Source organism: Telopea speciosissima, chromosome 11 (assembly GCF_018873765.1).
Source record: "Telopea speciosissima isolate NSW1024214 ecotype Mountain lineage chromosome 11, Tspe_v1, whole genome shotgun sequence".
NCBI lineage: Eukaryota > Viridiplantae > Streptophyta > Magnoliopsida > Proteales > Proteaceae > Telopea > Telopea speciosissima.
This window is the reverse complement of record NC_057926.1, coordinates 31,530,923-31,603,011: the sequence shown is the minus strand read 5'-3', so window position 1 is coordinate 31,603,011 and position 72,089 is coordinate 31,530,923. Positions and strand designations below refer to the sequence as shown.

General features: G+C 41.3%; 1 protein-coding gene, 1 long non-coding RNA gene and 1 pseudogene across 2 annotated transcripts; all 3 read right to left on the bottom strand.

Annotated features, from left to right (window-relative positions):
• Positions 1 to 35,889: 35,889 nt before the first annotated feature.
• On the bottom strand, positions 35,890 to 46,316 carry LOC122646425. Its single transcript, XR_006330616.1, has 3 exons — positions 45,921 to 46,316; positions 41,672 to 41,676; positions 35,890 to 35,900 (listed from the first exon to the last, which is right to left on the bottom strand). It is a non-coding gene; the product is annotated as an uncharacterized LOC122646425 (long non-coding RNA).
• An 11,484-nt stretch (positions 46,317 to 57,800) lies between these two features.
• LOC122644955 lies at positions 57,801 to 63,559 on the bottom strand (annotated as a pseudogene).
• A 498-nt stretch (positions 63,560 to 64,057) lies between these two features.
• Positions 64,058 to 65,536, bottom strand: LOC122644954. The gene is made up of 3 exons (XM_043838314.1): positions 65,259 to 65,536; positions 64,378 to 65,008; positions 64,058 to 64,234 (listed from the first exon to the last, which is right to left on the bottom strand). Exons 1-3 carry the CDS (start codon positions 65,534 to 65,536, stop codon positions 64,058 to 64,060), a joined length of 1,086 nt encoding a protein of 361 aa, XP_043694249.1.
• Between the last annotated feature and the right edge of the window lie 6,553 nt (positions 65,537 to 72,089).

The following is a 72,089-nucleotide window of genomic DNA, read 5'->3' as shown; positions in this document are numbered from 1 at the left end:
TTGAAAGCCGAGGAGTTATAGAATCCGCGATACGTTGCCATGGTTATCTTAGGGTCTGCCAAGGGAGGGAGTCGATGCTCCCAGACCAGCGCGGGTTCCACTCACAATGATTGAGGTGGCAACCAAAGAACGAACGAGAAGCGACTGAGATTATCGCCCGAGTCATTGCAAGTAGTGAATACCTAGTGACTTAATTGTGCTGTTAGGTGGACTAGAGTAATAAAATTGAACCCAACATGTAGATTGATGATGATGGTTGTACCTGCTTGTATGATTTATTATTTATTTGCTAGGCTCGGTGGAGCTCATCCCTCGTGAATTGTTTCTTTTAGATGATTTTGTAGGTGGAGATCTCCCTGAATGGGAGGATCATTTCGGATAGTTTGGTGATGGTGATCATGGTCATTTTGGTGTGGACCCCGACGGAGGTGATCCCTCTGATGCAGGTGCACAGGGTTAGGCTGGAGGAGCTGATCTGATGGCGACTGTCTTCTCTTTTTGATGTTCATAGAACAATCTTTTTATGGATAGTCGAATGACACTTTTCTTTTATATAGCTTACAAATGTAGCTTTTGTTTATATTGTATCCTGATGTAGGGCTATGAAAATGCCATAAATGTATATCTGGAAGTACTGTGGGTTGTGAGTTACCGTTGAATAATTTAATTATGGTAGCTCACTTATGTAAATATAACACTTTAGCTTCCATCGCACTCTGTTTCCAATATTATATTGTAAATGCGGTGTGTGTCTGTTGAGTGGTGTTTGCTTCTGAATCCTGGAGATTTGGCTGATGTGGTTTGACATCCGGGTCACTCGCCCGACCCGCCTAGGGGGTGGTTTGGGGTGTGAGAGAGTTTGGTATCAGAGCGAGAAGCTCTCTAAACTCACAGACAACGAAAATAGGATTAAAGCAAACTAGCTATGAGAAAAACAAGAACATTAGAATAGATAGACAATGAGAAAATAGAATGACATAATAGAGAACTAATTCAAACAAGAGAGAAATCATGGTTAGGAAAAGGTCAAACAAAAGAGCTCGTAGTGAGATGCAATCTCATTTTGTACAAGAAGCGGGACCATCCAGTGATTCGGGCTCGACCATTGAAACATCTGCTACCTCTAAGAGCTGGCCTGAGGTCCCTCCTACCCGAACACACGAGATTCCCCCAGCACCTGAGGTTCCTCTGGCTCATGCACCCCCATCTTCACCAATTATGATTGTTGCAGAGATCTCTGCAATTATGGCTACTATGATGCAGTCCATGCAACAACAACAGCAAGTTCAACTGCAGATTCAACAACAACAACAAGAGCTGATGACCAGTATGAACACACAACTCATGAATGCCATGCAGCAGAGAGTAGTGTCGCAACCTAACCGTCCCCCAAACTTTCCTCCTTCTGTGCCTCAGGTTACACTAGAAAACTCCACTGCTAGGGTGATGGAGAAGTTCAAGAAACTCCACCCTCCATCTTTCTCTAAGGTTGAATCAAATTCACTACAGCCTGAGAGGTGGATTAGTGCCTTGGAGAAAGGCTTTTGAAGTACTAGAATGTACCAATGCCTAGAAACTGATATGTGCTGGGTACGAGTTACAGAATGAAGCCGGGGCTTGGCGAAAATCAGTTCGGCCAAATCTCAAAGCGACTCATCCCGACCCAACATGGGATCAGTTCAAGGAGGTATTTTTCAAGAATTACTTCCCTGAGAGCCTCAGAGATAGAAAGGAAGCAGAGTTCTCTATCTTTACACAAGGATCAAAGACAGTACTGGAATACCAACAGCAGTTTGAGGACCTGCTCCATTTTACACCAGAACACCTGAGGAAGGAGGCAAGTAAGATCAAGAAATTTGAGAAGAGACTTAAACCTGAAATTGGGGCTATGTTGTCAATCATGGAGATTGAAACCTATACTTAGATGTTTGATAAGGCTAAGACCATTGAAGACAGACTAAAAGAAAAGTTGACTACATTGTAAGGATCAACTAAGAAGCCTAGCAATTTCCAAAATTACAACTGGCCTAACAAGACATTTAAGAGTCCTAGTAGCCCCAGTCCACTACAATACCGATGGCCAGAAGCGGGTCAAAACTCACAACCATACCTTTCGGTCTATAATCAGTCAAATTAGTATGCTCGTCAGGGTTCTAGTCAAGGTACAACTTCTGTTCAAACTCGGCGGTCAGCAATAAGCCAAGCAAGTCAAGCTTCTTTTCAATCTGGCCGCCTGTGCCTCCTTCCCAATCTATCGATTCCATCTGATGTTTAGGATGTGGTCAGCCTAGTCATTTATCAAAGGACTGTATGCATCAGAGAAACAACGTACCCTCAAGATTCCAATCATCTGGCCGGCCCTACCTACACCAAGACGGCCAGACTCAAGGAAAAGTGTACGCACTGACCAATGAGGAAGCAAAAGCGGATTTGGAAGTAATGACAGGTATTTTCCCAAAAGAAACTACATAATCAAGTTTAGATAAGCTATATAATATAGGGTAGACTTTTGATTGCATCATTATCTTAATCCAAACTTAGGTACTTTAAACCTAGCATCCATCCCTACGTATGTGCTATTTGATTCTGGCGCATCGCACTCCTTTGTCTCTAATATCTTTGCAAGTAGGATGAACATAACTCCAAGAAATATAGGGCACAAGTTTACAATGAGCACCCCAACCGGAAGTGTGATAATTTTGAAGGAGGTATTTGATGCTTGCCCGATAGAAATTTGCGGGCAGAACTTGATAGCACGTTTAATCAGGTTTGACATGAAGGACTTTGACGTAATCCTAGGAGTGGATTGGTTGTCCGCTCATGAAGCAAATGTCATGTGTGCCAAAAGAAAGATCGTGGTTAAGCCTAAGGAGGGAGATGAATTTACCTACAAAAGTGAACCGGTGAGGAAGCCCAAAAAGGTGACGATATCCGCACTTTAAGCAAAGAAGTTATTGGATGATGGGTGCCAGGGATATCTGGCTGCAGTTATGGATATAGAAGCCAAGATAAAGCCATTAGAGGCGTTAGAAGTAGTCTAGGAATTTCCTGATGTCTTTCCCGATTACTTAACTCAATTGCCACCAGAGCGAGAAACAGAATTTGCAATAGATCTGATCCCTGGAGCAGCCCCTGTGTCTAAAGCACCGTATCATATGGTGCCTATAGAGTTGAAAGAACTACAAATCAAACTACAGGACCTATTAAAGAAAGGGTTTATCCAACCCAGTGGGTCGCCATGGGGAGCACCGATCCTGTTTGTAAAGAAAAAGGATAAAAGTATGAATATGTGCATCGATTATCGAGAACTGAACAAACTTACAATCAAGAACTGATACCCGTTGCCACGCATCGATGACCTGTTCGATTAACTGCAAGGCATAAGTGTTTTCTCAAAGATTAACCTTAGATCCGGGTATCACCAGCTGAGGATCAAAGGCAGTGATATCCATAAGACTGCGTTCAGAACGAGGTATGAACACTACGAATGCCCCCGCAGCATTCATGGATATGATGAATAGAGTGTTTCATGACATTCTGGACAAGTATGTCATAGTTTTCATAGATGACATTTTAATCTATTCGCAGAATGCAAAGGAACATGCACATCACTTGAGGTTTATACTTCAACGGCTAAGGGAACATCAATTGTTCGCAAAATTCAACAAGTGTAAATTTTGGCTCTGCCAGATAGAATTCCTGGGACATAAAGTCTTGAGTACGGGCATTGAAGTCGACCCCGGGAAGGTCAAGGCGATCCTTGAGTGGGAGACACCGAAGAATGCCACGAAAATTTATAGTTTCCTGGGACTAGCTGGTTACTACAGTCGATTTATTGAAAACTTCTCACGAATATCGGCACCCATGACTCATCTGACCAGGAAGGAGCAAAGTTTAAATGGTTGGATGCATGTGAGAAGAGATTTTGTGAGCTTAGACGATTATTGGTGTTAGCTCCAGTTTTAACCATCCCAGATGGCACAGGTGGCATGACTGTGTACACAGATGCATCAAGAATCGGCTTGAGCTATGTATTGATGCAAAGAGGGGAAGTGGTTGCCTACGGATCAAGGCAACTAAAAGAACATGATAAGAACTACCCCACTCATGACCTAGAGTTAGCGGCAGTGGTTTTTGCCTAGAAAATTTGGCAGCATTACTTATATGGCGAGAGAAGCGAGATCTTCAGCGACCACCAGAGCCTAAAGTACTTCTTCACGCAGAAGAACCTAAATATGAGGCAAAGAAGGTGGTTGGAACTAGTAAAGGATTACGACTGCGACATACAATACCACCCCGGAAAGGCCAACATAGTCGCAGATGCATTAAGCAGGAAGGCCCAGACATAATCCCTTGCTTCCCTAGCTGTTAGGGAGCAGTTGATTGAGGAAGCTAGGAAGTTTGATTTGGAACTCATGATTGATGGGACAACAGTATTATTGGCAGCTCTGGATGTTCAACCATCAATCAGAGAAGAGATAATAGAAAAACAGTCGAGAGGTCCGGAGTTATGGAAGATTATTATAGGCATCTAACAAGGAACTTGGGGAGATCCGGACTTCTCGATTACTAATGATGGAGCGCTAAAATTTAGAGATAGACTGTGTGTCCCAACTGATTATGATGTGCACGATCGAATTCTCAAGGAAGCCCATAATTTGCCATACTCCATACACCCGAGTAGCACAAAGATGTACAAGGACCTAAAGGAGTATTATTGGTGGATCAGAATGAAGAAGACCATGGCGTTGTACGTATCGGAATGCCTCTCCTGCCAATAGATAATGGCAGAAAGGCACAAGCCACATGGGCTGTTGCAGCCATTACCGGTCCCTGAGTGGAAGTGGGATCATATTACTATGGATTTTGTGACTGGTTTACCATTGACGAAGAAGGGCATGAATGCAATTTGGGTGATTGTTGATAGAATGACAAAATCAGCCCACTTTATTCCTATAAAGGTTACTTACCTGTTGGACAAGCTGGCCCAGCTATACATCGATGGTGTGGTTTACCTTCACGGTGTGTTGGTCAGCATTGTATCTGATCGAGACCCTAAGTTTACCTCAAGATTTTGGAGATGCCTTCAACAAGCTATGCGCACTCAATTAAACCTCAGTACTTCCTTCCACCCTCAGACCGATGGGCAATCTGAACGGACCATACAAACATTGGAAGATATGCTCAGGGCATGTACCTTGGAGATGAAGGATAGTAGAGACGCATGTTCCCCTGCTAGAGTTTGCTTACAATAATAGCTACCATTCCACCATTGGAATGGCACCTTATGAAGCACTATATGGGAGGAAATGCCGCACACCTCCCTACTAGGATGAAGTTAGAGAATGGTGCATGATAGGCCTGGAGTTAGTACAGGTCACTTGTGAGAAGGTGGATATGATTAGAGAAAAGATCAAAGCGGCTCCATCAAGGCAGAAGAGCTACGTGGACAATAGAACGAAGGATATTGAGTTTACAGTTGGAGAAAAGGTATTTCTTCGAGTTTCACTAACCAAAGACATCACATGCTTCAGCAAGAAAGGGAAGTTGAACCCAAGGTATATTGGTCCATACAAAATCCTAACAAGAGTTGGACCAGTAGCATACCGGCTAGCTTTACCTTCGGCGTTTGAGGGCGTTCATAATATGTTTCATGTGTCAATGTTAAAGAAGTACATCACCAATCCGACACATGTACTTTTGGCTGAACTAGAACATCTTGACTCTGACCTGACCTATGTGGAGCAACCCGAAGAAATTATGGCTCAGAAGGAACATAAGCTCTGTAATCGTACCGTTGCTCACGTCAAGGTTTGATGGAGAAACCACACCCCGAGGAAGCATCGTGGAAAAATGAAGAAGAAATGCATAAAGAATACCCTCACCTTTTCAGCTTACAAGGTACGTCCATTTCGAGGACAAAATTCTTGTAAGGGGGGGAGGATGTTACAGTTGTACCCAAACTCAGAATGTAGATCCGGAACCCGATGGATCCTGGGTCTTACCCACTAGCAACCTATGTTGCACTGACCTGATGATCATTTTTTAAGGGGAATCTCCGGTGATATCATACCTACCGGTCCAGAGGCAACTACCAGACCTGTGTTACTGTTCCATACACCAGTTGATGGACAACCTAAGGTACAACCCCTGATTAACTAAAATAGGTTTAAATTTATTTTAAATGTTTATACAACTGTTTGATGGCCACAAACTATACAAGGATAATGCCCTAGGCATGGCACAGGCCTCAGTGGGACCCAAATGCAAAAACAACAGGGATTTACCTACTGGTCCATCCCTACTGGATGATTGGATCGACCAGTGCTGCTGTACTGTACAGAATTCATCTAAGATGTGTGGGACCCAGTGTCTCTGTTGGGGAATCAAATGCCCTCCCAGATCCCGACTCTGGCACAGAGCGATGCGCATTGGCTGGTGTGCAATAAGGAAATAAAGTTGCACCTTCCCTCACAAGACGTCTTTTCGGATCAAGCGCTTGCCAATCCCCCAAAAGATGCCTTGTGAGGGAAGGTACAACTCTATTTCCTTATTGTACACTAGCCAGCACGCATCGCTCGGCACCCAAGCAGGGATCTGGGTGGGCGTTGGATTCCCCAATAACCCCCCCCAACGCCCACTCAGGGACTACTCGCAAGTACAGTCTGCTCTGTAGTATGTCGCGCATAGGGAGACTCGAACTCGCGACTACCTGCTCTGATACCAATGTTGGAACCGCTTCCTCTAAAAGGCCGACCTTGTAGGAAAGGGAGGAAACAATATGTATATCATACAGGAGCTCTAACACAGTGGTCTATCCAAAGGGGGACACAGGTGGATAAATAATTTTTAACAGTCTCTTACCCCGGATCACCTCCCTGTACCTAGAATGACTTGTGGGGATATTACCCTAACAATATGATCATGTGGGGCCCACTTTGAATCTAATTGCATTGTAGAATGAATCTCAAGAATGCATTCTTCATAAAACTGCTTTAGGCAAATAGGCCTTAGTGGCTGGGCCTATATAAGCATGCCTTTAGCCCCAAATCTCCTCTACTCTATTCGTTGGAGAGAAGGAAGAGAAGGAGAAGGAGAAAGAGAAGAGAAGAAGAGGAAAGTGAAGGCTTGGGACCTCCTTGTGCTTGGATCCTTCAAGGTAAACCCAAACCTAGCTATTCCCTGCTGTTTTCATCACCATTACCAGGGCTGTAGCCATGAATCTTCTCTGTTGTTGGATGTACAACCATGTTGTCCTGTGCCTATTATATTAGTCATGCTCTACTAGCTTTGATGTTTGAATCTGTGCATGCATATGCAATCTGCTGTACCTAGCCCTTCACCCACCATGTTTATGGTGTCTACATGCTGTGCATACTGTTTCCAGCCTTAGATGATCGATTGCCATGCCAGGATGTATATTTAGATCATGAAAATAGGAGTTAGACATGCTTGCCTTGAATGCATGCTTAATGCAAGGCTTGGTTTTCTGAAACAAAACTATTATAGCACAGATATAACCTGCTCATGTATATTTTTTGCTGTTTCTTGCATGCAAAGCCATGCATGCTAACCATGATGCTAGGAATCCTAAATACCCCATGCATGTTTGATTTTTCACCATGCACATGTTGGTCATCATGCATGGAACCCAAAAATGTCTTATGATCATCCATGCAGTCCATAGATCCAAAGATCCAAGCCAAAACAGTGCTGGCTCTTAAGAATTTTGAGCTGTACTTGCACTGGTCCATTGCTACTGGTCCATTGGATGGATCAGTACCAATGGACCACTACCAGAGACCTTGTCCAATTTCAAGCCTGATCAGCCCATGGCCTATGAAACACTATGAAAGGCCTTTTGTGATGGAACCCCAACCATCCCAGCTTTGTACCCTCTATTTGGAGTCAGTCTGAGATCCCGAGACATGTTTTGGGCAACCAAAACCTTTTTTAAATGGAACCAAGGCCAAGAACCCATGTTGGTACCACTGGAATAACACCTAGGGACCTCTTTTATGAAGTCATAACCATTACGTTGGAAGCTTTGTACTTTTTGCAACTACGGCCCTACTGGTATTGCCACTGGTCCATTGGATAGACCAGTCCAATCAACCAGTGCAAACCATAAATGAAGAACATGATTCTAGCATCTAAGACTTACTTAGAATAATACCTAGGCACCTTTTTGGTCTAAATCCATAAACCCCTTTTGATTTAGGCCACAACAGTCCTACTGGTCCATTGGATAGATCAGTGCCAATCGACCACTATTACTATCAGGGCAGTTTTGTGCCCTGCTTTGGTCTGGAAGCTAGAATAAGGTTACTCCTAGTCTCCTAGGGTAATTTGGTGTGTATTAATATGACTTTTCTAATTTATCTATCTAGGCTCTGACTATTTGCCCGGTGACGCGTATTTGAGCACTTTTGCGGATCGGCAGTCTTTCGAACTAGTGGAGTATAGTCAATGTGAGTGGATAATGGATTATCCTTATAGGTGTGACCTTGTGAACACTTTAAAGATAACAAATTACTTCTCTTTATGGATATATGATATATATTATTATTTATTTGCTTTTGGTTATTTAAATTAATGATGTGACTGTGGATTGAGGTTATGAGCATGTTGATAAAATGATTGATGACTAAAATACATGCTATGTGAACTGTTAGATTAGATGCCGTAATAGACGGCTTGGAAATAAAAGGTATGGTGAGCCGTAGTATGGGCTGCGGGAGCACTGTACATTTTATACTTGGAAATGAGGTTTATGGTAGCCCGTAGAATGGGATATGGTTGACACCACTCAACTCATACTTATCATGTAGATCATTGGGCTAGGTGAACATACCCTTATGCTACAGCCCTTCCCAACAGGGATGCATGTGTTGGGTGATCATGGCCTCCTGAAATCTGAGGAGTTATAGAATCCGGGATAGGTTGCCAAGGGAGGGAGTCGGTGCTCCCAGACCAGTGCAGGTTCCACTCGCAATGATTGAGGTGGCAACCGAAGAACGAACGAGAAGCGACTGAGGTTATCGCCTGAGTCATTGCAAGTAGCATATACCTAGTGACTTAGTTGTGCTGTTAGGTGGACTAGAGTGATAAAATTGAACCTAGCATGAAGATTGATGATGATGGTTATACCTACTTGTATGATTTATTATTCATTTGCTGGGCTCAGTGGAGCTCATCCCTCGTGGATTATTTCTTTTAGATGATTTTATAGGTGGATATCTCCCTGAATAGGAGGATCATTTCGAATAGTTTGGTGATGGTGATCGTGGTCATTCTATTATGGACCCCAACGGAGGTGATCCCTCTGATGCAGGTGCACAGGGTTAGGCTGGAGGAGCTGATCTGATGGTGGTTGTCTTCTCTTTTTTATGTTCATACAACATTCATTTTGTGGATAGCCGAATGGCACTTTTCTTTTGTATAGCTTATAGATGCAGCTTTTGTTTACATTGTATCCTGATGTAGGGCTATGAAAAGGCCATAAATGTATATCTGGAAGTACTTTGGGTTGTGAGTTACTGTTGAACAATGTAATTATGGTAGCTCACTTATGCAAATATAACACTTTAGCTTTCGTCGCACTCTGTTTCCAATATTATATTGTAAATGCGGTGTGTTTGTTGAGTGGTGTTTGCTTCTGGATCTTGGAGATTTGGCGGATGTGGTTTGACATCCGGGTCACCTTCCTGACCCGCCTAGGGGGTGGTTTGGGGTGTGACATGGGATCTTCACTCCAACTTGGAGGAGGAGTGTTGGCGAGATTGGGTTGACAGCTCATCATTGTTGAGGAAAAGACCTCATACACTCTAAGTCATCTACCATAATGACATAAAGGTTTTGATGATAACAAATAAAATCACTCTTGGACTAACACTTGTCTAAGTTATTTAGATAAGAGCGTAGCACCAAGTGAGGGGGAGCATATACATGAGCGTATACAAGAGCATATACAAGAGCATACAAGAGTACACACTCAAATCAATGGGACTATTTCTCAAGTTGTTTTCAAAGACATGAAGGTCAAAGAATCAAGTCTTGAAGACAAAGACCAAGTCAAACAAAAGAGTCTACATTGAAGACTATCAAGTGTAAAGATTGAAGACGTTGTAAATGTTTGATATTTGTAAATTAAGGTCACAATCAATATAATGCACACACGAATGCATACATTCATATAGAATGACCTTAGGAGGTTAAATGAACCCCTAAACATGTGACCATTTAAGTATGAGACCCCCTAAGGTAGCCCCCTTAAGGAACTAGCTCATTTAAGCAGAAAATGGCTAATCCGGCATACTGGATCCTCAAAACGGCATACCAGATCAGTATTGGTCTCAGGAAACAGGCCACAGTAGCTTTCCAGCATACCGGATCACTTCTGGCTTTAGTTTACCCTGAAACGGTATACCAGATTGTTATCCAGCATACCGGATTGCTATACGACTGTTATAATTTGACCGTTAATCCTTGGTTCATATAAGGAAATTTGGTGAACCGGCATACCGGATTGAGAATCGATATACCGGATTATGGCTATCTAAATCTAATCCAATCTTAAGACAGTTTCCATAATAATTAGAGCTACCTAGCCTATAAATACCCACTTGTTTAAGTTTCTAATCACTACTACTAATCACAATTAAGAGCCTTCAATACAAGATACATTGCAAGATCACCAAAGTGAGCCATTCATTGATCAAAAGCATCATCACAAGTTCACACACTTAAGCTACTCTACCTCAATTAGCTACAAGCTTCAAAGCTGGAAGGCAGTTTTTCACATCTAAGGTTGAGGTAATCCTAATCTTAGTACACTTTTTATTTCTATGTGTTAAGTTGAGTTCTCTTGCTGGGAATCAAGATTGATTGAGTCCTCTTGCTCCCAATCAAGATTAGTTGAATTCTCTTGCTCATTCTCAAGATTTGTACGAGTTTTCTTGCTCATACTCAAGATTCTCTTTAGTGGAATTCTCTCTAAGGTGAGAGGAGTAGACGTAGGAAAGTATTGGCCGAACCACTATAAATCTCTTGTGTTATCTTTGTTATTTACTTGCTTTTCGTAGATAATTTTTTATTTCCACAATATTTTTTTATATTCCACTTCCTTTACCTATTCACCCCCCCTCTAGGTGAATTCACAATCATAGTCATCCTAATCCCATTATAGTAGGGAATAAAACCAGATAAGATTGTGATTGTAATTACCATATTAATCACGGAAATCACTACCATTGTAATCTATTTAAAGATAATAGAATCCTCCCCAAGAAAGCAAGTTGAGTGGGAGTTTAGAACTATGGATGTAGGCTCTAGTCTAATGAGCCGAACCATATTAATTCCCTGTGTTTTCTCTACCTTTCTTCTTCGTCCTTGCTTCTTCTCTTCTTCTGCTATTATTTTATATGAGCATGAATGTTGAAACAATGAAACTGAGTCTATTCTAAACAAGATAGAGATCTAGCCACCTCCTGATCCACATGAACAATCACAGTTCTATCCCACGCACGAAGCGGTCCTTTCAACCTCTTGAGCTTATGAGAAACAACAAACATGGGCGTTTCCCTAACATGCACAGTCCAAGATGATCTAACCACCTACAAAAAGGAAATTTTTGGGGCCGAGGCACATCTTTGTGTGAATTCACCTAGAGGGGGGGTGAATAGGTGAAGGTTGTAAAATTAAAAACTTATGCGGAAAATAAACAAGTAAAGATATTCAAATTGATAAGCAACAATTAAAAGAGAGACAAAGATTTATAGTGGTTCGGCCAACACGAGCCTACGCCCACTCCTCTCAACTTAGAGAGAATTGCACTATTAGAATCTTGAGTAAGAGCAAGAGGACTCGTACAACTACTCTTGAGAGACGAGCAAGAGGACTCAAAAGCTACTCTTGAGTTAATGAGCAAGAGGACTCAAACTTCTCTTAATTCCGAGCAAGAGGACTCAAACTACTTTATGCAAAGTAAAAGTGAAATACTAAGGGGTTTCGAATTACTTCAAACCTTAGTAGAATAAGTGCTACCTTTCAAACTATGAAGCTTGAATGCAAATATGTATGAAGGGAGCTAGGTGAGATTGATCTTCGTTGGATGGATTGCTTAAATTCTCACTTGGGAGAGACTTGATCTTGGAGGCTCTTAAATGTGATTGATTGTTCTCAATAGAAGTGTTTAGAGCCTTAATCAAGAGGGTATTTATAGCCAAAGAAGCTAGATTTAATTAGGAATCCAATTAAGGATCACAATCTATAAATAATCCGGTATGCTGGATGGGAATCCGGTATGCCGGATCACCTAATTTCCATTTAAAACACAGGAGTAACGGTCAATTTTTAAAGGTTTAGTAATGATCTGATATGCTAGATGGGAATCCAATATGCCGGATTAGGGCAAATTGCAGGTTCTCAGGATCCAGTATGCTGGATCCTAATCCAGCTTGCTTAACCAAGCTACTGTAGCCTGTTTTCAAAGATTCCTAATAATCCGGTATGCCGGATCTCGAACCGGTATGCCGGATTGGGCAATTTCAGTGTAAATAATGGTCCATCTCCATTAGGGTTTGGTTTGGGCGTTTTAAACCCAATTAGTCACATATGTAAGGGGTCAAATAGCCACCTAAGGTCATTCTAAAATGATGCATGCGTGGTGTGTGCATTACATCAATTTGTGACTAGAAATTACAAAGAAAACAAGATTACAAAGTCTTCAATCTTCAGTCTTCAAGCCATGCTTAAAGTCTTTAGCTTCCAAAGTATGATTTCCAAGTCTTGAAATATCTTTGAGCACAGTTCTTCTTGTGTACGCTCTTATATATTTGTATACGCTCCCCCTCACTTGGTGCTATGCTTTAAATCTAAAAACACTTAGAACACGAGCATTAGTCCAAGGATGATCTTATTTGTTATCATCAAAATATCTATGTCATCATGGAGATGACTTGGAGTGTATAGGGCCATGTGCAATTCCCTAACAATCTCCCCCTTTTTGATGATGACAAATAATGCATAAAAAAATAGAGTGAACAACAATGCATAGAAATAAGAGTCAATGTATAAAACAAGAGCAATTTCATTGATCAAAGCAAAATTATTACACTAAGACAATAAGCATAAAAAAAAAAAAATAATAGTAATAGTTCCATTACAATCTATTTCAAGCCAATTCTTCTCCCCCTTTGGCATTATCAAAAAGAGGGGTACCATACATCAAGCATTAGGATCAAAGGGTGGAAGAGGAGGAATGGAGCTTGAAGCACCGATAAAAGGTGGTCAAACTCCTTGAGGAGTGGCTCCCGGTGTATCAAGAGAGAGATGGCCAAGATTGAATGCAAGAGAATGAATGGCATTAAGGATTTTGTCTTGGCGCACATTGAGATTGTAAAATCCGGTCCTCACATCATTGCGGAGAGATGTCACATCATCTTGAAATTGCTATTGACCAAATTCAAGTTCTATGATATGATTATTTGCTTCGTCCATGTACTCATCGACGCTTGACACCCATTCTTGTAGAGATGCCGGAATGCCTTTTGGAGCATGACGAGGAGAGGGAACATTCTCATCCAATTCGTCTTCTTCTTCAATAAATACATTGGATGGAGGAGGAATAGCAATTGTATGAAAGCTATTATGGGTGATGTATTGAAAAGTCACGGTGGATTCTTCTTCTCGAGTGAGATCAATATCAAAAACTCGAAAGAGACGAGCGAGAAGTCTCCCATAAGGTAGATTGGTGTGCTTTTGGGGGTGAGCACAAGATTCCATGTACCTCATGATGAAGTATGGAAGGCAGGTAGGGGTATTGGTGTAAACATAGTAAGTAAGGTAGGCTTGAGGAGTGAGACAATTGTTTCGATCGCCTCCCCGAGGAATAAAGTTATCCTGAATAATGTAAGAAATAAAATGGGGAATGAGGCGAAGTTGTCCAGTTACCACTGTTGCCGCCTGAGGATCATAAATCTTCAAGATGGAGGAATAGACTTCTTCATGGTTGATGAAGTCCCTAAAGATGGTGCTTTTAGGAGTCCAAAAAATGCAAAGTCCATCGCAAGAGAGTCCAAGATGGCAAGCAAAATCGGCAATGGAAAGCTCTATGTGAACACTCTTCACATATGAGTGGAGTTTCAAAGAATCTTCCACCTCGTTGAAATAAAGGTTGGTGTAGAAATATTTGACTAATTGAGGATAGCAAGGTTCAGCCGTGTTGAGAAGGGGCTCCCAACCAATGTCTTTGAACATGTCCTCAAGTCGAATACTATTGAAGGAGAAAGTATCGACTTCACGGCCTTCTTCAATTTTTTGGGCGAGATAAAGGGCCCAATTTGCATGACATTCAAAAGAGCAAAAGAGACGATCTTCTCCAGGAGCATATGGCTATCTCGAGTTGCTTCCGGTCCTACTTCTCTTGGATGGTTGTTGCCCTTCAGGCAAAACATCCTTACCTCTTCTACTCATTTTGCAAGAGAGAATTTAAGGAGAGAGAAAAAGAATCTTAAGGATTTAAGATTGATTGAGAAAAGATAGTGAGAGTAGGGTGAACAGTGATTCAAAAAATGACAAAATGAGGTCATTATATAGGCTTGAGATACATTGCTACAGCTATATAATGGGCAAAAATTTAAAAAAATCCGGTATACCGTTTGACGATCCAGTATACCGTTTCATGCATTAATGGTTAAAAAATTGTCAGAAAAGCTGATCCGGTATACCGTTTGAGGATCCGGTATACCGTTTCAGGCAAAAACAGCAAGAAAACAACAATTTTCTTTTTAAAAATCATTTTTTCAGTTATTCAAATGGGTCACACAAGCCAAGGTCTCTTCTAAGAGAGCATAATCTTTCTTCACTCAGGGGTTTTATGAAGATGTCCGCAAGTTGCTTCTCGATCTCAATATGGTCGAGTCGGATTTCACCTCTTTGAGCTGTATCACGTAGAAAGTGATGACGAATGTCAATATGCTTAGCTCGAGAGTGTAAAATCGGATTCTTACTAAGATTAATTGCACTTGTGTTATTGCATTGGATTGAGGAAGTGTCAAACTTAACTCCGTAGTCTTGGAGAGTTTGCCTCATCCATAACACTTGTGCACAACATCGTCCTGCGGCGATGTATTCAGCTTCAGTGGTTGATAGAGCAATTGAGTTTTTATCAAACCCTGCCCCCTGACTGGCTAGAATCTGACTGAAGTGCAGGAACCCCTGGCCAGGCCACCAGGATCACTGTGGAGCATCACTCCACTCAATGAGATTAATGAAAATGCTTTGCGCAGGTTTCCCTATATACCTGTTAGAAGATGGATAGCAGACCCCTGCACTTGCATAGCTCACAGATTGATGTATGACTTAGATCCCAGGTAATCTCTCTCCTCCCTAAAGTGGTGGGACCCACCTCTGAAAAATCATGTAAAAACTCATGGTGGGCATGTGGGGACAATACCCAGACCCAGGGTCAAACCCCTGTGCAATCCCTCTTTGAATTCATGCTGTTGGAATTCACTGGGTGATGCAGCAAGGCCCAATGACATCGCCCAGTGGCTGTTTTTGAATATTTTTAATTATTTAAATGATGGGGACCACCCAACTTGACCAAGGACACTCTCTAATGATAGAGGAGACTCTGAGGGACCACCTCATACCCTTGGTTCAGTGTGGACCCCACCTGTGTACCTAGAACCAGACTGAATCACTTTAAAAATGAGTTTTTAAAAAGGGACCTTAGCAAACAAACAGGCCTCAGTAGGGACCAAGTCTATAAATAGGAGGCCATTTGGTTCATTTAGAACCCTTGGCAGAAATCAAATCCGAAAAAGAGAAGAGAGGAAAGAAAGGAGAGAAAGAAGAAGAAGGAGAAGAAAGAAGAAAGAAGGAGGAGGAGGGCTGCTGCCAGCTCCATCTCTGGCTGATCCGAGCCACTTCATAGCCATTTTCAGGTATAGGAACCTCCCCCATACCTGCTGTACCTGTTCTTTCTTGGTGTTTACTGTGTTTTGCAACCCTGGGCAGCCTAGAACAGCTTGGGTTTGCCCAGTCTTGGACCAGATCAACCATGCAGACCTTGTGCATGGTAGATTTGAGCTTTTTGGTGAAAATCAATGTTTGGTTTTGCTGTTCCCTTAGCAGAATTCTGGTTGAGCATGCATGCTCTGCCCAAATCCCCATCTGGCTGTTGGATTGAAGCCTAGACTGCAAGCTAGGGATGCACTGACCTAACCCTAGGTGGGTGCAGCCATGAAACCTTGTTTTGCATTCATATCCAGCCTTGCATGTGGCTGGATTCCAAGATCTCAGACTAGCAAAACCCTAAACACTATTCATCAGGGTTATTTGGGCAGCCAGATCTAGCCTAACTGGAACCCCGATGAAGGAACCAATGGTACCATGGGATAGGTCACCACTAGGGCTACCCAACCCCAAACATGCAAAGGATCCATTGGACCCTTGGCCCTGTAAAGCCCAGCCTAGGAAGCTCCGCCCTGCTGTCGATTACAGGCACTAGGCGATGCACTGGGCGATGCAGCAAGGCCCAGAGCCATCGCCCAGTGAAGGAATCTTTTGATACAAAAGGGTAGAATTGTAATTTCCTATGGGATTTGATCCTTGGACACTGTGGGATGTGGGAAATGATAAAAATGACCTTCCCCCACATCTGTCCATATGTAAAAATTGGTTGGAACCCTAAGTGGGCCCCGCAAGCAACTGTGCCTTGCTGTGCTTAATCATACTGCACTGTCCTGAGTTGGACAGCAGTATGTTGTAATGTAAAATATATTGTGGACTAAATCTGACTTAGAGGTAGGTGTGGGCACTGTAAATGACCAAATTACCCTTATGCCCTAGGCATTGGCCCATGCACTGGGACATGACCTAAGACCCAGTGTAAGGTCCGATGTTCCAGATGAGACCAACCAAACCCCGGGTCAACCCAGTAAGATAGGGTAACCCTAGGACCCCAGTGTAGGGCCAATAACTGAATAAAATAATGCTTGATTTGTGTTTAGGACTTGATCCCGTGCTCGAGGATAATAATTAGACAACAGCTGGAACTGAATTTGTGACTGAGTACCTAGAGCCAAGTACTGGTGAGTGAATGATACTATCGTATGTGCAAACGTGATTATGATCTGATGCCGACTATTAATAATTGAATCTTGTCTGTTATGCTACTTACATACTTATAATCAAAGTTACTCAAATCACTGCATAATGACTATTGTCGATCAACACTGTGAAATGATATGATGATTGTGATTGTTAGAATAGATGCTGTACTCGGCTTGGAAATGAGGCCTACGGTAGCCCGTACTATGAATGCGGTTGACACTGCTTGACTCATACTATACCATATAGACATGGGGCTAGAGTTTCATCACCCGTGCTACAAACCCCTGCCAGTATGGGTTAAGGTGCTGGATGCCTAGGAGGCAATTATCGGGGAGTAAATAGGATTGGAACACCGAAAGGTGCAATTATCAGAACACCGGAAGGTGCATATATCGGAACATTGAAAGGTGCATAGATATATTCAGAACACCTATATGGTGCATGAGGGAAGAAACGGTTGCTTTCCAGGATAATCATAGAGGGCTGGTCGGGCTGAGCTAGGAAGGGATGCTGGAGCCGAATGGTTTTCTCCGACAACCCCATGAGTGTATCGTGGGAAGAGGTAACCAAGCCTACACCAGGGATACATGCATTGGGATTGTAGTAGCATATACCTGACTTAGTTGTAATGATAGGTGGCTAATAATAAAATTGGACTTGCATATCATGTAGATCATGTGAATTTGTGGATTGTGGTTGCATTTGCATGCATGATGGATGTTATTTGCTCACGAGCTCGGTGGGGCCCATACTCTGTTATATGTTGCTCTCTTCTTAGATGATCCTACAGGTGGATGCCACTATGGCATGGCGGGCTATTTCGAGGAGGAGAGTTTTGGTGGTTATGACGATGTTGGTATGGACCCCGACGGAGGTCATACTGATTCTACTTACTTTCTCAGTGGTCGTGGATGAAGACCTTTGAGGAGTGCTTCTGATGTTTTGTGATAGGAACTCCTTGTTGATTTTGTTAGGAGGTTTCTTGTTTTGACCGTGGACCGATTTTAGTTGTTTTCTTTCTTTCTTTCTTTTGGGGTTGGGTGCCCTAACCCTGTATATATTCATGTATGTAGTACTGTGCATATCAACTTATATTTTCTTTTGTTGTGGGTTGTGTGTGCTGGGAAATGTATCAAACAAGTTTCTATATGTATATATTATCACCATTTCCCGTATTGCTATGCTTCCGTTTATTTTTGATAAATTGTAGATGTCCTGCATTACTCTGATCTTACTTATGGATAAGATGTGGATATTGGTTCATGAATGTAAGCACTGCTTCTAGATCCATGGGATTTGGCGGATTGCGGTCATGCAATTCGGGTCACCTACCCAATCCTCCTAGGGGGTGGTTTGGGGTGTGACAGAGCTTGGTATCAGAGCATGAGGCTCTTCTTACATTCATGACGTGCAGACTAGGGTTAACAAGATATAACTCGTAAAACACGTAATAAGTAAAAGCTACAGGGGAGGTAGATGCAATTAAACAAAGACATGGTATTTTCATTATACTAACAAAGTTTACATAAGGTTGATTGCATAAAGTGCGATTCAACAAGTACATAAGCTGATAAAAAAAAAACTAGGCTAAGTACATTAGGTAAAGGACTAAACTACATAAATTACTCAAAAAAAGATGATCATAATCATGTAGCCACAAGTGTCTGGAAGATGCTAGGAGCTACTCTGTAGAAGGCAGGTCATCAGTAGGAGGCTGAGGCTGGCGTGAGTCAACACGGAAGTAGAGGTCCCAGAAGTCTAGTCTCTTCTCAACTGCACCTACTCTGCCGCCCAAAGAAGTGAAACCTTAATCAACTCTAGACCCCAGGTCTGACATCTGTGTGTCGAGGCTCTGAAGCTGTGTCATCAGCTAAACCCAATCTGGAGGCCCTGGAACCTGTGAACTGGTGGCACCGATCGTCTCGTAAGCAAGTAAGTCCGTAAACTATATGTCAAAACCCTCGAGATCATCTGGACCTAACCCCTACTCCTCTGTGTGCATGCCCTGAGTGTCTACCCCGATGTCACCTTGCTCCTCTCCAATCTGATCCACATCCTATGCATCACCACCCTGCTCCTCATCCTGCTGCATATCCTCAGCCATCACCTGCTCCCCATCCACTACTGGATCTTCACCAGGTACCTTCATCTTCAGAATAGAAGTCTTGTCTATAGGCCTAGATCGAACCCTGTCAATGTACTAGCCCTCTAGTGGAACCCCAAAGTATCGAAACACCAAGGTAAGAAACTTCACATAAGCAAGGTTACCATCTGCTGGATTCTGTGCGTGATAAAGCATCACCTGAAGTAATAAATATGGGAGGTTGATGACTGGACCCCCCTGACCAGCACCTAATAAGCAGTAGGTGATGTATGCCTGCATCATAGAGATACTACCCTTGTTGCCGCCCTTTAGGTAGATGTTATAGGTCACACATCTCCTAATCACCCTAGCACTGGGCTTATAGGTAGTCTCAGACTTGGGAGTATTCCCTGAACTGGTCAAAGTAGTGAAAACTGTCCTCCTAGTCTCGAGAGAGAACATCTCGGATATATCCATGCGGGGTTGGTAATAAACCCTATCACTTGTGTCAGATAAACCAAGGATCTCCGCCAATAGGGTAGTGGTCAGCCTGACATCCACTCCCTTTACCCTACTTTCCACCCCGAACTCCTGGGCACTAGAAGGCCCCAGGTTATAGTAAAAGTACCGAACCAAGTTGGGATAACAAGGCTCGGTAGGAGACAACATTGATGCCCAGCCTAGGGCATTAAATTTGGCAAAAAGGCCATATTGGTGGAAGTCCTCTACTCGCACCACCCGGCCATTCACTATTTTTACGAAAATGAAGTTTTTCCACTCCTTAGCGTACTCATATCTAGAGAAAAGATGGTGGTCGAAATCAGGTTCCTCTGAAGATGAATCCTCCCTAGGAGATGGAGGAGGAATCTCTGAGTAGGAAGAACCCTCAGACTCAGCCCGTAACCTCTTCCGGGCTATTGATTTGCATGTAGTACACCTGCTAGTGGACATTCTCTACAAAAGAGAAAGAAACCCCATGGTTAGGACTAGCAATTTGGTGAAAATCAAAACCAAAACAAGAGGGAAGTGAATAGAGATATGTAAAAGATAAGTTTGACCTAGAAAGCTTACCGGAGAGCGTATGTGATCGCAAATAGCCCGAGGAATTGATGAGAAATAGTGTGGAAGTGGTCCCCTTACCCTTCAAGAACTTTTCCCTAAGGTTTGGAGAAGTTTGGAATGGAATAGGGAGCAAATGGGGCCCTCTCGGACTTAAAAAGCTTGAGCCCGACTCTGGGCGATGTGGCAACGCCTAGAGACATCGCCCAACGATGGTAAAATTGCAGTAATTCAGTATTTACACATGGAAACCCTATTTTTGTGCAATATCACCTCATAGGACAATAAAAGTATGGACTTTTAAAAAAAAAAAAATTTCTATTAAATAATAAAAATATAAAAATATTAAAATATATAAGAAACCGACAACTTGAGGACTTAGGTTTCATAAGCTCAAGAAGGTAAAAGTCTATAAATAGGGACTAAGGGAAGGACCTATAGGACTAGGCTTTTAAACAAGTGTGTGTTATATACTAATGTGTATAATTATATACATATATATACATAAATATAACATATGGTATGTATTATAAGTATACACCATGCTGCCTATTGTAATGTATGAACTGACTAGACTGTTGTGATGCAAACTAAACATAGCTACATAGGTATGTTGTGTTACGTGCGTGGTACGTGTGGGAAGCGTAGATCTTACCCTAACCAAGGTGTAGGATAACTGAGAGAAGGATCTAATAGGTTGTCTAGTCAATCGAATCCTTGGACGTTAAGGTACCTCGAGCTAACCCAAGAATTTGTTATGTTGGTGTTGTGGATAATTAAATTTCCATAGTCAAGTACTTAATTCTTTTAATTAAGTATGCCCTCATGCCTAGAACCATTTTGTGTGACAGGACCTATTACCTCATTTGACCTGGAGACCCCAGTACCATGCTTTATATTAGGCATCTACGTGAGAGACTGAGGTGGATATGAATAGTATTACCCCAGGCTGAAAATCGACTGAACTTGTACTTAACCATTGTAGCCATTAGTGGACCCGAGGAGCAAGAGCATTTTCTAAGGTTAGCTGGAGAGGTAATAGTTGACATAGAATTTCTACGGGCAGAGGAGTTCAAGACCGGGAAGAGGCTAGAGATGCTTGCCTTCTAGATCAGGTAATTAATTAAAAGTCTTTAATTAAAAGCTTGAAATTTTGTATAGCACCATGCATAGCATATTGACACATAAAAACATGTAAGCAAGAGGAAACACAAAGTAATCAATGAAACACATCACCTAATGAACCAAGATAATGAATCTAATAATCCACCTTACTGGTATGAGTCATGTTACTCATTGAAACTATGGACTGGATTTGAACCTGCTTAAGTTAGAAAACAACTATTTACCTACATAGATGAAATTGGAATATTGAGCACGCTCCTCGTTTTAGAGAAGCAACAATGATCAATACTAGAAGTTCTCGTGGAGGTCGTAAGGGTAAACAACCTAGAATTGTACCAGAGGTTGAACTGCCCAACGGAACTGAGGTTCAAAACTCTGAGGCATTGGCTGCTTCATCAGAAGCACCAGCGGCTGTACAAGCTACTACGGCAGCACCTCAGCCAAGTGTGGCAGCCAGCGACTTGACTGCGTTCATGACCATGATGATGTGAACCATGCAACAACAATAGGAGTTGCTTGGTCAGATGTCTACACAATTTGCAACTATGATGCACAAATGCGCTGCACCACCACCACCACCCAAATGACCCGTACTGTTTCCACCACCTGTGCCTCAGCACTTAGCGGAAAATTCTACTGCCAAGGTTATGGAAAGGTTTAAGAAGCTCCAACCACCTGCATTTTTTAAAATAACATCAGAGGCAATGCAGCCGAAATGATGGATTAGTGCCCTAGAAAAGGCATTTGAAGTACTCGAGTGCACGGACGAGCAAAAGATTATTTGTGCGGGTTATCAGTTGCAGAATGAAGCTGAAGCTTGGTGGAAAGCCACGAGACCTAATTTGGAAGCTACTCACCCAAATCCCACATGGGAACAGTTTAAAGAGGTTTTCTTCAAGAACTACTTTCCCGAAAGTTTCAAGGATAGAAAGGAAGCAAAATTCATTGCATTGGTGCAAGGGAACAAGTTGGTACTGGACTACCAACAGCGGTTCGAAGATCTGTTCCACTTTGCTCCAGAGCACTTGAAAGGGGAAGTTAGTAAGGCCAAGAAGTTTGAGAAGGGACTCAAAACTGAGATTGGATCAGTTTTGTCAATTATGGATATTCGGGAATACGCTCAAATGGTTGATAAGGCAAAGACAATGGAGGATCAATTTAAGGAAAAAGAGAAAGAAAAGACTGTGACATCACCTGGTTTGAACAAAAGGTCGAATAATTTCCAAACCTATGGTTGGCCAAATAAGGTTTACTGGGGAACAAGTTCAACCCCTACTCCAACTCTATATCGTAGGCAGAGCGTAGGTCAGAGTTCTTTTCACCCTACATTTACTCGATTTGCTCAACCTATTATGAGTCAAGCGACGACAGCAGCTTCGTCAGCCCAACCAGCAGCAAGTCAAGCGAGAAAAGCCGTAACATCTAGAGTGCCACCCTTTAAGTGCTATCTTTGTGACAAGGAAGGGCATATGGCTAGAGACTGTAAGATGCATGGGTATGGTAACACCCTGCCAAATCAAGCCTATGCCAGGCCATTTCAGCCATGAGACAATCGGACGCAAGGGAAAGTGTACGCTCTGACTAACGAAGAAGCTGAGGCAAACCCTGACATAATGACAGGTAAGTGGTTGAACACTGTAAATTATAGAGAATAACTGGTTTAATTCATGAAACTTAAATTACCTACAAACCCTCGGTACCCTGAATGTCTCAACCATACCCGCGCGAGTATTATTTGACTCAGGCGCAACCCACTCTTTTGTCTCCTCAACCTTTACGAGTAAGATGGAAGATCAACCAAGGGACATTGGGCATGAGCTCGTAGTCAGCACGCCAACAGGGAGTGTCGTGAGTTTGAAAGAGGTTTATGACCCTTGTCAGATCAAAATCTGTGGGAAGAGACTAACCGCCTGATTGATAAAAATGGAAATAAATGATTTTAACGTGATACTAGGCATGGATTGGTTGTCTGCCTATGGTGCAAACGTCATGTGTGCGGAGAAAAAGATAAGGTTTAGATTGGAAGATGGATCGGAGTTCACCTACTAAAGTGAACCAAGGAGAAAATCTAGAAGGAAAACGTTGTCCGCACTCCAAGCATGGAAGTTACTAGGAGAAGGATGCCAAGGGTTCTTGGCCATTGTACTTGATACGGAGGCAAAGATAAGACCTTTGGAAGAGCTTCATATAGTCAGAGAATTTCCTGATATATTTCCAGAAGATCTGACACAGTTGCCACCAGACCGCGATATAGAGTTCGTGATTGATCTGATTCCTGGTGCAGCACCTGTATCTAAGGCACCATACAGGATGGCGCTGGTCGAATTGAAAGAGTTGCAGACACAACTTCAAGATCAGCTGAAGAAGGGATTTATTCGACCCAGTGTGTCACCCTGGGGAGCACCTGTTCTATTCATGAAGAAGAAAGATGGAAGCATGCGGTTGTGTATCGATTACCGCAAGTTGAATAAGCTGACAATCAAGAATCGATACCCGTTGCCATGTATCGACGACCTTTTTGATCAGCTACAAGGAGTAAGAGTTTTCTCCAAGATTGATCTTAGGCCAGGATACCATCAACTGAAGATCAAGAGCGGTTACATCCATAAAATGGCATTCCAAACTCGGTACGAACATTATGAATTTTTAGCATTTTTGTTTGGACTAACCAATGCCCCGGCAGCATTCATGGATATGATGAATAGAGTATTCCATGACGTGCTAGATAAGTTCATCATAGTGTTCATTGACGACATTCTGGTGTACTCCAAGAGTGAGGAAGAGTACACGCAACATCTTACATTCGTGTTGCAGTGATTACGGGAACACCAGCTCTATGCCAAATTTAGTAAGTGTAAATTTTGGCTCAATCAAATTGGTTTCCTGGGGCATATCGTCACCAAAGATGGCATCAAGGTGGACCCCGACAAGGTGAAAGCGGTACTCGAATGAGAGACTCCAAAAAATGCCACTGAGATCCGATGTTTCTTAGGATTGGCCGATTATTACCGCTGATTTATTGAGAACTTCTCGTGTATTTCGGCACCCATGACAAAACTCACGAGGAAGGGTACTAAGTTTGAGTGGAATTAAGCATGCGAGAAAAGCTTCCAGGAATTAAAGAACCATTTAGTGTCAGCTCTAGTTTTTACCATTCCAGATGGAACCGGAGGAATGGTAGTGTATACGGATGCATCTAGAACTGGCCTAGGCGGCATCCTGATGCAAAGAGGTAAAGTAGTCGCATATGCCTCCAGACAATTGAAAGAACACGAGAAGAATTACCCTACTCATGATTTGGAGTTAGTAGCGGTAGTCTTCGCATTGAAAATTTGGCGACACTATCTCTACGGTGAAAAGAGTGAAATCTTCAGTGATCACAAAAGCTTGAAGTATTTCTTCACCCACAAGGAGCTTAACATGAGACAGAGGCGGTGGTTAGAACTAGTAAAAGATTATGATTGTGAAATCCAGTACCACCCTGGTAAAGCCAACGTTGTGGCAGACGCATTAAGTAGAAAATCTCAGACTGCATCTCTCGCTTCTTTGGTTGTAAGTGAGCAATTAATAGAGGAAGCTCGTAAATTTGATTTGGAGCTCATGATCGAGGAAGCTGCCATGCAGCTAGCAGCATTGGATCTGCAACCATCGATATGAGAGGAAATGCAACAAGGTGTCCACAAAGACCCCGATTTTACATTGGCCCAAGATGGAGCATTGAAGTTTCATGATAGATTATGCATGCTTGAGGATTTTGATATTCAAGACCGGATTCTTAAAGAGGCACACAACTCACCCTATACTATCCACCCGGGAAGTACGAAGATGTACAAGGATTTGAAGAAATATTACTAGTGGATCGGAATGAAGCAGACCATAGTAATCTACGTGTCTAAGTGCCTCACCTATCAACAGATAAAAGCGGAGAGACACCGACCATATGATTTATTACAGTCACTTCCCATACCTGAGTGGAAGTGGGAAAGAATCACTATGGATTTTGTGACAAGCTTGCCCAACACCAGGAAGGGCATGAATGCAATTTGGGTGATCGTAGACGGACTGACAAAGGCAACTCACTTCATACCGATTAAAATAAGTTATCCGATGGAAAAGCTTGCCCAAATATACATTGAGAACATAGTCCGCTTACATGGCGTGCCTGTCAGTATTGTGTCTGACAGAGATCCTCGATTTACTTCATGGTTTTGGAGAAGTCTAAAAAAGGCATTGGGATCTCAATTGAATCTTAGTACAGCTTTTCATCCGCAGACGGACGGACAGTCAGAAAGAACCATTCAGACTCTAGAGGACATGCTCCGAGCCTGTATTTTGGAAATGAATGATAGTTGGGATGCTCATATACCACTGGTGGAATTTACATACAATAACAGCTACCACTCCAGCATTGGCATGGCACCATTCAAAGCACTCTATGGCAGGAAGTGTCAAACTCCACTTTATTGGGATGAGGTTGGTGAGTGGAAGTATCTCGGACTTGAGATGATACAAGCAACTTGCGACAAAGTGGATGTCATAAGAGAGAAGATCAAGGCAGCCTAGTCGAGACAGAAGAGTTATGCGGACAGCCGAAGGAAGGATATTGAATTTGAGATCGGAGAAAAAGTGTTTCTTTGAGTGTCTCCGACCAAAGGAATGCTGCGCTTCAACAAGAAAGGCAAGTTGAGCCCAAGATTTATTGGTCCATATAAAATTCTAAATAGAGTGGGACCCGTAGCATACAGGCTGGCTCTACCGCCATCTTTGTCAAGTGTCCACGATGTTTTTCATGTGTCAATGCTACAAAAATACATAAACAATCTGACGCATGTATTGTCAACTGAACCCGAACAGTTGGACGTGGATATGACTTATGAAGAACATCCCACGGAGATATTGGACAGAAAAGAACATAACTTTCGAAACCGCACCGTCGCTTTCTTGAAAGTTTGATGGGGAAAGAACCCAGCAGAAGAAGCTTCGTGGGAGCGTGAGGAAGAAATGAGGGAAAAGTATCCTCAACTCTTTGGATTACTAGGTAAGCAAATTTCCAGGACAAAATTTTTATAAGGTGGGGAGAAATGTCAATCCTTGCCCCCTAACTGGCTGGAATCTGACTGAAGTGCAGGAACCCCTAGCCAGGCCACCAAGATCATTGTGGAGCATCACTCCACTCAATGAGATCAATGAAAATGCTTTGCATAGGTTGCCCTATATACCTACTAGAAGATGGATAGCTGACCCCTACACTTGCACAGCTCACAGACTGATGTATGACTTGGATCCTAGGTAATCTCTCTCCTCCCTAAAGTGGTGGGACCCACCTCTGAAAAATCATGTAAAAATTCATGGTGGGCATATGGGGACAATACCCAAACCCAGGGTCAAACCCCTGTGCAATCCCTCTTTGAATTCATGCTGCTGGAATTCACTGGGCCATGCACTGGGTGATGCAGCAAGGCCCAGTGACATCGCCCAGTGGCTGTTTCTGAATATTTTTAATTATTTAAATTATGGGGACCGCCCAACTTGACCATGGACACTCTCTAGTGATAGAGGGGACTCTGAGGGACCACCTCATACCCTTGGTTTAGTGTGGACCCCACCTGTGTACCTAGAACAAGACTAAATCATTTTAAAAATGAGTTTTTAAAAAGGGACCTTAGCAAACAAATAGGCCTCAGTAGGGGCCAAGTCTATAAATAGGAGGCCATTTGGTTCATTTAGAACCCTTGGCAGAAATCAAATCCGAAAAAGAGAAGAGAGGAAAGAAAGGAGAGAAAGAAGAAGAAGGAGAAGAAGGAAGAAGGAAGGAGGAGGAGGGCTCCTGCCAGCTCCATCTCTGGCTGATCCGAGCCACTTCACAACCATTTTCAGGTATAGGAACCTCCCCCATACCTACTGTACCTGTTCTTTCTTGGTGTTTACTGTGTTTTGCAACCCTAGGCAGCCCAGAACAGCTTGGGTTTGCCCAGTCTTGGTCTAGATCAGCCATGCAGACTTTGTGCATGGTAGATCTGAGCTTTTTGGTGAAAATCAATATTTGGTTTTGTTGTTCCCTTAGTCGAATTCTGGCTAAGCATGCATGCTCTGCCCAGATCCCCATCTGGCTGTTGGATTGAAGCCCAGATTGCAAGCTAGGGTTGCACAGACCTAACCCTAAGTGGGTGCAGCCATGAAACCTTGTTTTGCATTCATATCCAGCCTTGTATGTGGCTGGATTCCAAGATCTCATACCTGCAAAACCCTAAACACTATTCATCAGGGTTATTTGGGCAGCCAGATCCAGCCTAACTGGAACCCTGATGAAGGAACCAATGGTACCATGGGATAGGTCACCACTAGGGCTACCCAACCCCCCCAAACATGCAGAGGATCCATTGGACCCTTGGCCCTGCAAAGCCCAGCCTAGGAAGCTCAGCCCTACGCCGATTGCGAGCCTTGGGTGATGCAGCAAGGCCCAGACCCATCGCCCAGTGAAGGAATCTTTTGATACAAAAGGGCATAATTGTAATTTCTATGGGATTTGATCCTTGGACACTGTGGGATGTGGGAAATGACAAAAATGACCTTCCCCCACATCTGTCCATATGTAAAAATTGGTTGGAACCCTAAGTGGGCCCCGCAGGCAACTGTGCCTTGCTGTGCTCGATCATACGGCACTGTCCTGAGTTGGACAGCAGTATGTTGTAATGTAAAATATATTGTGGACTAAATCTGACTTAGAGGCAGGTGTGGGCACTATAAATGACCAAATTGCCCCTGTGCCCTAGGCATTGGCCCATGCACTGGGACATGACCTAAGACCCAGTGTAAGGCCCGGTGTTCCAAATGAGACCAACCAAACCCCGGGTCAACCCAGTAAGATAGGGTAATCCTAGGACCCCAGTGTAGGGCCAATAACTGAATAAAACAATGATTGATTTGTGTTTAGGACTTGATTCCATGCCCGAGGACAACAATCAAACAACAGCTGGAACTGAATTTGTGACTGAGTACCTAGAGCCAAGTACTGGTGCGTGAATGATACTATCGTATGTGCAAATGTAATTATGATCTGATGCCGGCTATTAATAATTGAATCTTGTCTGTTATGCTATTTACATACTTATAATCAAAGTTACTCAAATCATTGCATAATGACTGTTGTCGATCAACACTATAAAATGAATAGGATGATTGTGATTATTAGAATAGATGTCGTACTCGGCTTGAAAATGAGGCCTGCGATAACCCGTCTTATGAATGCGGTTGACACTGCTTGACTCATACTATACCATATAGACATGGGGCTAGAGTTTCATCACCCGTGCTACAAACCCTTGCCAGTAAGGGTTAAGGTGCTGGATGCCTAGGAGGCAATTAAAAGGGAGTGAATAGGATCGGAACACCGAAAGGTGCAATTATCAGAACACTGGAAGGTGCATATATCGGAACACCAAAAGGTGCATAGATTCAGAACACCTATATGGTGCATGAGGGAAGAAATGGTTGCTTACCAGGATAATCACAGAGGGCTGGTCGGGCTGACCTAGGAAGGGATACTGGAGCCGATTGGTTTTCTCCAGCAACCCCATGAGTGTATCGTGGGAAGAGGTAACCAAGCCTACACCAGGGATACATGCATTAGGATTGTAGTAGCACAAACCTAACTTAGTTGTAATGATAGGTGGCTAATAATAAAACTTGACTTGCATATCATGTAGATCATGTGAATCTGTGGATTGTGGTTGCATATGCATGCATGATGGATGTTATTTGCTCACGAGCTCGGTGGGGCTCACACTTTGATGTTGCTCTCTTCTTAGATGATCCTGCAAGTGGATGCCACTGTGGCATGGCGGGCTATTTCGAGGAGGAGAGTTTTGGTGGTTATGACGATGTTGGTATAGACCCCGACGGAGGTCATACCGATTCTGCGTACTTTCTCGGTGGTCGTGGATGAAGACCTTTGAGGAGTGCTTATGATGTTTTGTGCTGGGAACTCCTTTTTGTTTTTGTTAGGAGGTTTCCTGTTTTGACCGTGGACTGGTTTTAGTTGTTTTCTTTCTTTCTTTCTTTTGGGGTTGGGTGCTCTAACCCTGTATATATTCATGTATGTAGTACTATGCATATCAGCTTATTTTTTCTTTTGCTGTGGGTTGTGTGTGCTGGGAAATGTATCAAACAAGTTTCTATATGTATATATTATCATCATTTCCCGTATCGCTATGCTTCCATTTATTTTTGATAAATTGTAAATGTCCTGCATTACTCTGATCTTACTTATGGATAAGATGTGGATATTGGTTCATGAATGTAAGCACTGCTTCTAGATCCATGGGATTTGCCGGATTGCGGTCATGTAATTCGGGTCACCTACCCAATCCTCCTAGGGGGTGGTTTGGGGTGTGACAGTTTTACTTCTTACTAAACCATGAAACCAAACATGATCTAAGAAAATGGCAAGTACCACTTATACCTTTCCGATCAACATGACAATCGGCAAAATCGGCATCAGAGAAGCTAATAAGGTCAAAGTCATTGTCCAAGGTGTACCATAGGCCAATGCTTGGAGTTCCTTTCAAGTACTTAAAGATTCTCTTCACGGTACTCAAATGGGATTGTATAGATTTGGCTTAGAACCTAGCACAAGCACATACACTGAACATTATGTCCGGTCTACTAACCGTTAGATAGAATAAACTACCTATCATACCTCTATATTTGGTCGGGTCAACTGGGATTCCATCTTCATCCTTGGACAGAGTTACAGATATACTCATTGGAGTGCTAGAAGACTTCTATCCATTGATGTCAAACTTCTTTAATAGTTCCTTAAGATATTTAGTTTAACTAATGAAAATCCCTTTAGGGGTCTATTTTATTTGAAGTCCTAAAAAGAAATTCAGTTCACCCATAAGACTCATCTCAAATTCACTACTCATACTCTTACTAAAATCATGACAAAGAGATTTATTTGTAGATCCAAATATGATGTCATCTACATATATTTGAACAATAATTATGTCATTATTCTTATGTTTCACAAAGAGAGTAGTATCTATCTTACCTATAGTAAAACCATCATCAATCAGGAACTTACTTAGTCTGTCGTACCATGCTCTCGGAGCTTGTTTCAAGCCATACAAGGCTTTCTTCAGCTTGTAAACATGGTCCAAAAATTTTGAGTCTTTGAATCCAGGTGGTTGAGGATGACGTGTACTTCTTCATTGATGAAGCCATTTAAAAATGCGCTCTTCATGTCCATTTGGTATAACCTGAAATTCTTATGACAAGCAAATGCAAGCAACATTCTAATTGATTCAAGTCGGGCTATAGGAGCATAGGTTTCATCGAAGTCAATGCCTTCCTGTTGGTTATAGCCTTGGGCAACCAGTCTAGCTTTGTTTCTAGTTATGTTACCATCTTCATCAAGTTTATTTCTAAATACCCATCTAGTTCCAATAATCTTAAAATTCGAGGGTCTAGGCACTAAGTCCCAAACTTGATTCCTTTCAAATTGGTTAAGCTCTTCTTGCATAGCAATTGTCCAATTACTATCCAAAAGTGCTTCTTTAATGTTCTTGGGTTCAATGGTAGATATGAAAACACATTGGAATAAACATTTTGGATTTGACTCCTAGTTTGTATACCTTTATCTAGGTTTCCAATGACAAGGTCAAGGGGATGGTCTTTGACAGATCTAATCCCTTTAGGAAGTTGATGTACTTGATCATTAGGTTCATCTAGAGTAACTTTTTCAACTATTTTCCTAATTTCAAGTACTTCATTTTCATCATCTTCTTCTAGGTCTTTATACTTGTCTTTTGCCATAGATTCATCAAATCTAACATTCATAGACTCTTCCACAACTAGTGTTCTTTTATTAAACACTTTATATGCTCTACTATTTGTGGAGTAGCCTAGGAATATACCATCATCAGATTTTTCTTCAAACTTTCCTAAGTTATCCTTAGTGTTAAGAATGAAATAGGCACAACCAAATACTTTAAAGTAATCAACTTTAGGCAATTTGTTATGAAATAGTTCATAGGGAGTCTTTAACAAGATAGGTCTTATCAAAACCCGGTTTAACACATAACAAGCCGTGTGAACATCTTCGGCCCAAAAATACTTTGGCAAAGAGTACTCATTGAGCATTGTCCTTGCAGTTTCTTGGATCGTTCTGTTCTTTCTTTAACCACACCATTTGATTGTGGTGTTCTAGGGGTTGAGAAATTATGTGTTATACCTTATTTTCGACAAAACTCACCAAACTCTTCTATATTGTCAAATTCACCTCCATGGTCACTTTTTATAGAAGTGATCACGTAACCATTTTGATTTTGTATTCTCTTACAAAGAGCTACAAACTCCTCGAAAGCATCATTTTTATTTTTGAGGAATAGGGTCCAAGTGAATCGGGAGTAGTCATCTACAATAACAAATGTTTACCTCTTACCTCCTAGGCTTGTGGTTTGTATCGGTCCAAACAAGTCTAAGTGAAGTAATTATAATGGTTTTGAGGTGGCAACAGAGTTAATGGCTTTATGAGAAACTTTTGTAAGTTTACTTCTTTGACATGCTCCACAAGTGTGTTGCTTATCAAATTTCAACTCAGGAAGGTTTCTCACAAGGTTCTTGGAAGAAAGGGATTTAATAATCTTAGGATTAATATGTCCCAATTTTCTATGCCACAAGGTTACATCATCAAACTTAGATATGAGACAGGCATCATGAGAGTTGATATTAAAAGTGCAAATATAGACATTATTCTTTCTACAACCCTCAAGAATTATGTTATCATCAGAATTTTTAATCTCACACTTGGAGGCATTAAAGTTAACACAATAGCCATTATTGCATAGTTGACTTACACTATGTAAATTTTACTTAAGATTATCAACTAGACTGACGTTAGAGATTACTGTACCTCCAAACTTTATCGATCCATTTTCAATGATTCTTCCTTTGCTGTTATCTCCAAAAGATACTCATCCTCCTTTTTATTTATTGAGTTCCAAAAATATCTTTGGATTAGATGTCATATGCTTCGAGCAACCACTATCAGTATACCATTCCATGTTGCTTACCTACAAGACAAGAATGCTTAATAAAGCTTTGGTCCCCATTAAGTGTTGGGTCCATCATTGTTAGTATTATACATTCCTCTTGGTCTCCACACCATTTGGTGACCATTTACCTTTTGGTTCCCATATCAACTTATGTATGGCTGAGGGTTCCAAGGTCTTTGGTTTTGAGAAATTCTATATGAACCTTGGTTATTAGATTGTCTTTGCACCTTAGTTGGAGTTCTAGTTGGTTTTGGTATCTCTGGATGACTCCTCCTATTTTGACCATTATAAGGTCTTCTAGGATGGTGGAAGGGTCGATTCATATGATGACATTTCCAAATAGGATGTCCCTTTTTGTTGTAATTATTACATACAATAATTTGAGGGTTATACGGAGTCTTTCCTTTGGGATTTGGTTTGCTAAATTGAGGAGTTTTCTTTCTAGCATAACATTCCTCAATTGAGTGTCCTTTCTTTCTATAATAGTTGCAAAATTTTTTCTTTACTTTCTTACTTGTTATTTTACTTGAACTTGCCTCTTTGGTGTGATTTGAATTTTTGTTCACATCATACCCTACTCCTTCCTTGTTGAAGGATACTTTGGAGGCATTTTCAAGTAAGATATCAAGGGTCTTTTTGCCATTTGTAAAGGACTCTAAGGCTTTACACAATTTCTCTTTTTATTCTTCCAAGATATTTACTTGAGAAGTTAGAGTTATGTTTTGGTCTTTAAGGGTGTTTATCTCCTTAAGGAGATTATTCTTAGTAGTAGCTAATTCCATGCTGCTTTGGTATAAACCTTCAAAAGCTTCTTCAAATTCTAAAAAATCCTTATCTTTATGAGAAGGGGAAGTAGGAGTTACCTCATTTTGGGTTTCTTCATCTTCAGTGGCTATGAGTGCCAAGTTTGTTTGTTCTTCTTCTTCTTGTGATGGTTCATCCTCATCCTCTTCATCACTTGAGTCAAAAGAATGTTCAACTTTGTAGACTTTCTTGTACTTCTTTATCTTTGGACAATCTCCTCTGAAATATCCTGGTTTCCTACACTCATAGCACACAATGTCTTTTGAAGTAGTGCCAGTATTATCCTTAGAAATATTCTTACCTTTTTGGTCTTTGAAAAACCTTCTCTTGTTGAATGAGGTTTTGCCCTTGTTCTTCAAGAATCTTAAGAATTTTTTCGACTAATAGGAAATTTCATCATCCGAAAGTTCTTCATCATCGTCACTGATGTCATAGGTTTTGAATGCAACAACTTTCTTCTTTGGTTCCTTGGGCTCATCCTCCTTGGTGTCTTGCTTTAGCTCCATCTCATGAGTTTGGAGTGATCCCAACAGCTCATCTAGGCTTAGCTTGTTAATGTCTTTTGATTCCCTTATGGCTGTAGTCTTGGGTCTCCATTCTTTTGAGAGGGAGCTTAAAATCTTTCGAACGTTCTCACCATTGGAGTAAATTTTTTCTAATCCTTTCAACTTGTTCATAATGTTAGTAAATCGAGTAAACATAGCACATATATCTTCATCATTTTTTATTTTGAAAAGGTCATACTCATTTACTAACATATCAATCTTAGATTGCTTAACTTCAGAAGTACTTTCACAGGTCACTATAAGCTTATCAAACATCTTCTTGGCGAAGTCATACATGCATGTCCTATTGTATTCCTTTTCTCCTAGGGCACATTGAAGATAGCTTATAACTATATAACTACATAGTTGAGTTGCATCTTAGCTTTTTCAGCTGGGGTCCACTCTTCTTTGGGCTTGTTTATGGTATTTGATCCATTTTCAATAACTTCCCATGCATCAATATTATTGGCACACATGAAGTTCTTGAAAAGATTCTTCTAATAGGAGAATCCTTCACTTTCAAAGAAGGAAAGTCGGGTAATGTTATAACCTTCAAACTTACGATAAGCAGAAGTTCCCATGGTCTTAAAACTCTTAATTGGATTAAAAAAATCACGGTCTTGAGCTCCCGCTCTGATACCAAATGTGAATTCACCTAGGGGGTGAAGAGGTGAAGGTTGTAAAATTAAAAACTTATGCCAAAAATAAACAAGTAAAGATATTCAAATAGACAAGCAACAATTAAAAGAGAGACACAAAGATTTATAGTGGTTTGGCCAACACGAGCCTACGTCCACTCCTCTCAACTTAGAGAGAATTGCACTATTAGAATCTTGAGTAAGAGTAAGAGGACTCGTACAACTACTCTTGAGAGACAAGGAAGATGACTCAAAAGCTACTCTTGAGTTAATGAGCAAGAGGACTCAAACTTCTCTTGATTCCGAGCACGAGGACTCAAACTACTTTATGCAAAGTAAAAGTAAAATACTAAGGGGTTTCAAATTACCTCAAACCTTAGTAGAATAAGTGCTTCCTTTCAAACTATGAAGCTTGAATGCAAATATGTATGAAGCGAGCTAAGTGAGGTTGATCTTCGATGGATGGATTGCTTAAATTCTCACTTGGGAGAGACTTGATCTTGGAGGCTTTTAAATGTGATTGATTGTTCTCAATTGAAGTGTTTAGAGCCTTAATCAAGAGGGTATTTATAGCCAAAGAGGCTAGATTTAATTAGGAATCCAATTAAGGATCGGATTCCACAGTCTATAAATAATCCGGTATACTGGATGAGAATCCAGTATGCCGGATCAGGGAAAATTGCAAGTTCTCAGGATCCGGTATACTAGATCCTAATCCAACTTGTTTAACTAAGCTACAGTAGCCTGTTTCCTGAGATTCCTAATAATCCGGTATGCCGGATCTGGAACTGGTATGCCAGATTGGGCAATTTCAGTGTAAATAATGGTCCATCTCCATTAGGGTTTGGTTTGGGGGTTTTAAACCCAATTAGTCACATATGTAAGGGGTCAAATAGCCACCTAAGGTCATTCAAAAATGATGCATGCATGGTGTGTGCATTACATCAATTTATGACTAGAAATTACAAAGAAAACAAGATTACAAAGTCTTCAATCTTCAGTCTTCAAGCCGTGCTTAAAGTCTTTAGCTTCCAAAGTATGACTTCCAAGTCTTGAAATATCTTTGAGCATAGTTCTTCTTGTGTATGCTCTTGTATATTTATATACGCTCCCCCTCACTTGGTGCTATGCTTTAAATCTAAAAACACTTAGAACACGAGCATTAGTCCAAGGATGGTCTTATTTGTTATCATCAAAATATCTATGTCATCATGGAGATGACTTGGAGTGTATAGGGCCATGTGCAATTCCCTAACACTTTGCAGTCCACCACTATCAATGAATGGTAAGAATAGCCACACACTAAAATCCTCAGAACACACCCTGGAAAAACATCCATCCATTCTTCATTACATAAGCCTCGATCTAAAATAGCACGAACGTTGGCTATCCTTTTGTTATTAGACCACATAAACGTACTTCTACCACGTAGAAGGGAGTGGCACAAGGGAAGACGATTCCATGAAAGCTGCAAAGTCCTCTGCAGAGCATGAATTAAAATGCCCTAGTCCCCACTTTTCATGAGAGTAAATAAGCATTTAAATCTCCTATAACAAGTCAGGGAAGCTTAGAACCGGAAATGGAGCAAAAGTCACACCACAGTTGTTGACGCACCACCCTGAAACAATGAAGATGAACCATAAAAACTTTGTTCTTTTGAGTCAAGCTCTCCTATTTCCAATATATGTCATGGGGATCCTATACTGTGAAAGAAGAAAAGAAAATCCATTTATGTCAGAATGTGAAGTCTAGCCCAAGGAAGTCCAATGAGGTCAGTAAAGAGCACTTAGGCAATGAAGAGACCAAACAATTCTTGTGTTTCTTGGATGGTGATGAGTGTGAACTGAGTATGGCGGTAGTCAGATATGTCCTGAGTATGCCCCTCTTCATATTCTCCATCAATTCTTTGGCTTTTATATCGAGATCCTCCTCATCTATGGTATCGGCTCGAAGTGGTGGTCTTTTTAGAATTTCTTTTTGTTGCGTTAAGAACTGTGCCAGAGTAACCTGTTCCTGCAATATAGAATTAGCAAGAGAGGGCCGGGCTGTGCCAGTGTCTCCACTCCGATGCCTAAGTCAGAACTCTTAGCAACAAATGATGATAATAAAAATCAGATAATCGTGGAAGGAGTTTACCTAGTTATTTATAGGTGGTGGTGGGCATAATCATGCCCTAATAGGAAAGTAGAGTCCTAGGTGTGGAGTGAGAAATTTTAGGAGTGATCTTAGGGATAGTGTCGATCCCTTGATCTCTTTACGCCTTATTAGGCGCCATATGGGCGATAATCTCGGGCCCCATTGATTCGTGGCGTGTTCCTTTAAGTGTGATACTCGGGTCATTTCCCTCCTCCTACGGGGTGGTCCATGTTCTGGGTCGGGTCATCCTCATAGGAGGGTCCGACCGGCATCCGTTCGCCATTACGACAAGGTCTCGCCTCATGCGCGCATCTTTTAAGGTCTAGCGTGAATCCAGGCCTCGCTCCTTATGGGTGTGGTCGGATCGCACTTGCCTAATGCGACCTGGTCTCGCTCCTGATACATGTGTTAGTTTCTTATTGGTGTTTGACATTTTATGACATATCACTAGCCCCTCACTCCTTTGGGCGTTCTTACGCAGAGGAGTTGCATCGAACTCTGGCTTTAATATTTGCCCTCGCACGTGGGGATGTAACGATTGCCAGTTGTGAGGGGACTTATCATTCCATCTCCTGATTGATGCGTGGCATGAGTTATGATGGTGCCTCGGGCAGGGTTACCGTCATTCGGGCTTAGTGAAGGTTGGCGCTCCATTGATGGACTGGCATGTGGAATTAGCATTATGGCATCTTGGGCAGGGCTACAGTCGCCCATTCTTGGCCATTGATGGCCTTTTGATTTCGACCGTCAGATCTAGATGGTTTTCTTCGTTTCCAAGGCCTATAAGTTTAGGGGCTGTTGCTTCCCATTCTTTCTATTGCTGCTTTGTGTTTTCGCATTTTCATCCTGTTGCTTCTGCTTCTCCTACCTGCTTGTGTGTGCATTGTTGGTGGTTCTAATCTCATAGCGGCTTCAACTCCTTTGCTCACGTCGTCTCTCTAACTCGATCTTTCACCTTTTCCAACGTGCAAGCCTTTGTTCTCCTCCCTTCATTTCAACTTTTCTAGTAAGTTTTCTTCTTTCCATGTCTTCGCCTTCATCTTCTTCTACACAGGAGCTCAGTAGGGGCTCCAGCAATGTTTCTGGTATGAGTGGGGGTTCTGACCCCGAGGTGAGTTCTGAAAAAACTCATGAAGACCAGTCTGCACTCTTTCGGTCCAAGCGTTTTGCTGCCCGCTACATCCATTTAGCCATTTCTTCCTGTACTCCTCTGAGGAGTGACCCAACCCTTGCACAAGTCCTGAAGGAGCGTGTAGTTGAGGGAGGTGAGGCTCTGGAAGAGGATAAGGATGAGGAGGATCCTGATTTTGATCTTGGAGAAGAGGCTACTGAAGAAGAGGCCGTCAGGGGGGTTGATTCCTATGACAGCGTTTTGACAGATCGTTCTCTGTCAAATCTATGGAACCGGTACGGGTTCCCTAAAAAAGTGCGTGCCTGGGTGCCATGTGCTTGTATGAGGTTGCATTTATCTACGGCCTCCGCCTGGCCGTGCAAGGGTTCATAGCTGACACCCTCCATCATTACACTCTTTCCCCAGGTCAGCTGGTGGGGAACTCATGGGGCCAGATATCGGGTTTTACTTGTTCTTTGCTTGGCTCGATCGTGACCCGACCGCGACCCTTTTTGCTTACCTCTTTATGTTGAAGAAATCCCTTGGCGGGTGGTACTACTTGGCACTCCGTCTCATGAAGGGGTCGCTGAAGTCGGTCCAATTCGTTAGCCACCTCCCCCAGTCTGCCAAGAAGTGGAAAGACCGATACTTCTTCGCGTGGATCCTCTGGAGCCCCTCCAAGTCGGAGTGGGAGAAGATCCGACTGAGGTACGTGAACCCTATTCCCGAGCTGAGCCAGTATGACCAGGAGTCTCTCGGCCTGTGTTTGAAGGGCGTGGCCTTCGATGTGCGTGACCTGAAGAATGAGGGCTTGCTGGCTCGCTTCTATTTGAGCTCAGCTCAAGGTGAGTCTTCACAGCCTCAGCTACCGATTTTTTCCCACGCATCTATACAAACTGAGCTTCTGACATGTGTTTTTTGTGTTATTTTTTACTGTGGATTTCCAAGTGGACCTGAGGTCTCTTCGATCGTTTACGTCGGACCAAAAGAAGAAAGTGCCGAAGAGCAGGCTCAGTGCTCCAAGGCCCCAACTACTGGTGGCCCCTCCAAGGTCCCTCCGAAGGGTCACTCGGAGAAGGTCGCTCCTCCGCCCCCAAAGGTCCCTCCCAAGGACCAGCATCCTCCTCCCAAGAGAACTCGGGACGAGGTCGTCAATTTTGAGAATTGGACGCCATTGAAGAAGGCCGCCCTTGAGAAGACCCCCCTCACTGCCACCCAGGGTGCCAACGCCAGCAGCTCACCCCAGGTTTCTGGGAAGGGGACGCGATGCTGGATAAACTTCTGGTGGAACATCTTTGAGGGAGACTCAACTTTCCAGGACCCAAAGGTTGACAAAGAGTGGATGGACCATGGTATCCCCTCGGATCTGGAGGTCGTTCGGGGGCTGACGAACAAGGACTTGGTCAACTCGTTCGCCTTTGATTTCGCTTGGGTAAGCCTTGGTGCTTTTTGTATTTTCTTTCTTTTTCCTGCAATATATGTGTTTTCTGACTTGGAGTTGTCTTTTCAGGTCTCCAGCAAGGCTAGCGAGATCCGGTAGAGGATGGAGGTCCTCGTTGACCTTTATGAGGAGGAGAAGAAGAAATGTAAGGCTGAGGAGGAGCAGTCGTTGGATGCCGGGACCTAGGTCTCGACCCTTGACTTTAAGGTCAAGGACATGGAGGCGACGCTCAAGACGTCAAAGGAGTTGATTGACCGTTTTAAAGGCCCGGTCGACATGGCTGGGAAGACCAAACAGGCCTACAAAGTTGAGCATTGGACACTGTGTTGGCGACATGGTCGGTTACGTTCTCAAGGAGAGCCCGGGCTTCAATTTTGCTAAATTTGAATACTACATCCCTCCTCCGCCGAAGTCTCCAGATCAAGTCATTGTTGTCGAAGTTGCTTCTTTAGCTTCTGAACAGCTCGCGCCTCCATCTTCGGTCAATCCTCCAACCTTGGTTGATCCCCCTAGCCACGACTCTGCTCCTTCTGCTAACTCCGCTACTCCCTTAGATCCCCCAACTGAGAAATGATGATGTTTTTCTTTTTGTACTGCTCTTTTTTCTTTTCTTTTTTTTTTGTTTTTTGATTGTAAATATCAATATTCTTGAATGAAGCATCTATTCCTGCTTCCTATTGTCGTGTGTGGATGTCTTCTTTTTTTTTCCAACTCCCTGGGTCGTTCTTCATTATGCATTCGCAGGGTTGGGTAGTTCCTTCGGTGCCAACTGGTAGAGTCGGTCTTTAGTGCTAATCTCAGAGGTTGGTCTTTCGTGCTGGTCTTAGGGATCGGTCTTTGATGCCAACCTTTGGGGTTGGTCGTTTGGTGCCAACACTCGAGGTCAGTCTTTAGCACCCGGTGGGGTCTTTCGTCCCGATCTCAGAGATCGGTCTTTGATGCCAACCTTTGGGGTTGGTCTTTTGGTGCCAACACTCGAGGTCAGTCTTTCGTACCCAGTAGGGTCTTTCATGCCGATCTCAAAGATCGGTCTTTGGTGCCAACCTTTGGGTTGGTCTTTTGGTGCCAATACTCGAGGTTGGTCTTTAGTGCCCGGTAGGGTCTTTCGTGCCGATCTCAGAGATCGGTCTTTAGTGCCCGGTAGGGTCTTTTGTGCCAATCTCAGAGATCGATCTTTGGTGCCAACCTTTGGGGTTGGTCTTTTGGTGCCAACACTCGAGGTTAGTCTTTAGTGCCTGGTAGGGTCTTTCGTGCCGATCTCAGAGATCGGTCTTTGGTGCCAACCTTAGGGGTTGGTCTTGTAGAGACTCAAATCTGGATAGAGGCGGACCGTCCTTGGTGGGCTCATCTCCTGTATGACTCGTATCTTGGCGGGGTTGGCCTCGATCCCCCGTTGGGATACCATGTACCAAAGGAACTTACCCAAACTTACTCCAAAGGCACACTTTGATGGGTTCAACTTCAATTAGTGGGCACGCAGTACTTGAAATACTTCATCGAGGTCGGCTAAGTGGTCCTCGGCCCGTACGCTTTTCACTAGCATATCGTCTGCATATACCTCCATATTCCTGCCGATCTGGGCTTTGAACATCCTGTTGACCATTCTCTGATAGGTCGCCCCTGCATTCTTCAAGCCAAAGGGCATGACCCGATAGCAAAAATTCTCCTGGTCAGATCGGAACGCTATGTATTTCTCGTCCCCTTCTTTCATCAGGATTTGATTGTATCTTGAGTACGCATCCATGAAACTTAGCCTTTCATGTCCTGCCGTTGCGTCTATCAGGAGAGCTATTCTGGGGAGAGGGTACTCATCTTTGGGGCAAGCTTTGTTGAGGTCGGTGTAGTCTACACACATCCTCCACTTCCCATTCTATTTCGGTACCATCACTACGTTAGCCAGCCAGGTTGGGAACTGCTCTTCTCGGATGAAGCCCGATGCGCTCAGCTTCTCTATCTCTTCTTTCATTGTGGTCTGTCAGTCTGGGGTAAAGCTCCTTCTTTTTTGTTGGACCGACTTTCTGGTAGTGTCTACATGCAGGGCATGCTCTGCTATGTGGCGAGGGATGCCTGGCACGTCGATAGCCGTCCAGGCGAATACATCAGTATTTTCTCGAAGGAAAGACATGAGCTCTCTTGCTTCCTCGACCGGCTCGCCCCGCTGATAGCGCTGGTCCCCTCACGGTTGTCGCTGAGTTCAACCACGAAGGTTGTTCCTCTGCAGTTGCCTTTAATCTGCTTTAGGAAGGCGGCATGGCACTCCCGTGCCTTCTTCTGCTCAGTTCAACACTCTCTTATGTCGTTTGGGGTAGAGAATTTGACCTTTAGATGCTTGGTGGAGACCACGGCCCCCAATTCGTTCAAGCTCGGCCTCCCCAGTATGACATTGTAAGTTATCGCGACCCAAACTGCAATAAAGTTGATCTTTATGGTTTTTTGGCATGGGGCAGTCCCCACTGTGATTAGGAGTTCGATCGACCCCTCGGTCGGGGTGGGTGCTCCTGAGAACCCGTACAAGGGCGTGATCTCGGGCTTCAGCGTGCCTGGCTCGAACCTGAACTATAGGTAGGCATCATATGACAGCATGTCTACAGATGCCCCGGTGTCCACCAGTATCTTGTGTACAGGTCTGCTGGCTATAACTGCCTGAACCACAACAGCATCGTCGTGTGGCGAGCTTAGCCCCTCAAGGTCTTCATCAGAGGTAAGTGCTTTCTTCTCGGGTACTTTCGCTATTGCCACGAATCATGCTTTGGACTTCGCTTTTTAGAATGACACCTGTCCTGGGCCTCCCAGAATGGTGAGGATAGCTGGGGCATTGGAGGTGTTGGCCTCGGTGCCAGTTCCTTTGTTATCTCGCTGGTCGTCCCGTCGATCTCGATCTCACTCGTCTCTTCCCCGAGGTCGGTCGTCCCTCTTAGGGTCACCCTCTGTACCATCTCAGCCTTGAGGATTATCTTTCCTATCCTCCTTGACGTATAATAGCAGGTGCCCCTTCTGGATCATGTCCTCGATCTCTCTCTTCAACTGCCGGTAGTCTTCAGTGTCATAACTGACGTCTCAATGGAACTTGCAGTATTTCTTCTTATTTCTTTCTTCGGGCTTTAAGAACATTGGTCTGGGCCACTGCAGCAGGCCCCGGTCATAGACCTCCACCAAGATCTTAGTCCTAGTGGTATTCAAGGGCGTATAGTCCGGGCTCTGACTTTGGTCTGAGTACTGATCCGACCTCGGGTTCTTGGTATCTTTCTTTTCATCTTTCTCGATCGTCCTCTTTTTCTCTACCGCTTTGGGGTCAGCTGTTCTTTGCGCCTTCATGATGTTAAACATGTTGGCATACTGATAGCACTGATCAAGCAGTTAGGATGTGGTGGTGACCGGTTCGAGAGTGAGCGATTTCATCAGGTCATGGTTGGTTACCCCATTGTTCGGGGCATTGAAGGACATGCCATCATCTAGGTCCTTGATCTCCAGGACTTCTCCATTAAAGCGAGTGATATAGTCCAGGATGGACTCATCAGGCCGCTGCTTCACTGTTAACAAGTTCGCGGCCATCATCTTTTGCTTGATACTGCTTTGGAAGCGGCTCACGAATGCTCTAGCCAGCTCTGTGAAACTTTGTATGGAGTTGGGCTTTAGCTTGGCAAACCAAAGCACTGCCAGTCCCTTCAGGGAGGTTGGGAAAGAGCGACATGACATGATGTCAGACCCGCCGTATACAGTCATCATTGCGTTGAAGTAACTAATATGGTCGTTGGGGTCGGTCTTCCCGTCATAAGCCTCAAAGGAAGGTGGTTTGAAACCTCGGGGGAATTCGGCCTTCATGATCTCGATCGTGAAGGGGTGCTGGCCAGGCCTGAAATTCTCTTCGGGGGTGCCCCCTTTTCCGAGGCTTCCAACTAGGTGTTGATCTCCCTGAGCTTACGCTCAAACTCGCTTTCCTCGACCTGATTTGCTATCGGCTCAACCCGTCCATTGCGCCTGTTCACTTCTTGTCGGTTCTCTTGCCTGACTGACCTTTGGAGACTGACTCTTGCGGTGCACGCGTCTGAAATCTTGGAATGACTTTGCTCTGTTCTGCCGTGGGTCTCTCTGGGTGTTGAGACTAATGGCTCCAATACGCAAGAAGGGTTGACCCGAGTAGGCAGGTCTCTAGTACGAACAATCCTTGGAAGGGGAATGTTCCTTTGGGAGGGGTGAGATGACCTGGCTCGGCTTCTGGTCCTATGTACTTCTTCCTCTCTTAGAGCTCTCTCAACTTCCCATACTGGCCTTGGGAGAATTGGTAGCGGGGGTGGGACCCGCACTACAACAGGTGTAGGATTGGCCGTCCTTACTGCTTGTAATTCTCTAACTACTTCCCTGAGGAAGTCATTCTATTGAAGAACCTGCCGCTGCAAGTCGTGGATCTGGCCCATTGTGGCCAGCGCATCTAGGTTCATGCTTATCGGGATAAACCCCTCTGGCAGTGGAGGTGGGGGTGGGAGAGCTCCCACACCCTGGGTGGTCTGAACACCTTCTGGGACTACGCTTGGTCCAACTGCCATTGTGAGTGACGATCGGGGCCTTGTCGTCCCCACCGCTATCGCTGCCGGTGGCTGGGATCCAGCTACTGTCGTTGCTGCAACCTGTGGCCAGGATCCAGCAGCTGCTACAGTTGCCTGGCGTGCGGTTTGCTTCCTTGCCTGTCCTCCGTCGCGAGTGCTCTTCTTCGTCGGGTGGGCTACTGGATTCTCTACAGGTTGGGGAACCTCAAGATTGGTGGGAACAACATTCTGTTCGCTGGCCATTGTTTTCGGTTGGCTTGTAGAGCTTTGGAAGGCTTGCAATTGTCGTTCCCACAGACGGCGCCAATCTGTTGTTACAAGAACTGTGCCGGAGCGACCTGTTCCTGCAATATAGAATTAGCAAGAGAGGGTCGAGCTGTGCCGGTGTCTCCACTCCGATGCCTAAGTCAGAACTCTCAGCAACAGATGATGATAATAGAAATCAGATAATCATGGAAGGAGTTTACCCAGTTATTTATAGGTGTTGGTGGGTAGAATCGTGCCCTAATAGGAAAGTAGAGTCCTAGGCGTGGAGTGATTTTAGGAGGGATCTTAGGGATAGTGTTGATCCCTTGATCTCTTTGCGGCTTATTAGGTGCCATATGGGCAATAATCTCGGGCCCCATTGATTCGTGGCGTGTTCCTTTAAGTGTGATACTCGGGTCGTTTCCCTCCTCCTTCGGGGTGGTCCACGTTCTGGGTCGGGTCGTCCTCAGAGGAGGGTCCGACCAGCATCCTTTCGCCATTACGACAAGGTCTGGCCTCATGCGCGCATCTTTTGAGGTCTGGCGTGCATCTAGGCCTCGCTCCTTATGGGTTGGTTGGGCCGCACTTGCCTAACGTGACCTCATCTCGCTCTTGATACACGTGTCAATTTCTTATTGGCGTCTGACGTTTTGTGACATATCACTGTCAAACCAATTTAATCGCCTAAGTTTGTCAAATTTGTTGACATATGACAGTTAGAAATAAAATTAATATGGGGAAAACACAATTCTTCAGATTAAATTAGATGAGGCCTATACATGGACACAAGCCTGTAAATCCCCTAAATAAATGGATTGTATTTGGGCTGACTGTTTAGACTATTTTAGATCTCACATTATTAGATGTTCCACGAGGATCGACAAAGAACAAGTGCCAGCCACCATTGATTACCATCATTCAACGGTGTAAGGTTCTGGAAAATTATCTCCTCTAGTTCCTTGCCCGACCCAGTTCCCCATTTCCTCTAATAGGGGTGTTCGGGCAGGTGTAAGGTGGTCATTTCAATCCCCCTTGTTAGAGAAACTGAGGAACTGGGCCGGGCAAGGAACTGGAGGAGATAATGATCCCATTAATTAACCTCTTAATCTCAAGGGCATTAAACGGTTTTAGTCTTTTATCAGTTCCGGTTCTTTGTTAATCTCGTAGCGGTCCCTTATTGGTTTATTATGGGTTCAATCTCAGTTTTTATGTTTATAAAAAGAAAATATAAAAAATATATACCGATTTTTATAGTTTTTTATTAGTTTTTCCGATTTGAGCCTGTTCGATTAGTCTTATCAGTCGGTCTGGTCTATTTCCATTCCTCAGCGGTCCAAAAAATGATAATGAATTAGGATTAGCTCAGTCAGTTTTGATTTTTTCAGCTTGACTCAGTTGGTCTTTTATGTTTGACCTCCATTTTGATAACCAACACTCGCAGAATTCAGAATTTAAGATACATGAAAAAGAAAAAAGAAAATTTAAAAACTAAAAGATAACTATGAAAACTTTCACAATATAATTTCCTAAGGTTTTCTATGCTAGAAAGTTCACAACTCAGAAACATATATAACCAACTATTTCAAATATATATAAAAATGCAAATTTATAAAATGAGCAACTACTGCATCCGTTATTTTATATTTAAATGGGATGTCCTCAACATGGCTCATATATAGACAGTTCTACAACATTCACTTAAGTACTTATGATTTTCCAAAGAAACACATTAATGAAATCTACGTACAACATAGAAGTATAGCTTATAGTAAATATCAGAGACAAAATCATTAAAGGAGTATAGGCATGCTCTGATGAAATCAAACCACATTCTTCGCCAATAAGGGTTGATGTAGAGAGCAGTCGCAATTCCCAAGAAACACACCACATACGAAGCCACAAAACTAGTTGTGAAAACAGTGGTGTCAATGTTGTCATGCTCCTTGTTTGAAGCTCCTGTTGCAGAAGTGGAAGAGCAGAAAGAGGAGGACATTAGTGGTAAAGGGAGACCACAAAGGTAGGGATTTCCCTCATAACTGGTGCTGCCGAACGTTGCAAATTGTCCCTTCATCTCTGGCGTCTTGCCAGATAAGTTGTTGTGTGCCACGCTAAAGACCGCCAAAAAGTTGAGTGTAGTAGTCAATTCTGAAGGGATTCCCCCAGTCAATCTGTTGTAGGACAGGTCAAGGCTTTCTATTTGTTTCAGGTTGGAGAAGGTTTTTGGGATGGATCCAGTCAGCTGATTGTGTGACAAATTTAATGCATGAAGTCCATCTAAAGTTCCTATTTCATGTGGGATATCGCCGATGAGATTGTTGCATGATAAATCTATCCCAGACATTAAATTAAGGATAACACCTTTGTATATACTTGAAAGACCTTTTATCATGAATTCTATTTCTTCTGCTACACTGCCATCACTTGAATTATTATCCCAATACATGACTAGAGTTTCAGATATAGAATCTGTCTCTGTTATCCTCCCAAATGAAATGTTGCTGAAACATCGGGGTATTGATCCAGACAAGTTATTATGGGAAAGATCCATTAAGCGTATCCTTTCCAATTGGCACAAATGATTTGGAATTGTACCACTAAAATGATTTCTTTGCAACAAAAGAATCCTTAAACCAGAAAGGGAACCAATCCAATCAGGAATAACCCCATAGAAACTGTTATTTCTTATATCCAATGTCACCATAATCGAGTTGTTGTTGACAAGAAGAGAAGCTGATGATGATGATGGTGATCCTGTGATTAATCCATTTCCTTCCAAATGCAGATGCACTAAACTTGTTGAATTCAATAATGGTATCATGGATCCTGAAAAATGGTTTTGAGAAAGATCTAGAAATTCTAAATACTCAAGTAATTGAAATTCATGAACTGGAATGTTTCCTTGTAAAAGATTACCCCTCATGTTAACCACACTCAAAGATGTAAGATTACCAATCCAACTAGAAATTCTACCTGTTAGTTGGTTGTTACTGATATCTATTATAAGTAGGCCCTTGCACTTGGATAATCCACTCAAGATATTTCCTGAAAATGAGTTGTTATCCAAATGTAAAATCCGCAACTGATTAAAATTAGAATATGGAGGAGAAACTTGGCCTGGCAATCTATTATTCGAAAGTCCTAAGAAGAATAAATTGTTGCAACCTATGGTCATTTGTTTTGGAATTTCGCTTATAAAATTATTGTTAGACAAATCTAAAAAAATCAAAGAGCTCATATTACCAATTGATGAAGGAATGCCACCCTCAAAATTATTCTTTGATAAATTCATACTCCATCCATTGGGAAAAATGTTACCAATATTTTCTTGAAGCAGTCCGTCAATGCAATTATTTGAAATGTCTATATAACTTGCAGCATTATGGACATAGGATGGTAAGAGGAAATGACCCCTCAGTGAGTTATCTCTCAGGTTTAGAAATCCCAACATTCTATTGTTCTCCAGTAACCAAGATGGGAACAGATCGTTTAAGTTGCAATGGGAAAGATCAAGTTTTCTTAAGTTGTATTGGGTGGAGAGAAATCTGGGAAAAGCATTTGACATTTGCTGGTTAAGACTGCAAGGGGACAACAACAGTTCCTTCAATTGGAAATGCCCTCAAAGTCATTGTAGCCCAAAACAAGATGTGAAAGTGATGAGAGATGATGGGATGTTTCCTCTGAATTGGTTATAGGACAAATCTAATATTCTGAGGGATGTCAGATTTTGGAGACATGGAGGAAGGATTCCATCAAAATTGTTCCAACTGAGATACAACTCTTGAAGCCTATTCATTCCACACAAAGCTGCCAAAGTAAATGAAGTTATGGATCAGTAGGAATAGATACTCGATCGTATACTACTACTACTACTACTACTACTATTAATAATAATAATTTTGGAATCGATGTAGCACTGATCACTACTACTCATTAATTTTGGAGTACTACTAGTAATATTGGTTGGGATGACGAGAATTTGAAATGATTGTAACTCAAATCCAGTGATCGCAAGTTATGCAGATTAGTTATTTCTACATGCATGTACCAAGAAATTAAGGAAAACACAAATTAGTAAGTACTCGATCGATCTTCAAAAATTATTATGCAGGTGGTGCCAATAAAGATGATCGAGGGACGAAAGAGTCTCCTCCTCCGATCCATCCATTGACTTTAACGAATCTGTATATATATAGGTAGGTAGTATTCTTTTATGTATGTATGTATACCTTCCATATGAAGTGATCCTTCCAACATATTGCTACGGAGGGACATGGTCCTAAGGGATGTCAGTGAACCCAAAAAATGGAAGTATACTGTTGTCTAAAAAGGTTCTATTTAGGTTTAGGGCCTGCAGCTTTCCCAGTCCAACCAGTCTTGTGGAGGCTACAACAAAAGCATTATATATAAAATTAAAGTGGTCAGTGGATTATGGTCTAAATTATACATAGAAGAATTGGAAAAGTACATTAATTATTAGGGAGAAAGTTCTCTGTCTGGGAGTGTGGCCCAAGCCAGCACTCCCATTAGTCTATCTCTCTCCTTCTCGTATGAAAAGACACCTTTGACCCCTTGTTTTGAGGAGGAGAGAGATAGACTCATGGGAGTGCTGGCGTAGGCCACACTCCCGGACAGAAAACTACTTCCCTAACTATTATTAGCTAAATTAAGCAGGGAAAATAGATGCTGGTCCGTCCAAGGCATGTAGTAGTATTCTTACTTTGGCTTGTTTGTGAAGAGACTTGGAGATCATCATTCCCACTTAGATCCAATGATTTCGAGTTATGGAGAATAGATATAAATTCTGCACACGAACAATAAATTAATGAAGGAAATTAAACAAGGAAGGAAGAATATAATAATATTTTTTAATATATATATTGGGAAGCAGTTTTCTGTATAGGAGTGTGGCCTACGCCAGCACTCCCATGTGTCTATCTCTCTCCTCCTTAAAACAAGGGGGCAGAGGTGTCTTTCAACATGGGGAGGAGAAAGATAGACTCATGGGAGTGTTGGCGCAGGCCACACTCTCGGACAGAGAACTTTTTCCCATATAGAATTTAGTTGGTCTCCAGGGAGTCCAGCACGCCCAGAATGCTGCCAGCCGTTGGGTTGTACCGCACACATGTACATCCCTAGGCAGCAGCCTGGGCTCTGGGCTCCCTGAAGACGATCCTGAGCTCACACGTATGGATGAGCTCGATCGGATCCAATCAGGTCACGACGTTATGTTACCTTCCAATTGAATTGATGCTTTCAACTTATTTTCTTGAAGGGACAAAGTCCCAAGCGACTTGAGTTCACACAAGGATGTGAAGATACTGCCGTCGGTGAACCTATTATGCTTTTTCAATCCACCCAATTTTTCAAAACCTGAGCAATTAAAGTATAATATTCCATATGAAAACAATTAGAATTAAATTAGAAGCAAATTAATTAAAGATGGAGTAAGTGAGGAATTAATGAATATACGTACCTTCATTATTGATCCAACCATCAACTGCATTTAAAGTTAAATTGAGGTGTTGCAGTTGTTTGAAGGTAGAAAATAAGGTGACATTTATATAGCAAACTCTCTCATCTGAAAAATAGGATCTGCGAGGATCACTCTATCGTCCAGCTATATTAGCAAGGGAGAGCTGGATGACTCGTCCAGCTATATCCAAATCCGCATCCGCATTCGATTAGCTTTCGCACAGATTCGGATAGTGCTACATGAAAACGGATACTGATTTTGGCTAGTCATTTACATCGCTAGTTTGAGGTATCGGATCCCCTAATACGATCGATAATACTGCACGATTTTGAAGGTAACTGATATTTATACCTGGTCAAGACTGTATTAATAAAATAGTATAGGCAAAGGATAAAATAATATAACAAAGTCTATTTTTTAAGGAAACTCAGGTGTAAACTTGTCTGATGTGACCAATCTATGCATATACCATACTGGTATCGTAACAGTTTTGAAGGTGACCGATACCATGCACTAATCCAGTAGTTTCAGATGCACGGTCTAAGTCCCAACATCATGAAATTGTAAGGTAACTGAACCGCTTATTGGTAGGGGTGCAAATGAATAGCCAAAATCCGTTTCCATATCCGTGTTCGTATCCATTTAGTACTATCTGAATCTGTCTGAAAGCTAAACGGATGCGGATACGGATAGGTTATAGCTATCCGAAAAACTATATTTACATGTAAACGGATAATATATCTGATCCATATCCGTGTCCGTATCCCTTTAGTACTATCCGAATCCATCCAATAACTAATTAGATGCGAATACGGATATAGCACTTTCCGAACCGAATCCAATCCGTTTACAGCCCTACTTATTGGTGTCAAACTCCAACCATCCGGTCTGGTAAGGTTTTACTAGACATATCGTAGAGATTAGAGAGGGAAAGTCCGTAGAAGAACTGGAAAATTTCGACCTCATCATCATCATCGTCATCATCAGAAGTAGGAAAGTGAATGAGTGAGTGAGGTGTCAATTAATTTGCCATCCAATACACGGCAAGACCCTACGATGGGATTTGGGTTGATTGACTTAATTAACTTTTCTTCAAAAAAAACAGACTTAATTAACTAGTGGGGCCCACTCTTATTGACAAATAAAAAATGACGAAATATCCATTTCACCCACCATTCATTGGGATTGGAATGAAACCTACTGAAATTCAGAAGAATTTACATAAAAGTTGGATCAAGTGTTCCTTCAGTCACAGTGAATGGATTATCGGGTTCAGATACACTTCTAAAATAGAAGGAATTTTTAATTTCTGTAAATGTGATGTATTACTGTCTAGTACATCGGATGGTACACCTTACTTGTATATCGGATTTTTATTCTTTTAAATCAAAGAAAACTTTGTCCATAAAATTTATTTAAAATTTTAAAAATAATTAAATATCTATAAAAATACATGCTTACATTTTTCTTTTAAATATAAAAATTATATTTTACCTTCCAAAGATTTATAGAAATATTCAATTCATTAGGCACAGTTTGTTGTAATCTTGTAGAGAAGCCCCTTTGCAATGTTAATATTACAATAGATTTCCTGTCAATCAATAGCAGAATTTTTATTGTATGCGATTCCTTGACCGTTGCGGTGTCTAGTGCCTCTCATAAGAGGAGGGTGGACCTCACCCGGGCAGAGTGTTCGATTAAATGCCCTGAGAGAATCCCATGCCCCTCTTGTGTGAGGCGCTTAAGAACCACACCGATCAGCTAGGAACCGTAGATGATAACGATTCTCAACAGTATGTCTTGCAACACACGAAAATTGCCGTGTATGTTGTGTCCGTAGGATTTTCCATGTTGGACGACTTTTAAAAGCAAGAGGGGGCCCCTCACATGATTTATTATTACGTTTTTATACCCCCGAACAGTTGAAGTTTTCATCTGATTATATGCCAATAAATAATGAAATGATGGAGGATGGCCATGGTATAAATGGGTAATATCCATATGACCGGACTCCCCTGGTGGTTGATAAAGTCAATCAACGCACATGGCACATCTCTAATGTAGGTCTTCGATTCTTTTCCTTTTCTATTTATGTGGTGCGGCTTTTTCATTTTAATGGGTTGATTTCAACGTTAATGTATTTTCTATGATGATGTTTTAAGACCTTATAGATGGACAAGGAGATGTTCAGTCATTATAAAGGTCATAAATTCCAAGATGTTAGTCTTTTTTTTTCCTCATTAGTGTGGAAAAAAACAAAGGAAAAAATTATTTTTTTATGAGAAACAAGCAAAAATATATTAACCATTGGAGTAATGGACAGAGTTGTTACATTGTCCATAGCTAGATATGTTGTGTACACCCAGTGTTTTTATAAATATATAAAGCATATATTAAGCGCATTATATATATATATACAAGGTCTTTTAGCAGTTCCCTAGGCCAAGGATGTGTGGTTGGAGATGGAAGAATATCGATAACTTGTTGGTTTGAGCACCACACTTCTTTGATCTGCAATCCCATGCTTTTGGCGTCAGTAATGCCCATTCTAATACTAACCAGGTTCGGTTCCAAACTGTTGGTAGAAGTAATGTGTCATGCTGCAAAAAACATCAGACGACCGCCTAGTAATATTATAAGGACCATCTTGCTAATTTCAGTCCAGGACTACAGTATCATGCACAGATTAAAACAGGAAAACAGTTAGAATATTGAGACAAGTGAGCCTCTTGGGAATTATTTGTTACAAACTGGGGAGAAATGGAGGGGGAGGGGGATAAATTTAGATCAGCTATCCATTTGTGCACATTGTTTAGGACCCAGGGGGTCCGGTCTGGTGGTCTTATGGACCACATGTTTTCTTAAAGTCCATACAAAGTAACAAGTAATGATAAACACACTAAAAAAACCAGTTTAAAGATTGTCTTCCCAAAGAGTGATTGCGAAGGAAGGCAATGCACAGATCCATCAAGCTTGGATGCTTCAGATATTCAGTTCTCAAACCTAGAAGTCCAGCTGCCCAAATGTGTTTTTTTTTACAGATGTTCTTACGGTGGTTATTAATGTTCAGAATCTAAAAACCATAAAAACTACTTCCAGCAATATCATACAGGTAAAACATGAATTGCAAATTATTAACAATGAGTAAGTGTTTTAGGTTCTTATTTAATAATATATATATATATATATAATAAAATAATAATAATTAAATTTATTATCATTTTAATTGACAATTGTCTACTCTAACAGTTTAGATCAAATCTTGTTAACTTTATGGAGAGAGTATGCTAAGAATGAAGGTCAAAAGCTAATGGATATATCATCAGAGAAGCCAATAGTGGCTTTTGGTTCATTAACTGTATCAACATATCAAGGTATTTTTTTTTTAATTTATCTTTATATATTAATAATAATAATAATAAAAATTATGATGATTTCAGTATACAATAACCTATACAATTAATAATTATCACAAAATTTGTTATCATTAGGTTTTTCAATTGTTTCAATTGGATCCATCACAATCCAAATTAATCCGCAGATTAAAAAGCTGAGGAGTTACAAAAATGGTAATTATATCATACCTTACCATAAACATATTACTCTAAAAAGTATTTTTTAAAACATTCTGATTTTGCTTATTCAAAATTCTTTTTTACAAGTCCAAATAAAAAATTGGAATGAAGAAAACAAAGCCAACCTCATCAATAAATTTCAAACATAAAGATGCAGAATATTTAACTATTAAAGAGGTCGTAAATAATTCACCATCTTCTTATGAGGTAACTATCAATCAGAAATTCTTAATCCTTATAATTAAAGTACAAACCTTAATAAATAATATAATATACATTTATTTAACTGTTTCAAATTTAGCAGAAACAATAGTACTACATTGAAGGGACAATAATTAATATTAGAAGTGAAGATCCTAGGTACAATGCATGCAAAACATGCAACAAAAAAGTATACATAACACCATCAACTACAAGCTGTGAGAAATGTGGAAATGAAACTACTGATTACACTCAAAAGTAAGTTTTACACATCTTACAAAATTTATGTCAAAAAATTATTATAAATATATATGACAATAATTAATAGTTATAAAATTGACAGGTATATGGTTAGATTCAAAGTAAATGATTCCACAGACACAATTATAGTAATCTTATTTGATGAAGTTGAGACCTTAACAAGGTGTTCTGCCATGCATTTTGCCAAAGAATCCAATAAAGTATGAAAATAATTAATTATTTTAAATTATTATTATAAATAAATATATTTATCATAAAATAAACTGATAGATTCGTGCTTCTTTTTTTTGCTTACATAGAAAATTGAGAAACTACAATCTTGTGTATCAAGGATGTATCGTTTCTACTTTAGGATGGATAGAAGGAATGATGCAAACAGAATATCAAAGCGGATTATTATTGAGAATTTGAAAGAAGTGGACTTAGAAAGGAAGTCTAACAGTGACGCCGTAGAATATCTATCCCTAAGATCCAAAAAGTTGAAGAAAGAGAAAGATTAAACAACTTCTTCTTCACTCTCTCTCGTTGAATATCCTCCTTCTACCAGTCTATGTCTGTGTTTGTATTAACTGAAGAAGGCTTTTTTGGTTACATGAATTTGTTATGTTAAATTGTATGATCTATTAAATAAAATACTTTTTTGGTGTAGAATTATTGTATTATGTCACATTAATTTAAATACTCTTTTTGGGTAGAATAATTGTGTTATGTCACATTAAAAATTAAAGTTAACTATCATCATTTAATACTTCTTTAGGTTTACAATATAACAGATTGATCAATGTATTTTAATTCTTCAGCTAAGTACAATAGATAAAGCAAGGTAATTTAATTCTCGTTAACATATAACAATTAAACTCTCTATCTCTATCAATATCTAATACTAATCTTGTACTATTTCTCCTGCATATTACTTGTATCTGATATTTTTCTCTCCCTATCTCTCTCTCTCTCTCTCTCTCTCTCTCTCTCTCTCTCTCTCTCTCTCTCTCTCCTCAATACCTTGCATATTCTCAAAGAATCTAGGCAAGTGTTGATTGCTATGTACTTTACTAGAACATTAGTCAGTTATGACTAATCATCTTACCATAACTCAACGTCAAAGATATGCTAAAAAAATGAGGGCCAAATGTGAAACGCAGAAAATAAAAGGAAGGAAAACAAATGACAAGAATACTGAACTTGATGAAGGTGAAGTTTAAATTTATTTATTTAGAATAAAATTTATAAATAAAATTAATATTTAAAAGATTATTGATTACTAATTACTAATATGGTAATTATGTTAACAGAACAACATGAACCATCCAAACAAAAATAGAGGTCGATGAACCTTTCAGAATCAAGTGGTAAGCACTACAAACTTTGATTAAATCAAAGTATATTACTTTTGTTACTATATAAATATATATTGATTGATTAGTGTTTTTTGATGTATAATTCTAAAAACTAATTTTATATACAAGAGAATGCGAACTTCTATGCTTTAATTTACATGTCCTCAAAAAAGTCAACTCATGCACTTTTTGTGGAGCTAAAAAAATAGAATATGAACCACCGTCATTTTGTTGTTTCAATGAAAATATTATTCTTGCTCCTTCAAAGATCCCTGATGAATTATATTGATTATTCATTTCCCAAGAGATTGAAGCTGTTGAGTTTCGTAGATACATACGGACCTATAATAGCATATTCTCTTTTACATCTTTTGGAGTAAGGTTAGATAGACAACTAGCAAATGCTAAAGGAGGCACATATACTTTCAGAGCACAAGATCAAGTGTATCATAACTTGCCTCCAATCTCCCCAGAACAAGAGGACAGACCATGCTTCTTGCAGCTATACATTTATGATACAGGCAACGAACTTTAGAATAGAATGAAGATAACAGAAGATTCTAATCTAAAAGAACCTATTGTGCAAAAAGTAATGGATATACTTTAAATAATCCATATGCACATTTCTTTTGAAGCTTGAAAGATGTACAGTCATTGGAAAGCCATGAAATATTGATCAGAAGCAATATAAATCTTGATTAGAGAGTATACAATGCACCATCAGTGGACCAAGTTGGAACAATTTGGATAGAAGTTAATAATTTTATTAGAAAGCAAAAATATGATATATTAATCTAAGGACTTTCAGGTAGAAAGCATAGAGTGAATCATTATTATGGATGTTATGATGCGTTACAATATCCTCTTCTATACCCAAATGGAGAAGTTGGATGGCATAGACGTATCAAGAAGAAAATTGAACCATGTACTGTTTTACAAGATATAACAAGAGACGAAGCTATATTTGACGATGAAGGCGTCAACGACTAAGGTATGTAGATAAAGATTATATCCTTAATCTATTACTAAAAGAAAAGTATTATAGATAATATTATTTATATTTATAATTTTTACATCAAGGCTTTGATGAGAATAAACAAAACATGATATCTCCAAGAGCATATTATTGTCATAGACTACAAAGACGAGATATTGATCAATCTATTCTATTGTATATTGGTCGATTGCTACATCAATTTGTAGTTGATATGTATATTAAAATAGAACCAACAAGGTTGAATTACTATCGATCAAGACAATCGAATATCAGAGCAGAACTATATCAAGGGATTGTTGATAGTGTATTAACTGGAGAAACAAGAGGTGATCAAATTGGAGAAAAGGTTGTTCTACCAGCATCATTTATTGGAGGACCCAGAGACATGAGGCGTAGATACCTTGATACTATGGCATTAGTTCAAGAATTTGGAAAACCAGATCTATTTATTACTATGACATGCAACCTAGAGTAGAGAAAAATATAGGAAGAATTATACCCAGGGCAGGTTCCACAAGATAGACTAGATCTTACAATAAGAGTCTTTCGAGCAAAGTTACATAATCTGAAAGACAAATTATTCAAAAAATCTTTTTTTGGTAGAGTAGTTGGACATATACATGTTATAGAATTTCAGAAGAGGGGATTACCACACACACATATATTGATCATTCATCAAAATAATTTTAAGATCACAAATGCTGATCTATTTTATAGATACGTCTGTGCTGAGATTCCTAAGAAAGAAAAATATCCAGATTTATATGAGAAGGTTGTGAAACATATGATGCATGGACCTTGGGGATATCTTAATAAGAAAAATGCTTGTATGAGGGATGGAGTATGTAAGAGTCGATATCCTCGATCTTTTAATGAGAAAACAATGCAAAGATTCATATCCTATTTATAGAAGAAGAAATAATGGAAGAAAAGTGAAGGTACGTAGGGATTTTTTGGATAATAGATGGGTTGTTCCTTATAATCCTTACATACTCACAAGATATGACTGTCACATCAATGTTGAGATATGCTCTGGTTTAAAGGCAGTAAAGTACCTATAGAAATATGTATACAAAGGTCATGACTGTGTGGCATTTTCAATATTGAAGGATAAAATGCTAATAATTTGAGACTACACAACATGCTTTCTATATATATATATAAAATCGTCCAAGTCCCACACTAGTTAGTCTATATTAGATCCTCAAGATATTGCATATCTTCCTTATTAGACCAACATCTTAGAAATAGAAGTTACCACAATGAATAGAGCCCATAAAAAAGGAAAGAATATTGAAACAAAATATTCTAACAGCATTTCCCAAACCCTCTCTCCCTTTCTCTTATATGAGTCCAAAGTGGTACCCTACACATGGGAGGACTAGCCCAATTGAAGAAAGCAAGGTTTGTACTCCTGGTGGCTTGACGATACCGTCGGTTTAGTAGTGCGAGGAGGAAAAGCATGACATAGAGAAGTGGTACTTCTGGTAGCCTGAGGAATTTAAGTTGCAAATTCAAAGATCCCCAAATGCTAGTAATTAAGAAGAGTTTAGAGATTTGAATATGTTTTGCATTGTTGCACCGAAAAGTAAGGTCTTAATGAAAGGAGAAAAATCTTCTTCTGCTTTCTCGTGGATGGAGACATACATGGACAGCATAAACAAAGTTGAATTGAGGCAGTAGACGTGTGGCCCCTCATGGACGAAGACAATACGATGGGCAGTTGCTATCGGATGAGGTACCATGCAATAACAAAACTAGAGATCCCAAATAGTTGAGATCTAGAAAGAGTTGCATTTTCATTATTGGATATAGGGTGTGGAAGTAACTTCATCTATCCAAAAATTCAAGAACTTGATTTGTTAACCGAAGAAACAGGTTATTTGTGTATCCACCAAGATACACCGGACCTAAACAGATGGTATTTCTGCAAATATGATTGCAACGCCAAGTGCTTATGATGCTTTATATCAATTAATATTTTATCTATCATAAAAAAATAGAGAGAATTTCCCCCAATGAAAAATACACCTTAATTCTTTTGGGAAACTAAGAATGTCTCATATTCAAGAAATTAATATATATAATAAAAACAATTAAGATATTGATGTGGTAAAAGAATCAGCTAGTTGTTGTCTTGGAGGAGAAGATAAGTAAGGCTTGGGAGGAATTGGCAAAGATTCAAGGTTTTCTTCTAACATATCCACCACTTTGCTAATTGATGGTCGATTTATTGGATCCATTTGTATGCACCATAAACTCACTAAAACCATCTTCTTGGCTATTACTTCTTCCTCTTCCTTTATTACCATGTCTAACTGTAAGTGTTCACCTTCTCCAATATGCTTATATATCCAACGTGGAAACTAAATCTCACTAGTGTGATCAACTCCTACATCGATGTTCTTTCGTCCTCCAACCATTTCTAGTACCATCATTCCATAGCTATAGGCATCTGACTTGTGTGAAACCCCTCCAAAGTTTCGAGAGAATACTTTGGGTGCAATATATCCTATAGTCCCTCTAGCATTTGTCATGGAAATGATACTATCTTTTCTAGGACATAGTTTAGCAAGACCAAAGTCGGATATCTTTGGACAAAAGTCTTCATCCAAAAAAATATTATGAGGTTTTATGTCAAAATGCAGAATTCGAGTGTTACAACCACGATGTAAATATTCTAATCCTTGAGCAATGCCAACTGCAATTTGAATTAGTTTGTCCCAACCGAGGTGAGGGTATGTTTTCATTGATCTCTTGGTGTGGATGAACTTCTCAAGAGATAAGTGCTCTTTTGGGTCCATCAAAACAAAAACCCAATAAAGTGACAATATGAACATGGGAAGTCCTACTAATGCTTGCAACTTCATTTATAAAGTCTTCTCCATTATGACCTTTGGAGGACTTTAGGACTTTCACTGCAACCAAACGACCATCTGGTAGCTTCCCTTTGAATACACCACCGAAACCACCTTGACCCAATTTTTCTTGAAACGAATTTGTTATTTTCTTGACGTCTGAATAACTATATCTTTTGGGCGCCAGGGATCCATAATTCCTTAGAAAACCCTCAAGGTTTTGAATTTCTTTTGTTTTTTTCTTCCAAAATGGTGACAATCCATTTGGTGATGATTTCCTTCTCAAGTAGTACACAAGAATTGCCACTAATGTAACCACGAACATAAAGCTTGAGACAACAGCTGTAACGCACAAAAGAAAAACAAAATTGTAATCAAAATCATATACAATGATGAGACAATATATATACACCCATCATAAAAGTGCAAATCCATCCCTGCAAAGAGACTAAGCATTCAATAGTTTCACAATTGGCTCCGACCGGTTTTGAAGCAAATTAGAAAAAGGAAAAATAAAAGTAATTGTATAAGGTGCAAATGGTGTATGAAATAAACCTTTTTCTAGTCTGGGAACAATCCATTCTTCTTCTCTTTCTTTTCTAAATACGGAAGAACTTAATAATTCTTAGAGCTATAATAACAAGTTCAACCATTAAATTTAAAAAATAAAAATGCAGATCAAGTATTAATTACCTATTGCAAGCTGACTTTCCGGATTTAGAGTACTTCCTGCCACAAAATCATGATAATCAAAACAGAATTTTAGTCTAATAATAACATCATAAAAGCGGACTTCTTTCTAAAAATCTGAATCTCATCAGAGATCAAAAAAAGGAAAAAGAAAAGGAAAATATGAGAAATGTGTCTTGAAAAAATTTTCTAAAGTTTTAATTGCAAATATCGTATAAATAATTTCACCACTAATGTATCAATATTTCAATCCTTGAGCAAAATTGCTAATCATAATTAATAAATCTCAAACAAAATTAACTTATATTACAATTTGATTGTGACAATAAATAGTACACTCCCCACCTGTGAGGACAAATGGGCATGGTGGGAGATCGCCACGTGTCCTCCACCTCATCCCCCTTTGGGGAGAGAGAGAAGAGGTGAATTGAATGTGGTGAGTTGCCACCCCCAATGTAAATGTAATGATTCTCATTGCAACGCTTTTTGGGTAAGGGTCAAGTTACGGTCCGGAAAAAGTATTAGGCACCCCAGTCCACCCAAACTTGTCGGTCTTTCTATTGTTTAGTTAGACAGTGGCATAACATGCTTTTGGGTAGGAAATATGAAGTGCAGAATTAATGAAAATAAGTAAAATACGAGGAGGGTGAAAGAACACATACTCGGAAGTCTGCCTGCAAGACAAGGATTAGTATATGAAAAAGTAAAATAAAAACTCTGACACATGAAAAATATCGATAATGGGAATGGAGAGATGGAGTTAGACATAAACATATCATGATGACGATCATACAAGAGTGAAGATAGGGACGTATGAAAGGACTATGCAAAGCATATAGAAACATGTGAACTTATGACATGGATAAAAATTAAAGGGAGTCTCATACTACAGGGGATGAGGATCATAAGTTAATGCATGCATGCAAATGAAATACAATAAATAAAAAAATAAAAAAAAAAGAGAAAGGGAGAGAAGACAAGGGAGTATGTGTGACCATCATCTAGAGAGAGATGCAAAATGATTTAAATAATAAAAAACATTGTAAAATAAACGAAGACTTGAGAATCAAATATCACCTACCTAATTAGAAGATGATAAAAAATCGAAGATGTGGAGGCTTCTCTTTTGTGACTCAGGGGGTTTGTATGTTGAACAAGTATCGCTGCTTGTGATGGCTTCTCTTGTCTCTTCATATGCAACACTTCGTTGTCAAGCCAAAATCACTGGGTAAGTGACTCAAAACTCTGATCTTTAAAGTTTCAAGTATGGATTGTGGCACTGATCAAGGGGGCAGGGAGGGAATAGGCTAATGTCAAGTAGAGGATAAAAGACTAGAGACTTAAGGCACCAAGGGAGCTGAAATCAGAGCAAGCAAGCACCAAACCAGCAAGGAATTGAACTAGGGACCCTCCTCAACATGGGAGGGGGTGTATTTATAGATGTAGAGGGTGTGTACATTCCTAATTTCTTGTAGGGATGCTGGGTTTAATCCGGATCATCGAAAGGAGCTGTCTTCGCATCAAGGGTAGGTGATTGGTCAAGGTTATGGCCAATGGGGTGAGAGAAAGTGTTGAATTGTCTTAGGGAATGTTTCTTGGAGCCTAAGAAAACCATTATACAAATCTAAGATGCCAAAATTAGGCTTGGTCGTAAAAAGAAATGATCGGAGCTAAACATGGCAAGTTTAGGCTTCTCAAATTTGCACAGATTCGACAGTGAACTGGGGTCGAGTTGATATCAAGGAGATGGTGTACACTATAAAATGTAATGAGGTCTAGAGGGTGACATGCTGACCTCTGGATCTAAGATCCAGAATGTACATTTGATTTGATCTTTTGGATATGCTTGTCCAGATACGGAGGAGCAAGTGCAATGTGCGCCTATCGTTTGAGATATTCCTTAAGAATACTGTATTGTCACTTAGCACCGTAGCATATCATCGATCGACACAAATAATGAGCGTTGGATCAGAAACCAAGAGTGCGGGCCGAATCTTGATCTTAGGATCTTCGGAACACCGTCATGCACTTGCCGGTGAAGTCTTGACCAATAAAATTAAATATGTACATGGATTCCCAAATGCCTTTCTTACGCTAGATCTACATCAACATTGGAAATAACCGGCAAACATACAATCAACTATCAATTCACAGGTCAAATATATGTCGTTCATTCGTCCTCTATCCGTCAACGACAAGCGGGTGGTCCAATAGAATGGCATCTTCAAGTAGTAGTTGATATGATTGACTAAAACTTTAGTGAGTCATCACTGTTAGAATGCACGGTGAACCAAATGCTTAGAAACTGAATCTTTTGCGAGGTCTGTGTGCACGTGCGGCATACGAAGTCGGTTGTTTGCTCCTATGTAACAAGGTGTATATAAATCTTTGTGCCCAACCAATGTTAGATCCCATGATGGAATCTTTCGACTTAGACTGCACATGCCATGTGGCAGGTCAGATGGAAAATGAGGCAACCGTAAAATGTTAGATTTATATAAAATTATTTTCTATAAATTTTGAATATATTAATATTGACTACAAAATTTTATAGAAACAAGAAAAAAAAAACTGAAATATTTCATTTTGAGACCAAACTTAAATGGCCATCAAAACGAAATATACAACTATAAGCGAAACCAGCTAATGAATGAAGAAGAATATTATCAATAATTTTAAAAGCCAAGTTTACATGGCGATATATTTTATTGCAACTAAAGAGTCAATGTTTAAATATTCTGTGGAAATTTTGAAACGGTATTTTTTACCAACACGAAGGTCCATTTGGTTTACATATTTCACCGTGGTTTAGAAACAACTACTTCAAAATAGTGACTTTTAGCACGAAGTACTTTTTTATTGACACAAAATATATTTTTAAATAAAAATTAAATGTTTTATTGGGAATTTAATAAACCCTCCACCAATAATATTTTATTAAATTGAGAAAATATAAAGTTCTAGCGGCGATTAATTTACCGCCACCAAAGGGCTCTATTAAGTGGCAGTTTTTCTAAACTGCTACTAATAATGAATTTTTAAATTAAAAATAAAATATTTTATTGGCGGTTTTATACATCTGCCACGAATAATTTTTATTATTTTTAAATATAAGTTTAGTAGCAATTTTAGTACTGTCACTCAAAGTTTTTCTTGTTCTCCCCACTCTTCTTTGTCTTCTCCTTGGTTTTAGGTTTGATCCAATTGATGAGGACCTGATCATTTACTATATAAGAAATCAAGCAATGTCAAGGCCATGTCAGGTCTCTCTCTCTCTCTCTCTGTTCAAACCCTAAACGGTGGATTGTATTCTTCGACATAGATCATTTCATTCTACCCTATCAATAGTATATTGGTCATAAAATGTCTAAAACAATCTTACTGTTCGCAACTAACGAGAACAACTAACGTAGTGGATTTATTTATTATTTATTTTGGAAAGCAAGGGTGGCATGCATAAATATCCTAAACTCACTGGTGGATCTATAATTATGCACTACCTCAGGGGAGGTACATGTAATTACCCTTTTTTTGCTAAAGGTCAGTAGATGTTTATAATATAGAAAAGAAAGTAAGGTACAGATACAGATTTCGACTAATATGTTGGAGTACATTCCCCACCTTCGGCATGGCCATCAATAGGGAAGCACACCACTGCAAACTTACAAGGACCAACCCCAATCACCTACAGAATCTATATCTCGGCCTTAATGTCGCATCTAACATCATCGCATTGCTAATGAAACCTGGAACAGCATCCCATGTCGTTGATATCCTTGTTAGCGCAGCCCTCTTTGCAAGCATAACTGCCACCCCATTTATCTCCCTAAAGCAATGGGTTATCCTCCACCTCACCTTTGCAAGATAGCCACTGTAGAACCTCCATCTCTGCTGGAACTCCCAAGGTAGTGAATTCTTCTCCACACAACTCACCAACACAACCGAATCGGTTTCAATCCACAAGCACTCCACCTGCAGCCGTATCGCCTGCTGCACACCATTGAGCAGACCCTCAATCTCTGCCCTGAAGTTTGATCCCACACCTGTGTAATAAGGAAAGCAACACCTAGAGCTCCCATTGTGATCTCTAAGAATTCCACCTGCTCCTGATCACCCTGGATTTCCAAGAAAGCACCCATCTATGTTAAGCTTTAACCATCCCTGAACTGGAGGCTGCCAAAGAAGTTTGGTAATCAGCCTTCGAGGTTGCTGAATAACCTTGAGTGAATGCTTCCTTGATAGCAGAAGTTCAGCCATTGTAGATATTTGCACTGGTTCCAAATTTGAAAAATCAATTAAGTCCTTCCAAATACCTTTTAAAACAGCAGTGTGATTGCGATGCACATTCTCAAACCTCCGCTTATTTCGTTCCATCCAAATGTGGTATGGCACTAATATTACCAACGTTGGCCAAATTTTTTAAAGCATCAAACATGCCTTTTTCCTCCTCCACCATGAGAAAAGTTCTTCAATAGAAGGAAAACCAGTCCATCTTAGATCGAAAATGGACAGCACTGCTTCCCAAACCCCGGCTGCATAATCACATTCATTAAAGATATGGTGAATAGACTCCATGTTCCTACAGCACATATCACACCTTGACGCCCCATAAACAGCCCTCTTTGTAAGATTCTCGTCAATTGGCAAGCTTCGATGGGTTAACTTCCAGCCAAAAATCGACGCTCTAGGTGCTAATCCTCCTTACCAAATCAGCCTCGACCATCTACTTTGAGGTTCCTTTGCATGCAGCCTCTCTCATGCAGACTTAACCGAAAATACACCCCACTCCGTCAAAGCCCACACCCTTTTATCCTCGTGTTCAGTAGTTGGAAGCTTTACCTGCAAAATCTGGTTGGATACCTCCTGCAGTTCCAGCGATCTAGGGGTCGGTAATTGCCACTCCCCATCATCAATATAATCGGCAACTTTGTCCTGCAACAGCCTTGGGTTAGTGACATAAGGAGCTATATGGTATCATATATACGCTGCCCATTCACCCACCGATTGAACCAAAAACTTATTTTCTTCCCATCACCAATTATCTATCTTTAATTATCCCCTACCATCTCCCACACCTTTCTAATACCAGGGAGAATAGAAGACTTCACCCCCTGCTTTAAAGATCCGTCCGCCTTAATCAGCCTTCCCCGCAAGAACTTCGCAAAACTTGAGTTATCATTCTTCATAAACCATGCCAATTTTGCTAGAAGTGCAAGATTGATCTCCTTAAGCCTTCTCACCCCCAAACCACCCTCACACTTAGGCTTGCACAGCTTGCTCCACCTAACAGTGATTGATTTCGAAATATTTGCATCCCCACTCCAAATAAAATTCTGGATCCATCGTTCCATCAACTCCACAGACGAAGCAGGCCATAAGTACACCGAGAAATTGTGCATTAGAATGCTACATATCACTGATCTCACCAATTCTACCCTTCCCGCCATAGACAGAAGTCTACCCTTCCACCCTGCCAGCCTTGCCTTGAATTTATCAACCAGGGGAAGAGTAAAATCTTTTTTCACCCTACCCTTGAACAAATCCACACCAAGATATCGAGTGGGAAAGACACACTCAGGAATTTGCAAAACCTCCTTCACCCTACCTCTTCTAAGAGCGAACATATTCCCCACAAAAATCTTGTTCTTCTCAAGGTTAATTTTCTGCCCTGAATAAATTTGATAGTTGTCCAGAAACTTCTTAACCCTGTTAACACATTTCAAATCCGCATTCATAAAAATGAATAGATCATCTGCATATAGTAGGTGAGACGGGGTGAGGGTGTTTCTAGGGCCAAGGATCCCCTTCACTAACCCCTTCATCTTCAAATCAGATAAACCACGACAAAACACCTCTTCAACCAGAAAAAAAAAGCAGAGGGGACAAAGGGTCCCCCTGCTTTAAGCCTCTCTCCACCCCAAAATATCCAACCGGACCACCATTAATTAAAACTAACATTTTTGTAGACCTCATCATCTCCTTAATCCAGCCAATCCAGCATTGAGAAAATCCGAATTTGCCCAATACAACGAACAAGAAATTCCAATCGAGCATATCATACGCCTTCTGGACATCCAACTTCATCCCCAATGTTCCCCCGCGGCATTTGGAAGCCATCATATTTGTCAACTCAGAAGCCACACCTATATTTGCAATGATTACCTTCCCATGTTGGAAAGCTCCCTGTTCTTCGGAAATTAGCTTAGGAAGGAGCAAAGACAGCCGGTTTGCCATTATTTTAGGAATAATCTTAAAGAAGAAATTACCTAAACAGATTGGGCGATAGTGCTCGACCTGCCTAGCATTCTCCACCTTAGGGATCAAAGTAATAAAATTATTATTCACCCCTTTTGGGATGATCTCCTCTTTGAAAAAATTTGAAATTGTATAACATACCTCCAGCCCAATGATGTCCCAACAGACCCTATATAAAGTACCTGGGAATCCATCTGGCCCAGGGGCACTATCAGGATCAATCTAAAAAACCGCAGCTTTTACCTCCTCTGCATCAGGAACAACCACCAATATATTATTCTCCTCCACTGATATAAGGGGTGGCATATGATCGAGCAGCTATTCCATAGCAACCGAGTTCCCGCTTCTATAGAAATTCTCAAAGTGACCTACAATATGCGCACCTATACCTGCTGGATCCTCCAAAATCTCCCCACCTACCGTCTGCACCTGTCGAATGAAGTTTCTGGTCCTTCGTATCTTGGTGGATAGATGAAAAAATTTGGAGCATCTATCCCCAAACTTAACCCATTTCTCTCTAGAGCTCTTAGCTTATAATTTTTCATGGAGCATTAAGGCTTTCTCATGCGCGTTCTTTGCCTGCAATTCCAGCTCAAATAAATCTTCACTAAACCCTTCTCTTTCCAATCTCAATTGAATCTTCTCTACCACCCCTTGGTTCGGTTATACTCCACCTCCACATGCGAAAAGGTCTCCCTAGCCCATTTCCTTAAAGGACCTTTAAGCCGCTTTAGTTTTTGTGACACCATGCACATAAATCAGAGTTCCACCTACTGGCTGGTCCCACGATTCCTTCACAACCTTCCTGAACCCCATGCTCCGCCCAAAACCGCATCATACGAAAAGGAACATTATTAGGGCGTGGCACATTACCAGATAAAACCATAAGCGGTGAGTGGTCAGAGTACCCTCTTAATTGGCAGCACCCGTTGCCCACACCCCTCAAAAGTGGTCATCCAAACCTCATTACCGAAGCTGCGATCCAGAACCGCACACATGTTGCCCACTCGCCTGTTGTTTGACCACGTGAAAGAGCACCCCGAGGAGGGAATAGGAACCAACGCAGCAGTGTCCACCATAGCAGAGAACTCCTCAGCAGAACCAATATTAAATCTACCTGGTCCTCTTTTTTCATGTGAGAAGAGATATGAATTGAAGTCGCCCAGGACCAGCCATGGACAGATGATTCCAGCAAATGTAACCAGCTCATACTAAAGCTGCCACCTCACACCCCTCCTACAGCTTGCATGAACCATCGATATCACCCCTTGAATCCCCCCTACCATTACTGAGCACGTGAGTTGTTGATCAGACCCAAGAATGATAGTTGGGGGGACCAAGGAGTCCTTCCAAAAAAAACCACAGATTGGGGACCCCCTCCTCTCTGTGATTAAATAGGAATTGAGTACAAAAGTCCAGGGCTTCAAAGAATTTCACCAGGCATTTTCTTGGCTCCACCTTAGGCTCGGCAATGCACAAAACAACCGGGTCATGCACCCGAATAAGCATGCGAATATGTAAGCGCGCACGCTTATTCGCAATACCCCGAATATTCCAAAACATACACTTCATTAATTTCTAGTGGTTTGAGAGCTACGCGTAAGGCGGCATACCGCCACCCCAATCCCTGCGCTTGGACAATAGACTCATCCACCACTGCCAGCTCATTACCCTTTTTTTTCTTGCGAGGAACCCCCAACAAGGATGATACAGGATCATAGCCCTCACCCGCAACTTGAGCAGCACGTTGGTTGTTACCTTCGACTAGAGGAACCGAGCAGTTCTGTTGCACCAAGTTCTCACATTCCAGGTTCATGCAGGGTGCCAGCCCAACTCCTCTATCAGCCTCCACCGAAAGCACCATTTCAATAGTACCCCCTTCATCTGAACATAAAACGGGCATGCCCACCTAACCATGAAGTTCACCCACCGGGGCCCCATCAGCACGGTTAGATCCAGCCACATCACTCCCAACCGAAACTGAGCAACCCACAAATTGTGTTTGCTCAACCACTCCAATCTCACCTCCTAAATTCACGGCACTATTTTGGGAGCCACTTGGGAGAGACCCAAAGCACTACAGTCCCACCTCCCCCAAACCGTTGGAAGGTCCATTTCGTTCTTGAGAAATATGTACCTGATTCCCACGTGGAGAGTCCACATGCAAAACTGATTGCACCCTCCCTCCATCCTTTTGAATTACATTCCATTCTGAAGAAGGATTCCCTGCCACGTAGACTCCTTCTATCCCTAAACCACCATCCACCAACGCAACCTCCGCCTGCACTCACTGCCTGAGATGCTGCCCACGATCATGCTGCCGGCGATGCCTCAACACCTTATCCTGGACGTAATGTGCACTTGAAATCATAGCGTCCTCCCCTTTCTCAGCAGCCTTCCTCATGCACCCCTCAGCTCGATGCCCAAACCTGCGACAAACTGAGCAACGGGAAGGAAGGTCCTCGAAGACAACCTGTTGTTTGAACACGAAAGACTCCAGCGATCCCTCCTATTCACGTTCCACAAAAGCCTACTCCACATGGGGCAGGGACTCATCCATATCAATACACACCCTTGCAAAATGGCCAAAGGGGGAGGATTTAGTTCTCCTATCGATCGCCACCGGCCTGCCGATCGCATTCGCCATGGAGAGCAGGATCTTCTCGTGCCAATATTCCTGTGGTAAATTCGGGAACCTGATCTACGTAAGCTTGTGAGTGATGGAATGTTCATTGACATTAAAATCTCTACGCCATCATTGAAAGCGCAGTAACTGGCCATCCATCCTAACCGGGCCACGTTTCCAGATATAGGCCATGTCCTCTTCACACTCAAACCGAAACTGCACAAAACCTTTCCCTAACGACTTCAAAACCACCTTCAGTTTCAGCGACCACGAAGCAGCAACATAGTTCCTCAGCTTATCCATGTTGGTGTACCTGAAATTTAACCTGCCAAGGAGGGAGAACCGATGTAACTCCACCTGAGCATGATAAGCTGCTTGCGGGATATTGATGCGAGTTAAATTTCTGTCCTTCATTCTAGATGGAAGCTTCTCCACTGCCGGCAGCGTCACCCTTCCCACCGCAGCTGCATAAGATCTTGGTCTCTCCATCTGTTTGGTTCCAGAACTCTCATGCGACACCCCATCAGACACAGCCACCCCCTACGTAACCACACGTGAGAAAAAATCCATTATTGAACGCTGACCCCGGAGCGAAACCACCACTTCCTCTCGCTGGCCATCAGGGTCTAGGGCATCACCCTGAGCATCCCCACCCGCTTTGATCCTCTCTCGCCAGAGCTTCTCTCTCCTCACTCATTCTCTCTCTCCGCTAGGGTCTCGTCCGTCGGTCAACAAGTTACTTCATCTCTTACATGTAAATTACCCATAATTATATTTAGTAGCAATAAATAAACGTCGGTCAAAAGTTCATAATTTATGGGTTTAATAATAAAATAAAGGAAAGAGAACAACACTTGGTCGCGCAGAGCACGCCGGCCCTACGCTTTGACACAGGGGCATGGGAAATGACTATCGTACCCCCTTGAATCCCAAAATTGACCAAGGGTGTAGCGGTCATTTCGTACGCCCTTGTGTTTGGGCCTAGGGGTGATGTGTAGCGTGACTGGTTGTCATTCTCTCTCCCATAAAGTAAATACATTTTCTAAATTTACTACCACTAAAAACGTGCTTTTTAGTTTTTGAAGTTTGTAAAATTACTTCCACTTGTTAATTAAAAAAACAATTATTGCCGCTTAAAATTGCATACAATGGCAATAGTTAATACCACTACATATCAAAAGTTATAGCACGTTTAGCGTCAGATTTTTGAGAAAAAAAAAAGGCTCTGGTAAAGGATGTAGAGGAGATTTTCTGTTACTTTTGGCGGTGATAAAGCCCTGTTTTCTTGAAATGTACATTAATTGCACTTATTCTGAATTTTAAATTTGCATTAATAATAGAATGTGTGACAAGACTCAACAAATTAAATTGTTTCCGACATAACAAACCACAAAAGATTTAGAGATTGACATAAAAACCAAATGAATGTCTTGTAAGAGTTTGGAAACTAGAATGCCAACAATACACATGAATATGAGAGAGAGAGGGGTCTTACGTCATTGAATGCAAAATCTCAACAATAACCTCAAGCCTACCCATCTCGTGATAAAGAAACAAAAGAAAAAGAAAGCAGGTTAGAAAAGTTGCCTGTATTAATGTATTAGTTTTCAAAAGTTTTGGCATGGTAGGTTCAACTTAACTCCATTATACCAGCAGACATTTGGCGGGGTTGCCATCAGTACCTCCAAAATGTCTCTTTTTTAACGTTGACATTTGTGGGGAGCTCCTCAGGGCTGTAGTGGGCTTTACAGTTTGGATCTAATATTAGATGTTGGAGTGAAGACAAGTTTCTCAGCCCCTTGGGTAGCGATTTACAATCACGGATATAAAGACGATTAAGATTTGGAGGTAGAGTATCTGTCTCATCCAGAAACTGAACCAACCCTTCCATCATATACCCAAGACCAAGATTTTTGAGTGAGGTGAGTCTGCGTAGTCCTCCTCCTGCATGAGTAGGCAACATCCTAAGCTTTGGACAGCTGTCGAAACGCAATTCACATAGTCTCGGACTTGACAGAAGCGGCTGTGATAGTATCCTCAGTTCTGGACAGTCATAAATGGATAGTTTTCGAAGGCTAGGGAATCCATCAGTACTTTCCTCCCCTTTACAGCTGCTGCTAGATGACCACTCTTCCAACTTCTTCATGTTTTCTAAGCATAGAGTTTCCAATAGTGGTAGCTCCCCAATTGGAGGGAGGACTAGGCATTCCCCGCAGTAGGAGAGTGTCCGACAGACTAGTTTGTTGTAGCTTGTCAAATCGATCATCAACCATGTTGGAAATGTTAACCCACTATAATTGAAGATACGTAAACTCCTCAATTGACCAGGGAGAGGTTGTAAACTTTCAAAAACCTCAACATCTTTATCACCACTTTCATCCCACGAAAATTCTAACTTATCGACTTTCGATTTACTCAGCAAATCAGCTTCCCGAGCATCCAAAGGATCAATCACATTCTGTAGTGACCTGATTGAAAGTGAGCCCTCAAGCTGCCTCAGCTCCTTCAACTCTCTTATCACACCACGACCATCATCATCTTTTGAGATAGTAAACTGTGACAATGTCTTGAGACTACTTAATCTCCCAATTCCTTTTGGCATGGATCGTAAGGAAATGCACTCTCGAAGTTCTAGATGCTGGAGATTGCGTAGATACTTCATACCTCTAGGTAACTCACGTATTCCCAAACAACCATGGAGTATCAATGACTGTAGATTGAAAAGATCGCACAATGACTCCGGTAGTCGTCCTATGTGACGAGATTCCGACAAGTTAATATAGTGTAGGTATTGGACAATAGAGAATCTTTTCTCCTATTGGACAGTAGAGAATCCACTCTCTATTGATCACATGTCATATATCACCAACCTTACCAACCTCACCAACCTTCCTTAACTGTGCATGGCTCATTTATCACATATGATATCACTCATGAGATATACTTGGTAATCCTCCATATCACATGTGATATGATTCCAACCTTGTATGGTAATCCTCCATATTACATGTGATATGAATCCAGCCTTGTATGGCAACCTCATCCCCACCATTGATCATCTTCACCTACCTTCACCTTCCATTTATTGTAAGGGTCTATATATACCCCATTGTACACTAAATATCAATCAAGGATATACAATTCAAATTCAACTAATCTAATATGGTATCATGAGCCAAATGCTCCATTGAGCACTCAAAAAAAATTCGATCCCTCCTACACCCCTCAAATTCGTCTCCTCCTTGCTCCATCTCCATAAGCTACTTTTCTCATTATGGGTGACTCCATCATCGACAAGACCACTTCTCCTCTGACTCCCTCTTCTAATGTTCATCATGTCCTTTCCCTCAAACTCACTTCTCGCAACTATGTGTACTGGAAGGCACAAGTCCTGCCATTTCTCAAAGGTCACAGATATTATGGCTATGTCAATGGTACGAAGCCTTGTCCTTTTGACTCTGCTCAGGCGGAGACTTGGATGGAACAAGATGCAGCAATTATTAGCATTCTCATTTCCTCCCTTTCTAAAGAAGCCCTCCCTCTTGCGGTTGGCTGTGAAACAAGCAAAGAATTGTGGGATGCTCTCCATAATGCCTATAGTTTAGCCTCCACCACATGCCTATTGTCTCTCAATGTGGCACTACAGAATCTTTATCAAAAGCCTGATGAATCTATCACCCTATTTCTTCAACGTGCCAAGGCACTATCTGATGAACTTGCCGCAGCAGGCAAACTTTTGCCCCCAGCCGACTTCAACATTCACATTTTTAGAGCTTTACGCTCTGATTTTCAAGTTATGGTTCCCACACTTATGGGGCGTTCTGACCCCATTCTCTATTCGGAATTGATGAGTCTTCTATTAAGCCATGAACATTTACAGGCTTCTCGACAGGCCATTATTGATCC

Bases quoted from the DNA above. Each gene is read 5' to 3' on its own strand.
- LOC122644954 (XM_043838314.1), bottom strand. From the start codon at position 65,536: ATGGCAAACCGGCTGTCTTTGCTCCTTCCTAAGCTAATTTCCGAAGAA. The intron at 65,009-65,258 runs GTTAGTTTTAAT...ATGTGTTAACAG, and splicing joins ATGATGAGGTCTACAAAAAT to GGTTAAGAAGTTTCTGGACA. The intron at 64,235-64,377 runs GTGTGGGAGATG...AGGCTGTTGCAG, and splicing joins TTCTCCCTGGTATTAGAAAG to GACAAAGTTGCCGATTATAT.